Below are 72,089 nucleotides of genomic sequence, written 5' to 3'. Positions count from 1 at the left end.
ATGTTATTGGAAGACCAACACAAAGTAGTGTACACATGAGAAGTGAAATGAAAATCATACATGATTCCAAACATTTTTTACAAATCAATAACTGCAAAGTGGTGTGTGCATAATTATTCGGCCCCTTTGATCTGAGTGCAGTCAGTTGCCTATAGACATTGCCTGATGAGTGCTAATGACTAAATAGAGTGCACCTGTGTGTAATCTAATGTCAGTACAAATACAGCTGCTCTGTGAGGGCCTAAGAGGTTGTCTAAGAGAATATTGGGAGCAACAACACCGTGAAGTCCAAAGAACACACAAGACAGGTCCAAGAGAGGTCAGGGATCAAGTTATTGAGACATTTAAAGCAGGCTTAGGCTGCAAAAAGCTTTCCAAAGCCTTGAACATCCCAAGGAGCACTGTTCAAGCGATCATTCAGAAATGGAAGGAGTATGGCACAACTGTAAACCTACCAAGACAAGGCCATCCACCTAAACTCACAGGCCGAACAAGGAGAGGGCTGATCAGAAATGCAGTCAAAAGGCCCATGGTGACTCTGGACGAGCTGCAGAGATCTACAGTTAAGGTGGGAGACTCTGTCCATAGGACAACTATTAGTCATGCACTGTACAAAGTTGGCCTTTATGGAAGAGTGGCAAGAAGAAAGGCATTGTTAACAGAAAGCATAAGAAGTCCCGTTTGCAGTTTGCCACATGCCATGTGGGGGACACAGCAACCCTGTGGAAGAAGGTGCTCTGGTCAGATGAGACCAAAATGGAACTTTTTGGCCAAAATGCAAAACGGTATGTGTGGCAGAAAACTAACACTGCACATCACTCTGAACACACCATCCCTACTGTCAAATATGGTGGTGGCAGCATCATGCTCGGGGGGTGCATCTCTTCAGCAGGGACAGGGAAGCTGGTCAGAGTTGATAGGAAGATGGATGGAGCCAAATACAGGGCAAACTTGGAAGAAAACCTCTTGGAGACTGCAAAAGACTTGAGACTGGGACGGAGGTTCACCTTCCAGCAGGACAATGACCCTAAACATAAAGCCAGGGCAACAATGGAATGGTTTAAAACAAAACATATCTATGTGTTAGAATGGCCCAGTCAAAGTCCAGATCTAAATCCAATTGAAAATCTGTGGCAAGATCTGAAAACTGCTGTTCACAAACGCTGTCCATCTAATCTGACTGAGCTGGAGCTGTTTTGCAAAGACGAATGGGCAAGGATTTCAGTCTCTAGATGTGCAAAGCTGGTAGAGACATACCCTAAAAAACTGGCAGCTGTAATTGCAGCAAAAGGTGGTTCTACAAAGTATTGACTCAGGGGGCCAAATAATTATGCACACCCCACTTTGCAGTTATTTATTTGTAAAAAATGTTTGGAATGATGTATGATTTTCGATCCACTTCTCACATGTACACCACTTTGTATTGGTCTTTCACGTGGAATTCCAATAAAATTGATGCATGTTTGTGGCAGTAATGTGACAAAATGTGGAAAACTTCAAGGGGGTCGAATACTTTTGCAACCCACTGTAATATAACACTGCTTGCGGTCATGTAGGTAGGTGCACTGAACAGGTATGCAGTGATTGGTATTACAAATGTGCAGCTGTCACACACACAGGTGCCGTGAACAGGTAGTCACTGAATGTGCTGGGTCTGGCAGTGGCATAGTAGGAATTTCCAAGGGGCCAAGGGTCAGCTGCGACTGACTAACAGGGCTGTATATGCAAGTGTCTGCGGGACACACACACACACACACACACACACACACACACACACACACACACACACACACACACACACACACCATTAGCTCTCAAAAGAGTTGTTGAGGGGTGCTTTTTAGCAATAAGTATCAGCAAGGAGCAAGCTAACAAGCCTAACTAAGCTTTCCCTATGTCTCTGCAGCAAGCTCTCCCTTCTCTAATTACTGCAGCCACACGAGTGAAGGAAATGGCCGACGCTGCCTCCCTTTTATAAGGGGGGGGGGGCTCCAGGAGGGAGTGTAGCCTGATTGGCTACCATGTGTCTGCTGACTGTGATGTAGAGCCTAGGTTCTCAACGTGTGGTACGCGTACCCCAGGGGGTACTTCAGATAGTTCCAGGGGGTACTTGGGCTTGATATACTTAACCAAGAATAACAGATTTAGAGATTTGGAAAATGATAAATCTTATTTAAAAACACCAAATTACTATTTTAGCTAATTAAAAGCAATAGTAAATGATTGGAAATGGTTTGGAACCAATCATCATGTACTACAATTAAATATATATTTGTCAAGGGGTACTTGTGATAATGTTTACCATGCTAGGGGGTACTTGGTGAGTACAGGGTTTTAAAAGGGGTACATACCAATAAAATGTTGAGAAACACTGATGTAGAGGGTCAAAGTTGACTCTAATGATGTAGTATAGGGGGGCGGGTCAAACTCCTATATAGTTCGTGTTTGATCGTGAACGTGAACCACCGAATCGGCGCGAATCGGTTCGCGGTCAAACCATTCGTGCCATCTCTAATCAGAACCAGGAAACTATAGACCTGCAAGCTTAATATCAGCTCTGTGCAAATTGAGGGTATTCTAAGAGATGCTATATAGGATTGTATAGCACAAAATAATCTCATTCAGCATGGGTTTACTAAAGACAGGTCTCACTGGCATGCTCAGCTTTATGAAATGGTGAATGAAAAATTAGATCTTAGGAAAGCTATATATATAGTGTACTTGGACTTTTGACACTGTTCCCCACAATAGCCTGGTGCAGAAGCTGAGGATACAGGAACTTAGAGAAAATATTTGTTTGTGGATAGAGAACTGGTTAAAGTGGATCCGAGGTGAACTTTTACACATTGCATAATTGTGTTCCTTTCCTATTGTTTATAGGGCATTCCTCAAGCCAAATACTTTTCTGTTTTTGTTTTAATACTCTAATTCCCTATAAACTAAAAAAGCCACGCTCACAGGTTTTCAGAGAGCCTTGGCAGTAGCAAGGGCTCATGGGAGCTCAGTCTGGGCAGGAGGAGGGGGAGGTGTTGATTTCAGAGGCAGAGGGGAGGAGAGAGGAGGAGAGGGGATTAGGCTGATGGCTCAAGATACAGATAAGCCTGCCTCTGTGTAATGTTTACAAACAACATGGCTGCTGTCATTGTATCACAGGAATAAATAATCATATTCTATTAAAACTGTTTGCAGCTAGATTTGCTGTGTAAACCATCTAAACTTTAGATAAGATATATAGACAAGTTACTTGTTATAGTTAGCAAAAGGACAAGTTTTCGGGATATCACCTACTCAATGGACCTCGTCTCACCCTATATAAAAATGACCATTAATTCAAAGCATAAGGGAGCCTCAAGTACATTCAATAGTAACAACATTTATTATTAATATCTGCATACAAACAACCCCAAAAGACACAAATAAAATTCCCACCCATAAAACCACTGTAACCAACTGAATGCTAAACCTGAGACCTGTATAAGATAGATGCAGTCCTGGAGTGCACTCCTATTTGAACCAGCGCTGTAGTTTTAAATCAAATCTTCAGGCCCATTCAGAAAATCACAGCATATATGACAGCCAGTTAGGATGCAAAAGGTATCTTCATTAGAGATGTCGCGACTCGCGAACCTCCGATTTTTGGTTCGCGAACCCTGTTCGCGAACCTCCGCAAAAGGTTCGGTTTGCGAAAAAGTTCACGAACCGCAATAGACTTCAATAGGGAGGCGAACTTTCAAAATTTGAAAAAATTCTACCAGCTAGAAAAAATGTTTCAAGAGCTCTAATACCTGGAGGCACACCTGATTGAGTGAAATACACATCACTGCTGGAGGATCCACCCTCTCTCCCTCCTCCAAACAAGGTCCTTATACCATTTGACTCAGTTGTCTGCCTACACTAATTAGTTATGGGACAGCTGCTACACACTCTGCTAGGGAGATTTTAATTAGCCTCTTGTGTGTCCCCCTCCTTCCTCCTCCCACCTCCCTCCTCCCATCTCCCTCCTCCCTCCTCCCACCTCCCTCCTCCCACCTCTCTTCTACCCTTCTACCCTTCTACCTACCTGCAGATCAGGTGCTCTGACTGAAGTCAGACTGGATTAGCTGCATGCTTGTTTCAGGGTGTGATTCAGCCACTATTGCAGTCACAAAGATCAGCTGGACTGCCAGGCAACTGGTATTGTTTACAGGAAACATCCATATCACTCTCAGTTAAGGTTCCCTTTAAAGGAGAACTGTAGTGAAAGGTATATGGAGGCTACCATATTGATTTCCTTTTAAGCAATACCAGTTACCTGGCTATCCTGCAGATCCTCTGCCTCCAATACTTTTAGCCCTAGACCCTGAACAAGCATGCAGCAGATCTGGTGTTTGACATTTTTGTAAGATCTGACAAGATTAGCTGCATGCTTGTTTCTGGTGTGATTCACACTACTGCAGCCAAATAGATCAGCAGGGCTTCCAGGCAACTGGTATAGCTTAAAAGGAAATCAATATGGCAGCCTCCATATACCTCTCACTACAGTTCTCCTTTAAGCAACCTAATGTTTCTATTGCATTGAGCATAAATGGTAAATTTTAGGCCTGCTTCACTTACTACTGTAGTGGTACAGTGGTTAGGGTGACTTGCCCACCACACAGTAAGATCTGGGTTCGATTCCCAGCTATGGTATGATGTATACTGGTTTTTAAAATAGTATAATTCCCTGGCAGAAGAGACCCTGCTCCCTCCGGTAGGAGGGAGGAGAGAGGAGACAGGAGGGAATAGGTAGAAGGGTAGAAGGGGAGGTGGGAGGAGGGAGCCCACAAGAGGCTAATTAAAATCTCCCTAGCAGAGTGTGTAGCAGCTGTCCCATAACTAATTAGTGTAGGCAGACAACTGAGTCAAATGGTATAAGGACCTAGCTTGGAGGAGGGAGGGTGAGCGGGTCCTCCAGCAGTGTGTTTGGCAATAACATGTCTGCTGACAGTGATATGGAGGGTCAAAATTTTGCTCAATAGAGCATTATGGGGCGAATCGAACTTCCGCAAAAGTTCGCCTGATGTAGGCGAACGCGAACCCCCAAAGTTCGCCTGGAACCGTTCGCAACATCTCTAATCTTCATTAGAGGTGTAGCGAACGGTTCGCCGGCGAACGGTTCCAGGCGAACTTCGGGGGTTCGCGTTCGCCTGCACCAGGCGAACTTTTGCGGAAGTTCGATTCGCCCCATAATGCACTATGAGGGTCAACTTTGACCCTCTGCATCACAGTCAGCAGGCACATTGTAGCCATTCAGGCTACACTAAGCCCTGGAGCCCCACCCCCCTCTTATATAAGGCAGCCTCCGGCGGCCATTACAGTCACTCATCTGCCTGCTATTAGACAGACTAGGGAGAGCTGCTGCAGACTTGTTCTTCTAGGGACAGATTAGTTAGGTTCTTGGCTGCTTAGCTTGCTCCTGGCTGATTGTTATTGCTTTTATAGCACCCAGCAACAGCTCTTGTCAGAGCTCATCCTGTACTTTTTTTTTTTCTGTGTGTCAAACTGACACTTTTGTTGCATGCACAGCATTGCTAATTGATAGTGTGTGTGCCACTGCCAGCAGCCCAGTACATTCAGTGACTACCTGTGTGTCTGACAGGGAGCTGCACATTGTACTACCCAGTACTGCATATACCCCAGTACCTGTTGTGTATACTTAACCCACCTCATCACTGCATATACCTAGCTTTGTGTTGAGTGAACCCAGCTCACTGCATCTAAATACCTGTTGTGTTGAGTTAGAACCCACCTGGCCACCTCACTGCATCTAACTACCGGTTGTGTTGAGTGAGAACCCACCTCACTGCATCTTAAGTACCTTCACTGTTCAGTGAACCCAGCTCACTGCATCTAACTACCCAGTACCTGTTGTGTATACTTAACCCACCTCATCACTGCATATACCTAGCGTTGTGTTGAGTGAACCCAGCTCACTGCATCTAAATACCTGTTGTGTTGGGTGAGAACCCACCTGGCCACCTCACTGCATCTAACTACCGGATGTGTTGAGTGAGAACCCACCTCACTGCATCTTAAGTACCTTCACTGTTCAGTGAACCCAGCTCACTGCATCTAACTACCCAGTACCTGTTGTGTATACTTAACCCACCTCATCACTGCATATACCTAGCGTTGTGTTGAGTGAACCCAGCTCACTGCATCTAAATACCTGTTGTGTTGAGTGAGAACCCACCTGGCCACCTCACTGCATCTAACTACCGGTTGTGTTGAGTGAGAACCCACCTCACTGCATCTTAAGTACCTTCACTGTTCAGTGAACCCAGCTCACTGCATCTAACTACCCAGTACCTGTTGTGTATACTTAACCCACCTCATCACTGCATATACCTAGCGTTGTGTTGAGTGAACCCAGCTCACTGCATCTAAATACCTGTTGTGTTGGGTGAGAACCCACCTGGCCACCTCACTGCATCTAACTACCGGTTGTGTTGAGTGAGAACCCACCTCACTGCATCTTAAGTACCTTCACTGTTCAGTGAACCCAGCTCACTGCATCTAACTACCCAGTAGCTGTTGTGTATACTTAACCCACCTCATCACTGCATATACCTAGCGTTGTGTTGAGTGAACCCAGCTCACTGCATCTAAATACCTGTTGTGTTGGGTGAGAACCCACCTGGCCACCTCACTGCATCTAACTACCGGTTGTGTTGAGTGAGAACCCACCTCACTGCATCTTAAGTACCTTCACTGTTCAGTGAACCCAGCTTACTGCATCTAACTACCCAGTACCTGTTGTGTATACTTAACCCACCTCATCACTGCATATACCTAGCGTTGTGTTGAGTGAACCCAGCTCACTGCATCTAAATACCTGTTGTGTTGGGTGAGAACCCACCTGGCCACCTCACTGCATCTAACTACCGGTTGTGTTGAGTGAGAACCCACCTCACTGCATATAGCTAGCATCCCCCCGAGATGGACAAAATGGACAAACCAGGTAGAGGAAGAGGTAGAGGCAGGCCCAGAGGAAGGCCACCAGGCACCGGCAGGTCTGTGCGAGGTGGTGTTTCTCTGATTTCGTGCGGACCTGCCCCAAAATACAGTGCTCAGAAGAAGGCACGTGCCATCACTTCCCAAAATCGTGAGGAGGTGATTGAGTTTTTAACACAGAACACCTCATCTCCCGCAGCCACCAGCGCTACAACAAGCACCACATCCGCTGCATTTGACACTTCGCAGGAGTTATTTGGTGGTGGTGGTGAAATCACTGATTCCCAGCCACTACTGCCACAACAACAAGAAGGCGCAGGTACACCACCTCATACGTCTGAGTTAGGTGGCGATAATATGGACGTAACGTGTGTGGATGGGGATGATGGTGGACCACCTGAAGTTGGTGCACTTGAGGAGGTGTCTGAAGAAAGCACAGCTGGCCAGGAGGATTATGATGACGATTATACGGATACCACATATGTTCCCGGTAGAGGAGATGACCAGGGGGACAGTTCAGAGGAGGAGTCAGAGAGGAGTAGGAGGAGACGACTCCATGATAGAAGCAGAGGGAGCTCGTCCTCAGAAACAGCTGGGGGCAGTGTCCGGCGCCATGTATTGCCAGCTATGGCCAGCCAGCACACATGCCCTTCAACGTCAGCTGCTGATGCCACCGTAGCACCATCAGCCCAGGGGGGCTCAGCGGTTTGGAAATTTTTTCACGTGTGTGTCTCAAATCGGAGCAAAGCCATCTGTTGTCTCTGCCAGCAAAAATTGAGCCGTGGAAAGGCCAACTCTCACGTAGGGACAAGTGCCTTACGAAGGCACCTGGAGAGAAGGCACAAACAGCTATGGCAAGAACACCTGAGGAAAAGCAGCACCCCTCAAAAGACAAGCCACCCTCCTTCTCCTCTTCCTCCTTCAGGTGCATCATCTTCATCCACTTTCTCCCTTGCACCTTCACAGCCACCCTCCTCCTCACCGCCTCTTCCCTTGAGCGGTTCCTTCTCCTCTGCCCACAGCAGTACACAGCTGTCCGTGAAGGAAGTATTTGAGCGGAAGAAGCAAATGTCTGCCAGTCACCCTCTTGCCCGGCGTCTGACAGCTGGCGTGGCGGAACTATTAGCTCGCCAGCTATTACCATACAAGCTGGTGGAGTCGGAGGCTTTCCGTAAGTTTGTGGCCATTGGTACACCGCAGTGGAAGATACCAGGCCGCAATTATTTTTCACAAAAGGCCATACCCAAACTCTACCATGCAGTTGAGAGGCAAGTGGTGTCATCTCTGGCACACAGCGTTGGGTCAAGGGTCCACCTGACCACGGATGCCTGGTCTGCCAAGCACGGGCAGGGCCACTACATTACATACACAGCCCATTGGGTCAACCTGGTGACCGATGGCAGCAAGCAGGGAGTACGTGGCTGCGCAGCAGACCGACTTGTCACACCTCCACGGCTTGCAGGCAGGCCTCCAGCCACCTCCTCTCCACCTGCTACCACCGCTTCGCTGTCGTCATCCTCCTCCTCCTCCTTGGCTGGTGCCACGATCTCCTCTCCAGCTACACAGCCCCAGCACCCCAGGGCCTATGCTGCATGCCAGGTATGACAGTGTCACGCAGTGTTAGACATGTCTTGCCTGAAAGCGGAGAGTCACACTGGAGCAGCTCTCCTGGCTGCTCTTAACAAACAGGTGGAGCAATGGCTGACCCCGCACAAGCTTGAGATCGGCAACGTGGTGTGTGACAACGGCAGCAATCTGATTGCTGCGTTGAATTTGGGAAAGCTGACACACATACCCTGCATGGCACATGTGCTGAATCTGGTCGTGCAAAGTTTTGTGTCCAAGTACCCAGGCTTAGAGGACGTCCTGAAGCAGGCCAGGAAGTTGTGTGGGCATTTCAGGCGCTCTTACAAGGCCATGGCACGCTTTGCGGAGATTCAGCGTAGAAACAACTTGCTGGTGAGACACCTGATTTGCGATAGCCCAACTCGCTGGAATTCCACCCTGCTGATGTTCTCTCGCCTGCTAGACCAGGAGAAAGCCATCACCCACTACCTGTATCATTACAGTACAAGGACACAATCTGGGAGGATGGGGATGTTGTGGCCCAACAACTGGACACTGATGCGAAATGCATGCAGGGTCATGGAGCCCTTTGAGGACAGTGGCGCACGCAGGGGGGGGTTACCGATGCCCAGAACCCCCCCCCCCCTGCTGCAGGGCTGATCCTGGCTGCTATAGTCTTTTTTTTACTTTAAATTTTCCCCTTAGACCTCCTCTACCCCATCAGCCTTCACCCTAATCCCCCCTCAGTTCCACAAGGCAGAGGCAGGCAGGTGAATAGGAACTATTTTTCCACAGCGTAAGGACACACTCTCCTCTCCAGCCGACAATAAATCTTTAGTTCCGGCTGGAGAGAGAGCGGAAGCACTCAGCAGAGGGAGGATGTCAGCACTGCAGGGGGCTGCCTGTGACAGCACACAAAGGTGAGAGAATGGAGGATTCAGCTCCAGCCTTCAGGTCTCTGGAAAAAACAGCCCAAGCTTGTGTGCAGGACGCTATTCAATTTCCCCAGCACTCAGTCTGTGTATACGGCTTCCATTTAGGATGCAGGCACCGCCCCGCCCTCTATCCTTCCCCCGCTGCAGAGACCAGTTTGAAAGTGAGCTCTTAGCTCTGGCTGCAGTGACATGCTGTGTAACTCGACCTGCCCAGCAGCAGAGTGAGGAGCAGAGGAGAGACAGATGCCAGGGTTCAGATGTGTGGGCTCCAGTTCTCACCTGGCATCAGAGAGAAGGTGTGGGGTACAGATACTTCTGTGTTGTTCATTGCTGTACTTCTGAAAGTTTCACAAGGACCTTGCAAAGTGTCACTATCCCTTGATGGTGAGGTGTCACTATCCCTTGCAATACTGATCACAATGATTATAGTGTACAGGGCAGTCTGCTATTGCAGAGGTCAGTTGTACTGAGCATTGTTATGAAGGCTGATATTTGTACTGTGTGAGGTCCTGACTTGTTTATTGTAAGCTCACTTGTCTGTGGCTGCCAGGAGGATTCTAAGTAGTCATCTCTCCTGCCTGCCCCCTCCCCCCAATCCTGTTATATATCCCCCTGTCTCCCTCTCTTTCCCCTGTGTCACCTCTACAGGATCTGACTATATATGCTGGCTAGCTACAGGGGGATCTGATGATATACACTGGCTAGGTACAGGTGGGAATCTGGCTATATACACGTGGATCTGACTATATACACTGGCTATATAAAAAGGGGTTCTGGCTATATACAGGGGGAATATGACTATATACACTGGCTATATACCCTGGCTATATACAAGGGGGATCTGACTATATACACTGGCTATATACAGGGCAATCTGGCTATATACACTGGCTATATACAGGGAGGATCTGGCTATATACAGGGAGGATTTGGCTATATACAGGGAGGATCTGGCTATATACAGGGAGGATCTGGCTATATACAGGGAGGATCTGGCTATATACAGGGAGGATCTGGCTATATACAGGGAGGATCTGGCTATATACAAGGGGGATCTGGCTATATACAGGGAGGATCTGGCTATATACAAGGGGGATCTGGCTATATACAAGGGGGATCTGGCTATATACACTGGCTACATACAAAGGGGATCTGGCTATATACTGGGGGAATGTGACTATATACACTGGCTATATACAAAGGGGATCTGGCTATATACAGGGGGTATATGCAAAGGGGATCTGGCTATATACAGGGGGAATATGACTATATATACTGGCTATATACAAAGGGAATCTGGCTATATACAGGGGGAATATGACTATATATACTGGCTATATACAAAGGGGATCTGGCTATATACTGGGGGAATATGACTATATATACTGGCTATATACAAAGGGGATCTGGCTATATACTGGGGGAATATGACTATATACACTGGCTATATACAGGGGGATCTGGCTATATACCCTGGCTATATACAAGGAAGATCTGACTGTATACACTGGCAATATACAAGGGGGATCTGCGTATATACACTGGCTATATTTTTTTTTTTACTATATACACTGGCTATATACAAGGGGAATCTGGCGAAATACAAGGGGGAATGTACTGAACGGGGAACCATCTGGCTATATACTATGAATAGGAATCAGGTGGTTACCTATCCTACCTGGGGATCATCTGGCTACCTATACTGTAAATGGGGGGGGGGGAGGCTCTTCTCGCTACCTGTGAGATAAATGGGGGGTCATCTGGTCACTTATACTAAAGGGGGGGGGGTTATTTGGTTATCCATAATAAAGGGGGGTTATCTGGCTACCAATCACTTCCACATTATATACATTTTGCAGAAACACTATTGCATCCTGTGTATTTTGTAAGGAAACCCTGCGCATTGTGTGTATTTAGTGGGCAAACGCATGCGCGGTAGTGTGCGGCTTGCCGAAAGAGACCTTTCAGGAATCCCCCCCTTGAAAATCCTGGATTTGCCCCTGGAGGAGGTGACCAAACTGGTGAGTCGCGATGAGGGCACCATCAGCGACTTGATCCCCTACGCCTACTTCCTGGAGCGTGCTGTGCGTAGAGTGGTGGATACAGCTGTGGAGGAGCGTGAACGAGAAGAGTTACGGCAGCAGGACTCGTGGGAGCCATTTACACACGAACCCGATGTTCCCACAACACCTGCGGCAGCACAGAGGGGGGAGGAGGAGGAGGAGGAGGAAGAAGAGGAGTCGTGTGGGGAAGGAGAGGAGTCAGACTCTGATGATGGTGATGATGAGGAAGGTGTTTCTGTGGAGGAGGAAGAGGCGGCGGAAGAAGAACAACCACGGCAGCCATCACAGGGGGCTTCTGCTGCTCCACGTTCCTGTGGTATTGTTCGTGGCTGGGGGGAGGAAGAGGAGTTGTGTCCCGTCACTGAGGAAGAGCAAGAGGAGATGGAGAGTACGTCTGCATCCAGCTTTGTGCAGATGTCCTCTTTCATGTTGTCCAGCCTGTTGAGGGACCCCCGTATCAAAAAACTCAAGATGAATGACCTGTACTGGGTGGCCACGCTACTAGACCCTCTGTACAGGCACAAAGTGGCGGACCTCTTAGCAACTCAACAAAAGGCGGAAAGGATGCAGCACTTGCAGAACAAGCTGTCGATGATGCTTTACAATGCATTTAAGGGTGATGTGGCTGCAAAACGCAATCAAGGTACCACTGGCAGTAACCCTCCTCCTCCCAAGTCCACGCAGGGAAGGACAGGACGCTCCAGCGATCTCAGGGTGATGTCGGACATGCGGACGTTCTTTAGTCCAACTCCTCGCCATAATCCTTCCGGATCCACCCTCCAACAACGCCTGGAGCGGCAGGTAGCCGACTACCTGGCCTTGAGTGTGGATGTAGACTCTGCGAAAAGCGACGATGAACCCTTGGACTACTGGTTGCGCAGGCTTGACCTGTGGCCAGAGCTGTCCCAATTTGCCATACAACTTCTCTCTTGCCCTGCCGCAAGCGTCCTGTCAGAAAGGACCTTCAGTGCAGCTGGAGGCATAGTTACTGAGAAGAGAAGTCGCCTAAGTCACGACAGTGTTCAGTACCTGACCTTTATCAAGATGAATGAGGAATGAATCCCGGAGGGCTACTGCACGACCAAAGACTAAGTCAGTCCCCACACACAGCATCTCTGCCTGCAGGCAGCTTGACTGCCTTCTCCGCCACCACCAACAGGGTCCAGAACTCTAGGCGGATTCCTGAATTTTTAAGGCCGCTGCTAGCAGCGGCCGCTACACTAATTTTTCTGGTGCGTGTACATGCCTGCCTAATTTTTCTGGCTGCACTGCGGGCGGCTGCAACAACAAAACAAAAGGCATGTACATGTGCCCATCCCCCTTCATGATCATTACCTTGCCGCGGTGAAGGGGCTTGCGCATCACAATGAAGCAATGACCGCCGGCTATTTGAGTGTCTCGGGTGGGGGTGGCACACAAAAGATAATAAGGTCGTTGCTTCATTGTGGTCAGACCAAATTTGATCAGCTGGACAGTCACTGTTGTTCTATCATTGAGCTACCACAGCCCGGCGACCATATGGGCTTGAAAAACGCCACGGCCTACACTCTGGCCACGGTGCACACCAGTCCAGTACGGCCGTCACTATGCAAACAACCGTTTGCGCTGCATTACATAGTGAGTTTGGTGTGTCAGTGTGTAGCAGAACTCTAATTACACTCCCTGATTGATGTATACCCATGCAAGACGTTTTAAAACACTTTAGGCCTGCAATTTAGCATTCAATGTGATTTCTGCCCTTAAAATGCTGCTTTGCGTCAAATCCAGATTTTTCCCCGGGACTTTGGGCATGTATCCCACTCCGCCATGCCCCCCTCCAGGTGTTAGACCCCTTGAAACATCTTTTCCATCACTTTTGTGGCCAGCATAATTTTTTCTATTTTTGAAAGTTCGCATCCCCATTGAAGTCTATTGCGGTTCGCGAACTTTTCCGCGAACCGAACCTTCCGCGGAAGTTCGCGAACCGAAAATCGGAGGTTCGCGACATCTCTAATCTTCATCCTCAACCCGTGTGCACTTCAAAGCACACCTCTAAACATTATAGTTTATACATGCGCATTACAGCCACAAACTTGTGTCTAACCTCTCCAGCCCTGTATGACAGCAGCCGCTTCAGGTAATAGCTTATAGCCTCCAACTCACGTGACCTAGCACGGAACAGTGCTCTTTCACCCCTCCGAGATATCCTGGAGACCCGCAGTAGGTGACAGTGTTGCCGGCGGGCAGGTCCGGTTTAAGCAACAATAGGGCAAAATACACCTGGGGGGCCCCCCAACAGATACCCCGGAGCAAAAATTGGCATTAAGGGACCTTTTTTGCAGCTGGTATAGTCAGGGTTTGAAGCCCCAATCGGTCGGAGCTCCACATTCTGGCTACCCCAGGCTGCATGGGGGACAAGGGATTAAAAAGTTTCAGGAGGGGAGACCCCACTTAATTTAAAAAAAAAAAATTCCCACACTCTAAACATTAAAAAAAAATTGGGAAAATAGGAAAAAAATGCCAGGGATCTTCATACAGCCATATTGCGACTGTATAGCGATCCCTGGCCAAAGCGCTGTGGCTGCGATTGAACCTCCAGGAAACCCTGTCAGGAAATGTATTGCTCTTTCTTTTGATACATGTAAAATTACACTACCGTTCGGTACTAAAAGTGACATTTACTGCATTTAAAAGTGTACTTTTTTCCTTTGAAACTTTAAAATCGATTTTCTCAAAAACTATAAGGTCTTTTTGAAAAATTGTTTTTTCCTCTTATTCTCAATTATCTCCTTAACATATCCCGCAAATTTAGGGTTTATAGAATTTAAGGTGGATTTGCTATTAACCATTAAAGTCGGCTGGTTTTTAAATGTGTATTTTTTATTCCTTTGAAACTTTAAAATCGATTTTCTCAAAAACTATAAGGTCGATTTGAAAAAATTTTTTCCTCTTGTAGCCACTGGGGGCCCCTACAAGCTCTGGGGCCCTGGGGCAGCTGCCTCCGTTGCCTCTATGGTGGGGATGGGCTGCGAGATGGCGTGCTGTACGCTTAGCCGGCGTCACAGGCGCACGTGATGCGTTTCATGGTATCGGATTTCATCAGACGTGTAACCCAGGTTACTCAAGCCTCCAATTTATACTGGAAGCGAGCGGGTATATTATATAAACTTATGCAAAAACGCATATTAAAAACAGAGTGCCTGGGTAAGTTCGGGTGTTCATGTGGGTCAGAAGTGATGCATTTGCTGTAAGCTTATAGAAAAGCCTTATTTGGTGTCTTTTGGGGTTGTTTGTACGCAGATATTAATAATAAATTTTGCTACTATTGAATATACTTGAGGCTCCCTTATGCTTTGAATTAATACTTGTTATAGTTAGTTTTTCATCTCGGATCCGCTTTAAAGAGAATCTGTATTGTTAAAATCGCACAAAAGTAAACATACCAGTGCGTTAGGGGACATCTCCTATTACCCTCTGACACAATTTCGCCGCTCCTCGGCGCATTAAAAGTGGTTAAAAACAGTTTTAAAAAGTTTGTTTATAACCAAACAAAATGGCCACCAAAACAGGAAGTAGGTTGTTGTACAGTATGTCCACACATAGAAAATACATTCATACACAAGCAGGCTGTATACAGCCTTCCTTTTGAATCTCAAGAGATTATTTGTGTGTTTCTTTCCCCCTGTTCTCATGCACTGAAGTTTCAGGCTGCTTGTTCCTTCCTGCAAACAGCTTTGCCCTTGTCTGTAATTCTTCAGTATGTGAAAGCCCAGCCAGCTCAGAGGACGATTTATCCAGCTTGTAAAATATAAGAGAGAAGAGAGAAGCTGCTCTAATCCTAAATAACACACAGGCAGTGTGCATACAGGGGCCTGGAAGGGGGAGTTCATAGCAGAACCACAACACTGAAGAACTTGGCAGCCTTCCAGACACAGGCTGACAAGTCTGACAAGAGAGAGATAAGTTGATTTATTACAGAGACAGTGATAGTATAAAGTGCTGCAGTAAGCCAGAACACATTAGAATAGCTTTTTGAACTTGTAGGATGATAAAAAACAGGATGCAATTTTTGATACGGAGTCTCTTTAAGGGAGAGAAAGCAAAGAGTGGTGGTAAATGGGGTCATCTGCAAAATAGGCAACTGCCAGTGGGATCCCGCAAGGGTCAGTACTAGGCCCAATCCTTTTCAATCTATTTATTAATGATCTAGCAGATGGAATACAGAGTAATGTTGCTATCTTGACACACAATTATGCAGAATTCTAAACACTAAGTAGGATAGTGACATTTTACAACAGGATCTCAGGCCACATCTAGAGTATAGAATACAGTTTTGGGTACCACACTATAGGAAGGACATTAACATACTAGAACAGATGCAAAGATGGGCAACTAAATTAATCAGAGGGATGGAAGGTCTCAATTACCAAGAAAGGTTGATCAAACTGGGTTTATTTAGCTTAGAAGAAAGATGGCTAAGGAGTAACCTGACTAACATGAATAAATACATAAGAGAGCAATACAAAAGATTGGTAGATTAACTTTTTGTCCCTTGGCTTGTACAAAGGGCAAGAGGACATGATATGCATATGGTGGGAAAAAGGTTTTGCCATCTATTTAGGAAGGGGTTCTTTACAGTAAGAGTTGTTAAAGTGTGACTGTCAGGCATAAAATCAAAAATCAATTCTCTATTTTTATCTGGTAAACAAATAATAAGGATGCTAACCAGGTAATCCAAAAGTTAAAATGTTGATAAATGATCATTCCCCAGTTTACCTGACTCTTATTCGGTACACACAAAATTTGGTACAAAAAAGGAAGTTGCAAGGCATGCTGGGGTGTCCTTTTTTGCTTCTCTACTTCTCCTCAGACTTAATTCATGCAGCCTGATTGGCTAAAGCCTATTTTCCTCCTGTTTTCCCCTCCCACACCTCTGTTCCTCTCTAATCGGCCAATATTTCTCATGCTGAGAAAACGCAATGTAAGGTGCGCCGGTGACTGTCAGCGGCAGAATGCTGAAACCCGAACTGCAGCGCTGACTTCCTGGTCTTGGCAAGCCGCTGACATCACTGGAGCGCAGGAGGCTGCGCAGCTCTCATTGGACAGGCGAAGGACGCTTTCTCAGTACACGCTCTGCAGATGTAAACAGTAACCACGTGCATGCTTGCGTGTCAGCTGATCAGCTGACACGCTGAATTGTTATTGGTTTGTGTTCAATTCTGCTTGTGTTTGATTGGTTAGTTCTTGTATTTAAACCTGGTGAGCGCCCCCAGTCATCGGCCATGAGAGCATTAGCTGTGGCTTGTTGCTGGGTATGCGCTCACTATCTGATTGATTCCTGTTGCCGACTATTGCCTTGTATCCTGACCACGTTAACCTCTGATTCCTGTTGCCGACTACTGCCTGGTATCCTGACTACGCTTATTTTTACTGGATTTCCTGTTGCCAACCTTGCTCTTGTACCCAGATTACTCTTGCTAACTGCCTAGATTCACCTCTGCTTGGACACGGACTGGACTGGCCTCGGCTTGCCTAGACTACGCTATCTCTGGAAAGTACTATCTGGACTGCTTTGCCATCCTGAAACATCTGTCTCTGCATTCATCTGATTCATTCGTCTGGATTGCCTCATCCTCCTGGCCTCAGGTGAATATATATGTATACTTGTGAATACTGTGCCCATTGCATTGCTAGTGTTATCAGCAGGGATGATCATCCGGATTCCAGATATACATTTTTTTACGCATTCCGGATCGGATTCAGATTCCGGATTTTTTTAAAAATCCGGATAGCTATCTGTGGATAGTTTGACGCATGACCCGGATATCCGCGGATTTCTACCAGATATCCGAATCCGATTACTATTCGGTGACAGCCTACAAACCCTCTGTCTTCCAGGGATTTGTAGGCTGTCAAAAGCAAGCTCACATACATTGGCCAGGAATTGAACCCAGGTCAACCGCTGGGAAGGCAGCTATGCTCACCACTATACTACCAACAGCACTACAGGCTGAAGCCAGCCTTGCATGTACCATTGTGATATGCCCAAGAGAAAAATGAGCTTGCTTATTTGCCTAATTTGCTAGATGAAAGCAGTGGGACACATGGTGATACTGCTCACAGGCTTCAATTCAAGACTTCAGAATCAGAAAGATCATGTGCCCCCCTGGATGATGCTGGTGTAACACGCACAGCAAAGGACAGCAATTTGAAGTCTGGAAGATTCCAGGGCAAGGGTGGGGAAGGATGAAAAGCTAGGTGGCCATGCAACCATTCCTGCTAACCTAAAGCTTACTTGTGGCTTACAGCACATTGGCTTAAGACTTTACCAAATCCAATGCTCCAATATGGGGAAGCTTTGCTGTTTGCTGTTTTTTGTTGTTGTTGTTTTTGTTTTTTAAGTGTGGTGTCACAGTTGACTCATCTCTTCAACTACAAGAAAGGCCCAGTAGAAGTCTTAGCTACCGTAATATCTATGTTATGGCAGGGCCCTTATTACACTTTCTCTTACAGTGCTATGGAAATCGTTTTGCCCATGCGATAAAGTGAGGTGTAAACATGAAATCATGCCTAGCAGAGGATGGTTTCGATCCATCAACCTCTGGGTTATAGGCCCAGCACACTTCCGCTGCACCACTAAGCGCAGTCTGCTTACATTTGTATACAATCTTCAAGTTTAAGAAGGGTACATTAGTTGAAATAGTTGCACTACAATCTATGTTACAGCGAGGCCCTAATGACACTTGACTAATACAATATGCGGTTACATAGGTGCAGTGAAAAGGTTGCAGTGACTGCTGGTACAACAATGTGCAGTCACACAGGTGCAGTAAAAAGGTGACTGCTGGTACAACAATGTGCGGTTACATAGGTGCAGTGAAGAGGTATGCAGTGACTACTGGTACAACAATGTACGGTTACACAGGTGAAGTGAAAAGGTGACTGCTGGTACAACAATGTGTGGTCACACAGGTGCAGTGAAAAGGTGACTGCTGGTACAACAATGTGTGGTTACATAGGTGCAGTGAAAAAGTTGCAGTGACTGCTGGTACAACAATGTGTGGTTACACAGGTGTATTGAAAAGGTGACTGCTGGTACAACAATGTGCAGGTTACACAGGTGCAGTGAACAGGTATGCAGTGACTGCTGGTACAACAATGTGCAGTTACATAGGTGCAGTGAAGAGGTATGCAGTGACTGCTGGTACAACAATGTACGGTTACACAGGTGAAGTGAAAAGGTGACTGCTGGTACAACAATGTGTGGTCACACAGGTGCAGTGAAAAGATGACTGCTGGTACAACAATGTGCGGTTACACAGGTGCAGTGAAAAGGTTGCAGTGACTGCTGGTACAACAATGTGTGGTTACATAGGTGCAGTGAAAAGGTGACTGCTGGTACAACAATGTGCAGGTTACACAGGTGCAGTGAACAGGTATGCAGTAACTGCTGGTACAACAATGTGCGGTTACGCAGGTGCAGTGAAAAGGTGACTGCTGGTACAACAATGTGTGGTTACACAGGTGCAGTGAAAAGGTGACTGCTGGTACAACAATGTGCAGGTTACACAGGTGCAGTGAAAAGGTATGCAGTGACTGCTGGTACAACAATGTGCGGTTACATAGGTGCAGTGAAGAGGTATGCAGTGACTGCTGGTACAACAATGTACGGTTACACAGGTGAAGTGAAAAGGTGACTGCTGGTACAACAATGTGTGGTCACACAGGTGCAGTGAAAAGGTGACTGCTGGTACAACAATGTGCGGTTACATAGGTGCAGTGAAAAGGTTGCAGTGACTGCTGGTACAACAATGTGTGGTTACACAGGTGCATTGAAAAGGTGACTGCTGGTACAACAATGTGCAGGTTACACAGGTGCAGTGAACAGGTATGCAGTGACTGCTGGTACAACAATGTACGGTTACACAGGTGAAGTGAAAAGGTGACTACTGGTACAACAATGTGTGGTCACACAGGTGCAGTGAAAAGGTGACTGCTGGTACAACAATGTGCGGTTACATAGATGCAGTGAAAAGGTTGCAGTGACTGCTGGTACAACAATGTGTGGTTACACAGGTGCAGTGAAAAGGTGACTGCTGGTACAACAATGTGCAGGTTACACAGGTGCAGTGAACAGGTATGCAGTGACTGCTGGTACAACAATGTGCGGTTACATAGGTGCAGTGAAGAGGTATGCAGTGACTGCTGGTACAACAATGTGTGTTTACACAGGTGAAGTGAAAAGGTGACTGCTGGTACATCAATGTGTGGTCACACAGGTGCAGTGAAAAGGTGACTGCTGGTACAACAATGTGTGGTTACACAGGTGCAGTGAAAAGGTTGCAGTGACTGCTGGTTCAACAATGTGTGGTTACACAGGTGAAGTGAAAAGGTGGTTGCTGGTACAACAATGTGCAGGTTACACAGGTGCAATGAACAGGTATGCAGTGACTGCTGGTACAACAATGTGCGGTTACATAGGTGCAGTGAAGAGGTATGCCGTGACTGCTGGTACAACAATGTACGGTTACACAGGTGAAGTGAAAAGGTGACTGCTGGTACAACAATGTACGGTTACACAGGTGAAGTGAAAAGGTGACTGCTGGTACAACAATGTGTGGTTACACAGGTGCAGTGAAAAGGTGACTGCTGGTACAACAATGTGCAGGTTACACAGGTGCAGTGAACAGGTATGCAGTGACTGCTGGTACAACAATGTACGGTTACACAGGTGAACTGAAAAGGTGACTTCTGGTACAACAATGTGCGGTTACATAGATGCAGTGAAAAGGTTGCAGTGACTGCTGGTACAACAATGTGTGGTTACACAGGTGCAGTGAAAGGTGACTGCTGGTACAACAATGTGCAGGTTACACAGGTGCAGTGAACAGGTATGCAGTGACTGCTGGTACAACAATGTGCGGTTACATAGGTGCAGTGAAGAGGTATGCAGTGACTGCTGGTACAACAATGTACGGTGTCACGGACGATTGCGGGGACGCAGGCGCGTCCTGGACGACCGTGAAGAAAAAGCAATCGCACTCGATTCCCTGCATCGATTGCGCTTCAAAACGGTACAATCTGGGTTGAGTGTGTAGGGACAGCTGAAGTCCTTTTCTTAGCAAAGAGAGCACCATTCCAAGGGCTGGATGGCTCTTTTGATATGCTAATGAGCCTGAGCCTAATCTGCCCCAGAGAGTCCCTGGCTTCAAGCTGTGCTGATGGCCCATCCATCAGGTATAAGGTGACAAGCACCATGGCAGGAGCAATCTAGTTGGGCTAAAAGCCAGACCCACTGGCTCATTCCCAGCAGGGGAGGCGACACCTCGCTGGCTGCTCCAAACTTCAAAGAGCCTTTGCCTGGGAATAACCTGAGTCTCATAGCAAATCCATAACTTCCCAGATCTGTAATATTTCTGGGGTTCCTGAGATGGCCGCTTCACCAAACATGGGGGAAGTGTAGCATGAGCCCCGGTGCTGGTTCTGAGGAAGTTTCAGAACCTTCGGAGGTAAGGACTGCCAGCTAGGCAGTTTCAAAGTGCCCTGATGATACCACAGGGGTCCCACCCCTCATGTCTGGTATCAGGGCGCTGGGTAAATCGAGACAGACCTGAAAATGTTAATAAATCTGCCCTGACCTGTACGGTTCGGTGAGATAGAGCCCATATATGGGTAGATATGATTTCTAGCCCCAGTACAAGGGGAGGGCTCATCTCATCTTTGAGGGGGGTGTATGGCTCCCCGCCCTCACTCCCTCCTACTGAAGCAGGGGCATAAGAATGGCTGAGGACCCAAACTCAGTGTCCTCCACAATGAAACATCTTGCACTCATCAGATGCCAGCTTGAGGATATGCTGGCATCCACCTGGTCTGAACTCTGAACTCTGGACTTTGAAACCAAGAACTTTATGATTCTTCCCACAATAAGGACATCTTTCCAGGAACTAAGTATTTTTCTCCCTTCTTTTATTTTTCATACTGGCTATTACTGTTTTAATAATTGTTGATTTTCATAATTGTCTGTATATATTAATTATTTATATTGCGTGAATAAACGACTTTCCCCAAGTCATTCACTGTTTCGCTACCCTGCTTATCAGCACACACAGAAATGATCCCGGGTCTCTGAAGATACGCTACTGTTTGTTTGTTGTTGGCTAGACAGAATATCGTGTGTTTAACCATTTTATTCGCAGGATTAGTCAGTCAGTTAGTGGGCCCCACGGTCCCATAGTAACCGCGGTGGTGGCAGTTTACTCTGAACCAGTAGGTGACGTTGTAATTACCCGTGTCTCACAGGCTCCCTTCTGAGTTGTCTGCGGCTAATTCTTAACGGTTCCTGCGCGTTGACTGCGACCAGAGTTCGCACGATCTGTGCGCTGGCACCGTTTAGAAGGCTAAGTGCGGTCAGCAACTGAGGGCTCCTGTGACAGTGTTAGGCAGCGGTTGGGACCTGTGTTGTGCTGAAAGTATCTGCGATAGCGCTAGCGCTATCGAGAAACGAACTAATTCGTTGGTGTAGCTGGAAGGCAATATATTTTTTATATATACAGAGAGACTGTGTAGCCAGTACCCCTCCCCAAAAGTTTTATTTTATTTGGCGTGGAAATGTCCGGGAACTACAAGAAAATGTGCCTGGCGGACCTGCAAAATCTTTGCCAAGAGAGAGGCATTGATGTCGGCCGCAAGAAACAAGGGGACCTGGTAACGGAATTGTTTCAATGGGATACCCAGCAACTGCAGGAGCTGGATGTGTCTGCTGAGGTAGACGCTGACCCATCTGACTCAAGGCAAGGGGAACCAGAGACTGAGACTCCTGACCGTACAGAGGTTGTGCATCCTGAGGGCCCTGCATCAACAGTTACGCAGGAGAATGTCAGTGTGGACCCCAATCCCAGAGTTTCTGAAAGTACTCGCCTGGAACCGGCCAGTACTGGACTGTCCGTTTGTACTGATCCGCTAATGCAGCAGGCATTACAAAAGCTGATGGACACTGACCTGGACAAGTACCTGCAGTACATGCGTGAGGAGCGCCAAATGCGGGAGGAACGGGTGCGGCAAGCCGCTGCAGCCGCAGAACGCCACGCAGAGAGGGATGCCGCTGAGCGAGAACGGGAGCGCCAACGACAGCATGAGCTAAACATGGCAAAAGTGCAACAGGCCAGCCGGAGTTCACCGCCCAGCCTCCCTGCTGAAGGAGCTGCAGCACCCGTAAGTGCAAAATTTAAATTTGCTAATATCGAGAAAGACACAGACATTGACTTGTTTTTGCGATCTTTCGAAAAAGCATGCCGTCAGTATCGTCTGTCCCAAGACCAGTGGGCCAGACATCTGACACCTTTGCTGCGCTACAAAGCGCTTGATGCCTTCGCAGAATTGCCTGCGGAGAAGGATAATGATTATGCTGCTATAAAAGACGCTATCATTACTAAGTACCAGCTGACGCCAGAAGCCTATCGGAAAAAGTTTAGGGCCTGGCAGAAAAAGTCTTCTGATTCGTACCGAGATGTGGCCAGCAGCTTGCTCACCACACTCCGCCAGTGGACGCTAGGCCTCACCAAAGGGTCTTATGGCGTCCTGGAGGACTTGATAGACCTCGAACAATTTCTGAACATTTGTCCTGCTGATGTACGACAGTTTGTGTTAGAACGCAGGCCGGCTTCAGCCACTGTCGCTGCAGACCTTGCTGAGACTTTTGCAACTACCCGGGTGGCTGATACCCGCAGAACTGTCCCATCCAGCTGGAGAGGAGGTCAGCCCAATACCTCGGCAGACCCTCCTGCCCCTGTGAGCCGTCCGCCACAGAGGCCACCCAGCGCAGCTGCTGCACCCAGGCCTGCAGCGCCTGGAGAGGTCACCTGTCACTACTGCCGCCAGCCCGGACACATGAAATTCGACTGTCCGGAGTGGAGACAGACACCACCAGCACCTGGATCATCTGCATCACCTGCACCTTACCCACAGCAGAGGCAACCCGCCAGCGAACCACAGCCTGGATCATCAGATTTTGTCCTGTTTGCACGCGGACAGGAAATCCGCGACCGAACCGACCAGCAGCAACTTGTTAGAGTGAACGGCAAAGTTGTCACCGGATTTCGAGACACCGGAGCTGACATCACGTTAGTTCACTCACATCTTGTGCCAAAGGAGAGCATCAGCTCCAGCCGATCCCTTGCCCTTACTGGAGTAGAGGGCACCCTTTTCCACATAGCCCACGCAAGAGTGAAGCTGGATTGGGGAGTGGGAGGGGTCCACGAAAGGGTTGTTGGGGTTATGAAGGATCTCCCAGTCCCTGTGTTGCTGGGGACTGATTTGGGCAAGCTTGTGTCCTACTATGAACCTGCCACGACCGCCTTGTCGCTCACAGGAGGAGACGGACTCTCCACCCACCACCAGGTACTTTATACACTTGGGGGAGCACCAGGGGGAGGTGGGTTGAATGTGCCCAGTTCAAGGGTACCAGGTTCAATAGTGCCTGCTTCAAAGGCACCTGAGTTTGATGTACAGGCTGTCTGTTGTGATGATGCTGTAACTGTACCTGAGTTTCTTGTACAACCTGTCTGTAATGAAAAAATGTCTATACCTGTCAATGTCATTACTGCATGCAATGATGATTTGAGTAATGCCCGTCTGTGCCATTCTGACAGTGTACCTGTGCTAGCAGTACCGCACAGCTGCACTGCTCAGAACCCGAGCTCAGAACAGGTGGAGGGGGTTCCGGCCTCCTCCCCCTCCTCTGACCGCAGGGATGAGACCTTTCAGCCGCTGGCCTCGTGTGACATGAGCCAGTTGGCTGAAACTGACAGCTCCATATTCTCAGCCGCACTACAAAGTGACCCAAGCCTGGAGGTGCTCAGGCAGCAAGCCGCTGAGCCCCTCGCAGACGGGGCCGCTTTCAAGGTGTACTGGGAAGGTGGGAGACTGTACAGTGAGTCTGTACAGCCCCCTACAGGTAGATCCCACGCGGATACCAAGTGGCTTGTGGTCCCGAGTGCGTTCAGGGGACATGTGCTGAAATCCGCACATGGTAATCCTCTGACAGGGCACTCGGGTGTCCGCAAGACACTCGCCGGTATTCGGAAACAGTTTTATTGGCCCCGGATGAACAGGGATGTAGCCAACTACTGCAGGGCATGTGCCGTCTGTCAGGAGCTGGGAAGGTCCAGGGATTCCCGCGGGGTTCCCTTAGGTCCACAGCCACTCAGCAGGGGAACCCTGCGTGGGCTGGCTGTTGACCTAACCAACCCACTGCCCGTTGTCCGCAGTCCCGGCAGACACCACGTCCGACTGCAGTGGCGCAAACGCCCTGTCCAGAACGGTCCATGTTGGGTCAACCCTGAGGGTAGCAGACCGCGACCGGTCCAGGGGTACCGAGCCACAGGCTCCAATAGGTTTTCCCGCCGTACCGGCAACTCGAGGCCCGTCAGCCAGGTTAGCGGCGCCGCCACACATCTTGCGGATGAGTGGCTAAGCCACGGACAAGGGGGAGGGCTGTCACGGACGATTGCGGGGACGCAGGCGCGTCCTGGACGACCGTGAAGAAAAAGCAATCGCACTCAATTCCCTGCATCGATTGCGCTTCAAAACGGTACAATCTGGGTTGAGTGTGTAGGGACAGCTGAAGTCCTTTTCTTAGCAAAGAGAGCACCATTCCAAAGGCTGGATGGCTCTTTTGATATGCTAATGAGCCTGAGCCTAATCTGCCCCAGAGAGTCCCTGGCTTCAAGCTGTGCTGATGGCCCATCCATCAGGTATAAGGTGACAAGCACCATGGCAGGAGCAATCTAGTTGGGCTAAAAGCCAGACCCACTGGCTCATTCCCAGCAGGGGAGGCGACACCTCGCTGGCTGCTCCAAACTTCAAAGAGCCTTTGCCTGGGAATAACCTGAGTCTCATAGCAAATCCATAACTTCCCAGATCTGTAATATTTCTGGGGTTCCTGAGATGGCCGCTTCACCAAACATGGGGGAAGTGTAGCATGAGCCCCGGTGCTGGTTCTGAGGAAGTTTCAGAACCTTCGGAGGTAAGGACTGCCAGCTAGGCAGTTTCAAAGTGCCCTGATGATACCACAGGGGTCCCACCCCTCATGTCTGGTATCAGGGCGCTGGGTAAATCGAGACAGACCTGAAAATGTTAATAAATCTGCCCTGACCTGTACGGTTCGGTGAGATAGAGCCCATATATGGGTAGATATGATTTCTAGCCCCAGTACAAGGGGAGGGCTCATCTCATCTTTGAGGGGGGTGTATGGCTCCCCGCCCTCACTCCCTCCTACTGAAGCAGGGGCATAAGAATGGCTGAGGACCCAAACTCAGTGTCCTCCACACTGAAACATCTTGCACTCATCAGATGCCAGCTTGAGGATATGCTGGCATCCACCTGGTCTGAACTCTGAACTCTGGACTTTGAAACCAAGAACTTTATGATTCTTCCCACAATAAGGACATCTTTCCAGGAACTAAGTATTTTTCTCCCTTCTTTTATTTTTCATACTGGCTATTACTGTTTTAATAATTGTTGATTTTCATAATTGTCTGTATATATTAATTATTTATATTGCGTGAATAAACAACTTTCCCCAAGTCATTCACTGTTTCGCTACCCTGCTTATCAGCACACACAGAAATGATCCCGGATCTCTGAAGATACGCTACTGTTTGTTTGTTGTTGGCTAGACAGAATATCGTGTGTTTAACCGTTTTATTCGCAGGATTAGTCAGTCAGTTAGTGGGCCCCACGGTCCCATAGTAACCGCGGTGGTGGCAGTTTACTCTGAACCAGTAGGTGACGTTGTAATTACCCGTGTCTCACAGGCTCCCTTCTGAGTTGTCTGCGGCTAATTCTTAACGGTTCCTGCGCGTTGACTGCGACCAGAGTTCGCACGATCTGTGCGCTGGCACCGTTTAGAAGGCTAAGTGCGGTCAGCAACTGAGGGCTCCTGTGACATACGGTTACACAGGTGAAGTGAAAAGGTGACTGCTGGTACAACAATGTGTGGTCACACAGGTGCAGTGAAAAGGTGACTGCTGGTACTACAATGTGCGGTTACACAGGTGCAGTGAAGAGGTATGCCGTGACTGCTGGTACAACAATGTGCGGTTACACAGGTGAAGTGAAAAAGTGACTGCTGGTACATACTACGCTATCTCTGGGAAATACTATCTGGACTGCCTTGCCATCCTGAAACATCTGTCTCTGCAGTCATCTGACTCATTTGCCTGGATTGCCTCATCCTCCAGGCCTCATGTGACTATATATGTATATTGCATTTCTAGCGTTATCAGGTTCTGTTGGTGGATTACTATCTGTCTGTCTGTATGCTACATCTACCTGCAGCGTGTATTGTAGTATTGTGTTAGGTAGGAGTTTCCGCAGGTGTTATGGGCTGGGCTATTGGTCAGTCATATGGGCATACAGCCTGACCTATAGTAATTGACCAGACAAGCCTGACACGCACTTTCTTTAGTGAAGGGCGGGCAAATCAGGCAGAGGAGAGTAAGGGAGGAAATGACATCAGGGTTGGCTTCAAAATAGCCACAGTTAAAATGGGAAATGCTAAGAAGGATTTTCTCTTTCTTTTTGCTGTAGAAAAATCACTAAAATCAAAACGTGGGCAGTGCAATACATATGTTATGTAAGTAGAGCAAGTATTTATCTACTTACATATGTGTTTTTGTTCTGAGATAGTATGGCTGAAAGCTCCTCTTTAAAATGTGGAATATTTTACCACATTTTCTCTAACGATTGGTGTCAGCAAGAACAGATTTCTCTGATTATTGGTAATCTGCAGTATCACCAATAATACCGAAGTTATACCTGATTATGTGTGATCTGCAGAATCACCAATAATACTGGTATAGCCAAGACCAGGACAACCAATGTGAGGGTATGTGTTTGGTGCAACAGTAAAGATAGAGATACTCGCTATTCCCAGAGGAGCTGGGAGATATGAGCATATCTATGTAACACAGAAATACAAACTCCAGCAAGCTGGAGATACATACAATAGTGAGAAAGTTAACCCGAGGAGCGGGTGGAACTAAGTAAACAACAAGTGTACTTATCACCCAAGGGATGGGTGATTCAGACTGTACTGCAGTCACTATTACCTGAAGGGCAGGTAGAGATGATAATACTGTAGAGACTATTCACCTGAGATGCAGGTGATTCAGACTGTACTGCAGCTACTGACCACCTGAGGAGCAGGTGATTCAGATAGTACTGCAGCTAGTATTCACCAGACAAAGCAGGTGATACTGGCAGAGAATCCCTCAACCAGTGACTCACTGGTGAGGATAGAAGAGTCAGACAAGCAGGTTTGGCAACGAGCGGACAGATACGGTACAGAGACAGAAAGCTAGATCAGAGTAGTATTTCAGGCAGAGTCGGCAACTATATCAGATAGGCAAAGGTACAGGATCAGTAAACAGAAGAGTAGTCAAGCTAGCAGAAGGTCATAACAAATAATACAATTCAATTAGTACTTTAAGTTATCAACAGAATCTGGCTAAGTGTGGATCCCCAGCTCCAGCTGGTTCTAGTACACTTTGGGATCTGACTAGGTCTGAGTGCTAACACGTTGCATTTGCTACAGCAGACGCGGAGCAACTGAATGACCTGTCCTATATATACTGCAAGCTCTCCACAGCGCCGCCCCAGTCACTCAGCCAATCTGGAGCATAGCTGGAGTCAGCTGATCGCCTGATCAGCTGACTCCTCTTCTAGATGCATAAAGGTCCTGTCGCCTGGCGTGCGCGCGCGTAGCCCTTAGTCTATGAGCAATAGAAGGACCAGGCAGAGCACCAGCGTGTAGTCATGCGGCCGGCTGTGACGCGGAGATAGCCGCCATGCCACTTGCTGTTGCGGCCGTATCTCCACTATTCATTACAGTACAACCCCCCCCCCCCCCTGAGGAGTGGACCCCGGACACTTACCCAGTTTCTCCGGGTGTAACTCATGAAACTCTTTCTTTAACTCTTCCGCATGCATGCAACAATCCAGCACCCAAGTTCTCTCCTCAAGGCCATACCCCTTCCAATGAACCAGGTACTGTACAGAATTCTGCACCAATCGAGAATCCAAAATCTTCTCGATCTCATACTCAGGCTGGTCGTCAATCATCACAGGGGGGGGGGGTGAGGAATCCACATGCACAGCAGGCTTAAGCAAGGAAACATGGAATGATCTCACACCTCTCATGCTGGCTGGGCGATCAATCACATATGTTACATCATTAATCTTTTTGGACACCGTGTATGGGCCTATGAATCTGGGTCCTAACTTGGGTGATGGTTGTTTCAACGCTAGATGTCGAGTAGACACCCACACTTTATCTCCTGGGGAAAACTTCCATTCTTCAGATCGTCTCTTATCTGCCTGTTTTTTCTGAGTCTGAAAGGCGTTCCCCAGAGTTTTCTTTACTAAGACCCAAATCTTCCTCAAAGCCCTTTGCCAATCTTCTAAGGCCGGAAAGAGAGAAGATGCCACTGGCAAAGGAGAAAACTTAGGAGATCTCCCCAAGACCACTTGAAATGGTGAAAATCCTGACTAACTCTTCAGATTATTATGCGCAAACTCTGCAAATGGCAGGAACTTTACCCAATCTGATTGCGCATCGGCCACATAACATCTAAGAAATTCTTCCAATGACTGGTTAACCCTTTTGGTCTGTCCATTGGTCTGTGGGTGGTAGCCTGATGAAAATGAAAGGTTCATGTTGAGCTGAGGGCAAAAGGCTCTCCAGAATTTCGACACAAACTGGACTCCCCTATCTGACACTACATTCTCCAGAATGCCATGCAGCCGGAAAATGAAGAGATCAGCCAATTCCTGGGCCAAGGGGAGTCCTTTCAGAGGTACGAAATGAGCCATTTTACTGACCCTATCAACTACCACCCAGATGACCGTCTTGCCCTCGGAGCTGGGGAGTTCTCCCACAAAGTCCATAGACAAGTGAGTCCAGGGTTCATTTGGCACTGGTAGAGACTGAAGTGTTCCTACCGGTGCCTGGCGAGATGGCTTACTCCTGGCACACACAGAGTATTCCCTTACAAACTCCTTGCAATCAAGTGCCAAAGATGACCCCCATACACATCTAGCCAATAGGTCCTGAGTTCGAGCAGCTCCGGGATGCCCTGTGTTCTTATGGGTATGGAATAGTTACAAGAGTTGTAAGTGAAAGGGAAGTGGCACAAAGAGAACCCCCTTGGGCTTCCCTTCTGGGATATCCTGTTGGTAAGGCCCCAAAGTAACTGCCCAATCCTACCAGGTTTCCGTGGCAGCTACCACCAGTTTCTGAGGTAAGATGGTCTCAGGGGTTGCAGGCTGAACTGTCTCTGGCTCAAAGCACCTAGACAATGCATCTGCTTTGACATTCTTACTTCCTGGGGTGTACGTGATCACGAATCTGAACCTTGAAAAGAACAGGGACCAGCGGGCCTGTCGGGGACTGAGTCTTTTGGCCCCTTCAATGTACTCCAAGTTTTTATGATCAGTATAGACTGAAATTGTATGTTCTGCCCCTTCAAGCCAATGGCACCACTCTTCAAAGGCTAACTTAATGGCCAGAAGCAGGACCAGGCAGAGCACCAGCGTTAAGCCGCGCAGCGGAGACCGCCGGCTGTGACGCGGAGATAGCCGCCATGCCGCTTGCTGTTGCGGCCGTATCTCCGCTATTCATTAAATTTTCCCACAAATTCTATATCTGCATTTAAAAGTGTGAGAAAACGCGGAGAAGCTGCCGCGTGTACTGGCGGCAAGGCGGCTGATTTCACGCCCAGCACGGCGGTTTCCACGCAGCAACGCATGTCTGGGTCGGCTGGGATCTCTAGTGCACCTGGATGGAGAGCTACGCGCGCGCGAGCCAGAAGTCAGGACCTTTATGCCAGCAGGACATGTGTCAGCTGATCAGGACGATCAGCTGATTCCTGCTGGACTCCTGATTGGCTGAGTGGCTCGGGCGGGGCGGCAGAGTCCTGCAACTTTGTATACAGCTTGCTTGTCAGTTGCTGGTTGTCTGCCGTTGCGATCACTACGTGGAAGCACTCAGACCTTAGTCAGATCCAACAGTGTGTTTGAATCAGGAGGACCTGAGAATTCACACTGAGCCAGATTACTTGTGTTATTATTCTGTCATACTTCAGACTAGTTCCAGGGTGTAGAGACCACGGACCTCACACCCAAGACTAGGGAACTTGTGTTATTATTCTGTTATACTTCAGACTAGTTCCAGGGTGTAGAGACCACGGACCTCACACCCAAGACTAGGGAACTTGTGTTATTATTCTGTCATACTTCAGACTAGTTCCAGGGTGTAGAGACCACAGGCCTCACACCCAAGACTAGGGAACTTGTGTTATTATTCTGTTATACTTCAGACTTGTTCCAGGGTGTAGAGACCACGGACCTCACACCCAAGACTAGGGAACTTGTGTTATTATTCTGTTATACTTCAGACTAGTTCCAGGGTGTAGAGACCACAGACCTCACACCCAAGACTAGGGAACTTGTGTTATTATTCTGTTATACTTCAGACTAGTTCCAGGGTGTAGAGACCACGGACCTCACACCCAAGACTAGGGAACTTGTGTTATTATTCTGTTATACTTCAGACTAGTTCCAGGGTGTAGAGACCACGGACCTCACACCCAAGACTAGGGAACTTGTGTTATTATTCTGTCATACTTCAGACTAGTTCCAGGGTGTAGAGACCACGGACCTCACACCCAAGACTAGGCATTGTTTGATATTTGTTATGACCTGTTGTTTTCCTGACTATCCCTCTGCTTTCTGATTCGGTACCACGCATATCTGATATCACATTGCCAAACCCTGCCTTTCTTGGATACCGAATCAGCCTTCTGTCTTTATACTTTATCTGTCTGTGTGTTGCCAACCTGGCTTGCCCGACCTCGAGAGCTATCTCTCTCCACTTAAGAGATAGTCTCCAAGTTCAGTTAGTGACATACACCTTCAGGTGTCACTCACTCTCTGGTCCTTCCTACCTTCATCCTGACTCCACCCCTTGGAGAGTCTCAGGCTGCTGGAAGGTTTCTGTACTCTCCATAGCAGTGTCTTTTGTACTGCTCAGGGTCACTTGTTCATCAGGTGGGTTGCTCAAAGTCATACTGTTACACCAAACACTCACCATATATATCTAGAGGTGTCCAGAGGTTAGCACTATATCTGTATTATTGGTGATTCTGCAGATCATCCATAATCAGGTATAGATCTGTATTCTTGGTGATACTGCAGATCACCAATAATCAGATTCTCTCTACGTGCTGACACCGATCATTACAAAAAGAGGTTTGGATGCTTTCCTTGCACTGAAGGACATCTGCTGCTAGAATTGCTAGCTAATTTCCAGCAAAGTTGATCCCACATATTTTATCTGACTGCCACCTGGAGTTGGGAAGGGATTTTTTCCTCCTAAAGGTTAATTGGCCCAAGCCTTGTAAGGATTTTTTTTCTTTGCCTTCTCCTGGATAAACATGTGAGGGTGCAGGAGAGAGACCTTTCTCTAAATAACATGTTTTTTTTCTGGTTGGACTTGATGGACGAATGTCTTTTTTGACCAAACTAGCTATGTAACTGATATGTATATATCTTACATAGACATATGAGTCTAGCATATATCTTTATAGATTTTATCATTTTTAGGAAGATGTGGTATTTAAATTTAACTGGAAATCCATGTCTCATCATATAAACTGAACATTACTTTATAATATACCTTTATTATTACTTCCAATACTTTTTTTTGGCTTTCGAATCACATTGTTTTCTAAGTATCATTGTAGATTGTTCTACATTTATATTTACCTTATCTAATCATAACTTGTCTTATGCAATGGTTGAAAAAAAAAAACACAGCAGGTACAGAAACATATGGTATAATTATTTAATTTAAAATGCAAATTAAAATATAGTGCACTCATGCATTCTAGTAGCTGTGCTGGACACGTCTAAAAGACCCAATTCTGGAGTTAGAAGCTCCCCAGTCAGTGTATCTCCTGTATTCTCCAGGTCTGAGATAATACTGACGTCCTCTGTAGTTGGGCTCCTCATAGAAAATCCAGTATCCGTCTTGCACATGAGCAGAAGAAATGTTATTGTAGTTGAATCTCTCAAAGACATTAGGACAGTCTTCACTGAATTCCATCATATGACCTCTAAAGTCTTCTTTTTCATATATTCTGATTGTGAATGGTCCACGGTGCTTCATACAAACAAAAAGACAATTATGTTTTATTGAAGACTTCACATATAATTATTTTGAAATTATGAGCATATGATTTGAGATTTTGCAGGAAAGGTAACACATATTGCAGCATTATTTTACGTTGTGGCAGTAATATAGATCTGACTGTTTTGGCGACTACAGATTTTATAGTGTGGTTTCAACAATTTTAATTAAAAAAAACATGTTAGGAACTTGGTAGACATCAGTAGACAGTGGTACTGTTGCTTCCTCTGTACATTCTATCATTTAAAATTAAATTAACATTTTATGGTCATTTCTACTGTTGTTTTTTTGCATCCATTACTCTAATAGTACATAGAGGCACACAAACTAACATAAGAGGCAATACTGAAAATTAAACTTTAAAAACTGTTTCATGTAATGGTTTTATAATACTACAGTAAGTCACATATCTGATACATCTGATGATAAATTAGTGGCTGAATATGAGTTTTGGAAATGGCTGAATTTGACTCCTGAAGCATGGCAGGCTGTGGCAATACCCTACATTGACTCCTGGAGCCTGACATGCTTTGGCAATGCCCTGGCAGGTTGTGGCAGTGGCCTTTGAAGGCTGGCTAGCAGTGACAGTGAATTATATTTATTTTTGTGTCACAGAGACACTCTAAGCTTGGCTGACTGCAGTTTAGGAAACTAGCAATGTGTGGCTCAGACTAAGAAACATGGACTGGCTACAGTAGGAATACATAAAGCCTAGTCAGCTGCTAGAATTCTAGATGCCTGAAAACATTTAGGTCCATTTTACACTTGGTGCGATGTGATCATTAAGGATTGCCCCACACCACTACGCGTATTATAGCTTTGGTGCGACCAATTCAGCGAGGCTTACTTTCCATTAAAAGTATGCCAAACTTTCAGGGTTAAATGATGCAAATGTAACTCTTGCGGTACCATAACTTGACTGCAACATGCCACACTGCATTCAGTGTGATAGCCCCACAGGGCCATTAGTAATTCGGCGACTGGATGCGGCAGCTTTGTGTGATTCAATACAACAGAGCACCTCAAGTGTAAAATAGGCATTAGGACCAGTTCACACTGGACTTGTGCATTGTGCTTTCTTTCAATCTAACTCATTTCTTTTACCTTGTAATTGTATTATAAAGCGATGTAAACACTTGCCATTAATTTGATGTCTGGCAACATATCCACTGTCCAGAAAAAGGTGAATAGTAGTATTTTAATATAGCATATAGAAACAAAACAGATACTATATATGTGAAAGCAGGCATAGAGCAGTAATGACAATTTATGTATGTTTGTTGCATACCCTCTGCCCACTAAATAAAGCAAACATGAATTTAAGAGAAACTGATGAGACAATCAATTGCATCTACAGTTCTATTCCTAAACAGGCCATTCATAGAATTCCATGGTCTTATCTTGGCCCTTTTCCACCCAAAATCATGACCAGCACGGCAAAGGTACTGTTTTCGAACGCAGATAGTGGTACTAAGTGTTAAGTATGAAGTGTGGAGAAGTTACTGTTTGGAGTTAAAAGGGGAAGGTTAGTGTGAGAATAAGACATGGAAGTTTGTAAATATATTACCAATATACTAATTATAATGGTAATATCCTGTGCCAAACTTTCAAACGTCTGAAATAAATGTACACTATTAAAGAATGTTTTGTACAGCTGAACCATAACTGGTAAAACGTACCATATTTTTCGGACTATAAGACGCTCCTGACCATAAGGCGCACCTAGGTTTAGAGGACAAAACCAGGGGAAAAAATATATAAACTAAACCTGGTACATCCATGGTGAAGAGGCATCTTTGGATTATGCCCCCTTGTACCTCTTGTGTCAGCCTTGTGTCCTCCTCTATGCCCCTTTGTGTCTCCCTTGTGTCCTCCTCTGTCCCCTTGTGTCTTCCTCTATGTCCCTTTGTGTCCCCCTTGTGTCCTCCTCTGCCCCCCTTGTGTCACCTTTGTGTCCTCCTCGATGTCCCTTTGTGTCCTCCTCTGTCCCCCTTGTGTCCTCCTCTGTCCCACTTGTGTCACCCTTGTGTCCTCTTCTGTCCCCCTTGTGTCCTCCTCTGTCCCACTTGTGTCACCCTTGTGTCCTCCTCTATGCCCCTTTGTGTCTCCCTTGTGTCCTCCTCTATGCCCCTTTGTGTCCTCCTCTGTCCCCCTTGTGTCCTCCTCTATGCCCCTTTGTGTCTCCCTGTGTCATCCGTTTGTCCTCGTGTCCTGCTCTGCATGGGCACAGTACATGAAGTTTCCAACATTGCGGAGGGTTTGAGGTTCATATTGGCAGGCTTTCACTAGTCAGGAACTCCCTGAATTCAGACTATAAGATGCAGTGACTTTTCCTTCCCACTTTTGTCTTATAGTCCAAAAAATACAGTATATGCTTGCAGTGCTGCTCGGATACCCCCAATCACGGATTCGACTATTCGGCCGTGATTGCAAAAAAAAAAAAAAAATCCGTGATTAATTTCCGGATTTAAAACGGACTAACGAATTTGACTCTGATTTTTTTCAGAGAATGAGGCAATCATGGAAATTCACGCCCGTGATCACGGAAAAGTGTTTAAGCTATTATTAAAGCCCCCATACATGCTACAATCCCCCAAATTGCATTGATTATAAAGGTGATAAGGGGCTACAACTTAAACAAAATTCCAAAAAGTACTTTTACTTTTTGAGAAAATGGATTTTAAAGTTAAATCAACACTTTAAATGCAGCTATTAATTGGTAATAAGTGGTTTTACACAGGGAAATATACTTTAAGCAATCACAGAGGTGAAGGTGAGTACCAATGGCACCTGGCTGGTGGAAGTCCGTGGATGGAAGTCACAGCAAGCGTGGGGCTGACTTAACTACTGGCTAGCTAGCTGAATACAAGTATTAGATACAGTATAAGGGCCATGTAAGGACTGAAAATGCTCTTGCTGATGTACAATATGACCTGGAGATGATCCACTTAGTGCCACAGAGTCTAGCAAGAACGGAGTGTCATAGACCGCATGGGACGGTCCTTGATCGGGTCAATCACTCGAGTCAGAAGCTTGGTCTCGCTGTCGCTTTGCGCATAGATGCCCATATGTGGATTTGCAGTCTATGAACCGACTAGCCGAGAGGAGCGTCCTGACTCCAAAGGATTCACCACACACGTACAATTCAAAGGCTTGCCACCACCTGTGAGTCAGCACAGGACTGTAAATATTTTAGCACACTGCGAACACTGTAAGTTAACCCTTAGCTGTATGCAGGGATCGGTGCCAGACCTGTTTATCTGTGCCCGATTCAAGCATGTGAGTTATAAATACAAGATACTCTAGAACACAAGGTAACGTTTTTGGAGGAGTAAGTACGATTGTGTATGTTCAGCAACAGGTCATAACCGCTAAACGATTTTTAAACATTTAATAACAAAAATGCATTACGCACATTTACATACACTAATTAACATATACACACAAAGCTTAAAATAAAAGGGAATAATTGTGAAAAGGTTTACTTAGCCAAAATGCAGTTTGTGTGGGGATATTTCCTTCTGGGAAAAGAAATGCAAAGTCCTTGGTTTCAGAAGAATCATAGGCCTTTAGGTATAGTTTGTAATCCAAGCAAATGTTACAGTTCCAAGATGGCTGCTGGGGGTCCCCTGCCCAGCAGCAGGTCGAGCTGTAATCCAGATGATGTTAAAATGGAGGACTGAAGTCCACCTGCTTGCAATGTGCTTTTGATGAAGCTGGTTTGGGGGTATGGAAACACCTGCCCCCTCTGAATTACCCACCAATGACAGCCTACCTCCTCCTAGGAGGATGTTGAGCTTAAACTGTAAAACTCTGTAACTCATAACTTATACATGTAATATTTGGGTGGATAGCAGATTAATATTCCTCAGATTATGACAATTCCTATGACATCAGACTTGATTAGGGTAGAGGGTCCAGTTCCTGAGAAGTTTAATAACTTAGTTGTAGTGTACCCCTTGCCCCTCAAGACTGGTATCAAAAGACTCAGCAAGACACTACAAACCCAATGATACAACTCTCATAACTATCCTAGATACTGTATTCCGTAAATAGGCACAAACTCATATACCGCATTCATTTTCGCTCTGCTTCTCACGGAGTCAGGCAGTCTGGTTTCATGCTGAAATTATCCTGTCTCTTCAAAAGGCAGTAACACTTGCCATTTGGTTACTGCTGGAGAACTTTCACACCTCTGTGTCACTGACCAGCAAGGAATCCTTTTGAATAAGTTAATTAAATGTGGGTGATGGGCTTGCTTTCACTCAGCAGAGAGGGAAAGACATCTGTTGTATGTTTAAAAAGACGAAAATGTAATTCTGCACTGCTGTGCGGAACGATACAGAATCGCTAATCGTCTCGACTTCCGTATCATTCATCACACCTCCCCCAGCAGGTCGACGCAAAGAGCAGGTTAGCACGACCTGATTGGTGCGTCTACTTGGTTACTGAACGGGCTCGCCGCAGAGCGACAGACCGTCATCATTCTGGTGGTGACTCCCCGCCTTATGCTGGATGGTGAAGTCATACTGCTGCAGCAACAGACTTCAACGCATGAGTTTGCTATTGGTCCCAGCAGCACAATTCAGCCAGGTAAGAGGGTTGTGATCTGTGATGATGGTGAAAGAGTGACCGTACAGGTACGATCGTAGTTTTTGTAGGACCCATACAATCACCAAGCATTCTTTCTCGGTGGTTGCTACCTCTCAGGGAAGAAGCTTCCTGCTCAGGTAGAGGATAGGGTTTTCCCCTCACTTCTCATCTACCTGGCTGAGGACTGCACCGAGTCCATAGTCAGAGGCGTCAGGTTTGCACCAGGAACCGATGGCTGAAGTCCGTTGCTTGAAGCACGGGATCGCTGACCAGCGCCTGCTTCAAGGCCTGGAAAGCGGCCTCACACTCTGGGGTCCAACTAACTTTCATGGGGTGCTTTTTACTAGTGGCATCAGTCAGGGCCATGGCCAGGGTACTATAGGCTGGAACAGACTTCCTATAGTAGCCTGCTGTGCCTAGAAAGGCCTGGACCTGCTTCTTGGTGATAGGCCGAGGCCATGCCAGGATGGCGTCAAACTTCCCAATGTCAGGTCTCAGGGTGTCCTAAATACTGTACCTCTGTCATGCCAACTTGGCACTTACTTGGTTTAACTGTCAAATTGGCAGAGGACAGCCTCTCTAGAACCAGGCTGCAACAAGTGATTGAGATGTGTTCATCCCAGGTGGTACTGAACTGTCAGTAAGCCAAGTCAGTAAGTCAGTAAGCGCGGAAGAGCCGCCGCCAGGAGTCAGCGGCAGGCTGCTCTTTCCGCGCACGATGTGGCAAAGCACGGGGAGGCAGCCGCCTCCACTCAGTCTGAGACACCGCAGAGCAGGCTGCTGTGGCTGGGACTCGTAGTCCCTTCAGGTTTAGAAGGACGCGCATGCGCGCGGAAAGGCAGGTCCTATATAGCAGCCAGAAGTGAGTCAGCTGACCAGGCTGGTCAGCTGACTCTGGCTCCACTCCTCATTGGTCCAGCACTTAGGGAGGTGCTGGGAAGATGTGTGTGTATATATATACTGCTAGCTGGTCATTTCTCTGGTGTCTGGCGTTGCGATCACATACGTGGGAGCACCCAGATCCGTAGTCAGATCCGCAAGTGTGCCGGGACCAGCTGGAGCTGTAATCCTACACTTAGCTAGATTATGTTGATAGCTTAAAGTACTAGTTTGATTGTGATTATCTGTTTTGACCTTTTGCCTGCCTGACTATCCTCCTGAACTCTGATCTTGTACCTCGATATTTCTGATACTCTGTTGCCGAACCCCGGCTCATCCTAAGACCCTGCTTTTGCCTCCTGATCTTGTACCTCGATATATCTGATACCCTGTTGCCGACTCCTCCCTGTACTTAGACTCCGCCTTTGCCTCCTGATCTTGTACTTTATCTGTCCGTGTGTGTACGACCTGGCTTGTCCGACCTCCAGAACCGACCTTACTGTTAGGGGCGGTTCCCCGTTCTGTTAGTGACACTTCCTCCAGAGGGTTACTTTCAGGCAATCCTTCCTACTGTCAGCCTGACTCCTCCCGTCTTGGAGAGTTCAGGCCTGTGGAAGGAATACGTGCAGTACTCCTGACTGCGCTGAGGCTTTGTCCTCAAAGTGTTACTGTTACACCAAAACACTACACTCTACTCAGGTGAACAGAGGTTAGCTGGTATATCGGATTATCGGTGATACTGCAGATCGCTTATAATCTGGTATACATCTGTATTCCCAGTGATACTGCAGATCACCGGTAATCAGATCCTCTCTGTGCTTCACCGATCGTTACATGAACACTGCAATATCGTTCAGGTAGGCTACGGCAAAGTCTTGTATCCCTGCCAGCAGGTCATTTACAGCCCACTGAAACGTGGCAGGCACATTTTTCATGCCAAATGGTATCGCAGTGAACTCAGAGGCTGAAGGGCATGACAAATGCGGATTTCTCCCGCGCTTCGGGTGCAAGGGGAATTTGCCAATACCCCCGGCTCAGGTCCATGATCGTTAGATAGCTTGCGGCAGCCAGCTTATCCAACAATTCATCAATGCGAAGCATGGGGTAGGCGTCAGTGGTGGTGATGGCGTTCAGCCTCCGGTAATCCACTCAGAACCAAGTTGTCTTGACCTTTTTGGGGACAAGGACAACTGGGGCAGTCCATGCACTGCAGGATTTCTGAATCACCCCTAACTTTAACATCTCCTCTATCTCTCTCTTCACATCTGCCTGTACCTCAGGAAAGATTTGATAGGCAGATTGCCGGAGGGGCGGATGGGCTCCTGTGTCTACTCGGTAAACAGCGAGATTGGTTCATCCGGTGGTACTGGTGAACGTCTTGCTATGCCTTGCTAACACTTCTCGCAGCTGCGCTTCCTGTGATTGGGAAAGCTGGGGGTTGACGTTGATTCCACCTTCGAACTCCCGTGCGTCGGCCAGTAAATCTAAAAGGGGATCTGTCTCTCCTGGTTCCAGCTGGCTACACACTGGCAAAGCATACTGAGTTCTGTCTCTGTGGGCCTTCAACATGTTCACGTGGAAGCTTTTTTGCCTTCTACCCCCCCATATTCACTAAGTATGTAACAGGGTTTACTCGCTTCAAAACAGTGCACGGTCCCTCCCATGCGGCCTGCAACTTATTCTGCTTTACAGGAAGTAACGCATACACTCAGTCATTTACCTCATATGCTCGGTCTCTGGCATTGCAGTCATACCACAATTTTTGATTGGCCGCTGCACGGGCCATGTTTTCAGTTACCACCTCAGTGAGTGATTACATCTTGTCCCTGAATTTGAGGACATAATTAATCGGTGGGGTCACCTTTTCCTTCCCACGTCTCCCGGATCAGCTTCAAGGGACCTCTGACATCCCGTCCATACAGAAGTTCAAAGGGTGAGAACCCTGTGGACTCCTGTGGCACCTCTTGGTACTTGAATAACAGATGAGGCAGATATCGCTCCCAGTGCCCCCCCCCCCCCCCCTCCCCCAACCGTGCGACTCGACGAACGTTGAAAGCATTTGCTTCAGCATCCTGTTGAATCGCTCGCAGAGGCCGTTGGTCTGCGGATGGTAGGGGCTTGAGCTGATGGGCATCATTTGGATTTTCGCACAGAGAGCCCCCATGAGGTCAGACATGAATTGTGGTCCCTGGTCTGAGGGTATCTCAGTAGGGAAGCCTGCTCGTGAAAAAATGCCGAGTAGCGCATCTGCCACTCTGTCTGCCCTTAGGGAGGAAAATGCGGCAGCCTCTGGATAGCGAGTGGCATAATCCACCACCGTCAAGATGTATTTTTTCACAGAGCTGTTTGGAATGGGCAGGGGTCCTGTTATGTCAACTGCCAACCTTTTGAAAGGGTTCACTGATGACTGGTAGCGGCCAAAAAGGAGCCCTGCCGGTTCTTCCCTTCTTAAACTTCTGGCACACCGCACATGACCGGCAATAATTAGTCACATCTGACCAAACTCCAGGCCAGTAGAAATGCTGTTGAATGTGATCAAATGTTTTGTGGATCCCTAAGTGTCCTGCCAGGGGAATGTCATGTGCAGCTTTCAGCACATGCCCTCGGTAGGCACTGGGTACCACAAGCCACTTGGCATTCAGGCCTGTCTCCTCTATGGTGGGCTGTATCAGTTCACTATACAGCTTCCCACCTTCCCAGAACACTTTAAAAATGGCACCGTCTGCGAGTGGCTCAGAGGCCTGCCTTCTGAGCGACTCCAGACTGGGATCACATACCTCAGTGCCTGAACAAATGCAGCACCATTAGTCTCAGCCAGCTGGCTTGTGGTATAGGTGGCCAGCTGTTGAGGGGTGCTCTCCCTGGGGTTGGAGCAAGGAGGGGGGGCTACAGCGCCTCCTGCTTGCTCCGAGCTCAGGCGCTTAGCAGTGCTGCTGCGAGTCACTACTAACACAGGTATAATATCAACATTACCATCATTGACATCGTTCACATTAGTTACAACAGTTACACGTGTATTGAGAGCAACGTTGTCAAGTTCTGCAGTAGAAAAGCAAGCATTGGATGGCTGTAAATTAAAACCCAGTACCTCCGGAAAAGGCACTACCACATCCCCTCCCCCCTCCTGTTCAGTCCCAAGGGTGCACAGTACCTGAGGGTTAGCAGGGGGTTCCCGTTTGCTTGCAGCAGGCTCATAATATGACACTAACCTGCTCAGGTCAGTTCCCAGCAACACGGGAACAGGGATATTATCTCAGATGCCGACTACTTTCTCTTGGGGCCCCACACCCCAGTCGATCTAAACACGAGCCTGGGCAATGTGGGAAGGGTGCCCCCCACTCCTTTGAGGGTGAGGTGCTTGTCAGGGATAATGTCCTTTTCTGCAACAAGGTGGGAACGGATCAAGGTTATGTCCACGCCGGTATCTCGGAGGCCAGTGACAATCTGGTCATTCACCCGTACAAGTTGATGGTTGTCGGAGCTGCGATGGGTGCCCTCCTTACCGACAACCAGAGCCGATGTTAAGGGAGAGGGGTTGCTAGGCAGCCTCTGGCTAGGCCCTGGCGTTGTCATCTTTGCCCTTGGACAGGCGAACTTGAGGTGTCCTCGATCGCCACACTGGTAGCACTTGGGAACGTAGGCTGTATCCGATGAAAGAGCAGCAGGTGCAGCGGCTGGCCTCTGTGAGACCTGATTCCTCTGTTTTCAGGGGAAGGAGAGCTGGGTTGCATTGGTCTCCCCCCTCTCCAGCTCTGGGTTGGAGGTTTGCGGTTGTCCAGTACCTGGGTGGCCACAAAAGTGTCTGCGAGGTCTGTGGCAGCTTTGGTGGATCCAGGCTTCCACTCCAAGACAAACTGCCGGACCTCTGGTGGACAGCAGCGCAGTAACTGGTCCTGTACGATGAGGTCCTCCAGACCTTGGTGAGAGTCTTTGTTGAGGCCTCGTGACCACTGCCTGAACACAGTCAGCAGGCGACCAGCCAGGTCTGCATAAGTGTCTGTGGGGCCTTTCTGCAGGGCCCTAAACTTTTTGAGATATACCTCTGGGGTCAACTGGTACTTAGCGATAATTGTAGCTTTTATCGCCTTATAGTCATTGTTTTTTTCAGCGGGTAAGTCCACAAATGCCTCAAGCGCTTTATCCCGCAAGTTGGGGGTCAGAAATCTCGCCCAATGCTCCTGGGGCAGATGATGCAGATGACAAGTCTTCAAAGTATTGCAAGTAAGTGTCCGAGTCGGTTCCCTTCACCATTTCAGGGAACTTAAACTTGGGAGTCCCAAACGGGCCTGCTGTGGGCCGGGACTCCGGATTACTTGGCGAGGGATCTTGGCCTTGCGCTCACAGTTTGGCCATTTCAAGGTCATGCCTGTCTCTCCTCTCTTTCCGCTTCTTTCTCAGCCAGCCACTGGGGCTCTGAAGCTTCTATTTTCGCCTGCAGCTGGTGCTCTGAAGCTTCCCTTTTCGCCTGGCGTTCTGAAGCTTCCCTTTCCGCCTGACATTCTGAAGCTTCCCTTTCCACCTGCAGCTGGTGCTCTGAAGCTTCCCTTTCCGCCTGGCACTGGAGTTCTGCGTGGTCAGCGTTTTCTCTGACAATCTGTAGGTACAACTCAGGATTTGTATCCGACAGTCTTTGTAAAGCATGCTGCATTCCAGCATCAGGAACACAGGAAAGGTTTGCATGGACGGGCTCCTACCGGTTACTATGCTCCTCCGCAGTGCGATCTGTTCAGACTCGGTTCCGTTTTCCCCTGGGGCTGGAGGTGTGTCAATTTGATTCAATAGCTCACTCCCAGCTCTCCCAGGTCCAGTAACTTCTAAACCATCTGAGGGCTCTTCCAGCATCTGATCCGGCTGGGTATTCAGTCGCAATAAGTCCTCGATTAATTGCAATTTTGTTTTATTGTAAGTCTCAATGCCTCTTTCTTCAGACAAGTTTGCCAGATCCGACAATTGCATTCGCTTGTATCCCGTTGCATCAGCCATTGTTGCAAAATAAAAGATAAGATAGAAAAAGAGATGGGGGAACTCTGTGCTATACATTTAATCTATATAAATGGTAATGCACCGGTTATCGACCACAGATTTTGATCTGTTCTGGCAGGTTAATCAAATAACGTTGCCGTTGTGCCACAGAGTCTAGCAAGAACGGAGTGTCATAGACCGCACGGACCGGTCCTTGATTGGGTCAATCACTCAAAGTCAGAAACTCTGTCTCGCTGTCGCTTTGCGCATAGATGCCCATATGTGGATTCGCAGTCTATGAACCGACTAGCCGAGAGGAGCGTCCTGACTCCAAAAGATTCACCACACACGTACAATTCAAAAGCTTACCACCACCTGTGAGTCAGCACAGGACTGTAAATATTTTAGCACACTGCGAACACTGTAAGTTAACCCTTAGCTGTATGCAGGGATCGGTGCCAGACCTGTTTATCTGTGCCCGATTCAAGCATGTGAGTTATAAATACAAGATACCCTAGAACACAAGGTAACGTTTTTGGAGGAGTAAGTACGATTGTGTATGTTCAGCAACAGGTCATAACCGCTAAACGATTTTTAAACGTTTAATAACAAAAATGCATTACACACATTTACATACACTAATTAACATATACACACAAAGCTTAAAATAAAAGGGAATAATTGTGAAAAGGTTTACTTAGCCGAATTGTGTGAGGATATTTCCTTCTGGAACAAGAAATGCAAAGTCCTTGGTTTCAGAAGAATCATAAGCCTTTAGGTATAGTTTGTAATCCAAGCAAATGTTACAGTTCCAAGATGGCTGTTGGGGGTCCCCTGCCCAGCAGCAGGTCGAGCTGTAATCCAGATGATGTTAAAATGGAGGACTGACGTCCACCTGCTGGCAATGTGCTTTTGATAAAGCTGGTTTGGGGTTGTGGCAACACCTGCCCCCTCTGAAATACCCACCAATGACAGTCCACCTCCTCCTAGGAGGATGTTAAGCTTAAACTGTAAAACTCTGTAACTCATAAACTATACATGTAATATTTAGGTGTATAGCAGATTAATATTCCTCAGATTATGACAATTCCTATGACATCAGACTTGATTAGGATAGAGGGTCCAGTTCCTGAGAAGTTTAATAACTTGGTTGTAGCGTACCCCTTGCCCCTCAAGACTGGTATCAAAAGATTTAGCAAGACACTACAAACCCAATGATACAACTCTCATAACTATCCTAGATACTATATTCCGTAAATAGGCACAAAATCATATACAGCATTCATTTTCGCTCTGCTTCTGACGGAGTCAGGCAGTCTGGTCTCATGCTGAGTTTATCCTGTCTCTTCAAAAGGCAGTAACACTTGCCATTTGGTTACTGTTGGAGAGCTTTCACACCACTGTGTCACTGGCCAGCAAGGAATGCTTTTAAACAAGTTAATTAAATGTGGGTGATGGGCTTGCTTTCACTCAGCAGAGAGGGAAAGACATCTGTTGTACGTTTAAAAAGAAGAAAATGTCATTCTGTTCTGCTGTGCGGAACGCTAATCGCTAATCATCTCCACTTCCATATCATTCATTACACGGAGCTCTGGAAATGGCCCCCATTTTATATACAGGAGGGGAGAGCAGAGCCTCCCCTCCTTTAATTGGTTGCTAGGGCCTGGCTGGCGGCCTCTGATTGGCCCAGGGATGTCAATTCTGCCCATTCCAGCCCTGATCTCGAATTTCCACCGCGATCACGGCCGTAACCGAATTCCGAATACTTGCAATCACGGAATTTCCGTGACCGGCTTACATGATCCAGAATCGATCACAAATTCGGATTCGGCAGTCGAATATTGGAAAAATGCTAGTAAATCACAGCTATTTCGTGATCACGGAAATTATCCGAGCACCACTGCATGCTTGCACAAGTGGACCAATTTGAGAGAAAGGTAGCCTAAATTAAAATATTTTTTTCAATCCTTTCCATGTACTTTTCAGTCTACCTTGTAATAATGAAGTAGCGTGATATTTACTTTACGTTATATACGGTAATGCCTTTGCTTTAACCTAAATTATCAAGAACTAGAAAAAAAACAAAAAAAACCACAAGGACCCTAAGAGCCCGTTCTGGTGTAATATCGCCTGATGATTGGCAAGAGTATATACAAATAACTAAATATACTCACAAGTGTGGGTTACTCAGAGAGGCAACCCCTCTTCTTGGCATATGGGGAAGTGCTGTCCCCACTTGGCCTTTCAGTAGATGATGTCAGTAGAGATGGCTCAAACCTCAGATTTTAGGTTCGCAAACATCGAACACTAACTTCCACAAAATTTTGCGTTTGCTCGAACCATGCGAACCACAATAGACTTCAATGGGCAGGCAAACTTTCAAAACTACAAACACTAATTGTGGCCACAAAAATGATGGAAAAGATGTTTCAAGGGGTCTAACACCTGAAGGGGTCATGGTGTAGTGGGATACACTTCAAAAAATTACGGATTTGACGCACAGCAGGGTTTAAGGGCAGAAATCACATTGCATTGCTAAATTGAAGGCATAAACTGCTTTACAACATCTTGCGTGTGTGTAAATCAATCAGGTAGTGTAATTAGTGTACTGCTTCACACTGACAGACGAAACTCACTGTGTACCGCACCACAAACAGCTGTTTGTGTAGTAATGGCCATGCTGGACTGGTGCGCACCATGGCAAGAGTGCAGGCGATGGTGGTTTTCAAGCCCATATGGTCGGGCTGAGGTAGCTCAATGACAGAACAGCAGTGACTGAGTGTCCAACTGATCGAATTTGGTCTGTCCACAATGAAGCAACGACCTTATTATCTTGGGTCAGGTGTGCCCCCCAACACACTGATATAGCCGGTCATTGCTTCATTGTGATACGCAAGCCCCTTCACCGCGGCAAGGTAAGGATCAGGAAGGGGAATTGACACATGTACATGCCTTTTGTTTTGTTGTTGCAGCCGCAGTGCAGCCAGAAAAATAAGGCAGGCATATACACGCATCAGAAAAATTATTATAGTGCCCGCTGCTAGCAGCGGCCTTAAAAATTCAGGAATCCACCTGGAGTCCTGGACTCTGTTTGTGGTGGCGGAGAAGGCAGTCAAGTGGCCTGCAGGCAGAGATGCTGTGTGTGGGGACTGACTTAGTCTTCGGCAAGCCTGACCGTGCTTTGCAGTCCAGGCATCTGTGGTCAGATGGACCCTTGACCCAATGCTGTGTGCCACAGATGACACCACTTGCCTTTCAACATCACGGTACAGTTTGGGTATCACCTTTTTTGAGAAATATTTGTGGCCTGGTATCCTTCACTGTGGTGTGTGGCTTTGCTTTTGTGTGCTGCTTTTCCTCAGGTGGTCATCCCACTGCAGTTTGTGCTTTTTCATCATGTGCCTTCATACGGCAGTTGTCCCTACGTGGATCTTGGTCTTTCCATGGCTCAATTTTTGCCGGCAGAGAGTACAGATGGCATTGCTCTCATCTGAGGCAGACACACAAAAAAATTTGACATCCCAATGGAGATTGACAATGAAGGGATGGGAAGCAGTATTCCCCCATTAGCACCTCTCCGGTTGGTTATGTCATTGTGCCTGCGTGCAAGTGCATCCGACGTCACCTTGCAATTCAAGTGGCGGTCTCCTCCCCTGTAGTTCCCAGGAGGCGGCCATATTAAGGGAGACAAGAGGGTGGGTGGTATAGTTTATGTTACCGCTATTTGTTTGTGTTCTGTGTACAACCCTACTTGGTAGTGTTTTCACCGCACTTACACTGTGCAGTGAAGCATTTTTAAGCAGCAGCCACGGACATCTAGAGATGGCCCAAACGGTTTGAACATGAACTTGTTCCCGCAAACAAGGCAAGTTTGCACTTGCGTCGAAACACAAACTTTATGCGACTTCAACTCGCCCCCTATACTACATTATTGGGTTAAACTTTGACCCTCTAAATCACAGTCAGCAGACACATGGCAGCCAATCAGGCTGCACTCCCTCCTTTGGGAATTTTTGCTTATACTACCACAAGTCTACTTGTTTAAGGTGGGACGAGAATCTCTTTTTCTTTTCTTGAATTTGGATATATACCTCAACTTTGTTCTGGGGTGCCTTATATTTGTTTGTGTTTAATATAAATTGTTATGCATTGCTTACTTGTGGAGTCAAGCGGCAGGATCTGATGGAGTCATTGTAACCCATCCACTGCTGAAAATCAGGATATTCTCCTTTCCTCAGAAAGTATTGATGTCCACTGTAATTGGGAAATTCGTATAAAATCCAGTTTCCATTCTCCACTCGAATAGAGTTACAACGACTGAAGTATGTAGACAAGTCAGAACAATCAGAGTTGCATTCATAGGAGCGGCCCTGGAAGTTCCTGTCTTCATAGAAGGTAATCTACAAAAATCAAAGCATACATCAATCAATTTTGGAATAGTTCTTTCTGCAGTCCAGTGTATGTGTTAAATTGATTAGGAAAAACATGTTTAAATATGAATTCTATAAAAGAAGTATGCGCAAACAGCTATAATGATATCAGCGTAGACCGGTTTGCCTCCTCTCATATACAATTCAATTCAATTCTCAAGAGGTAGCGCTCACAGTTTGCATATACAGGATCTTCTCAAAAAATTAGCATATTGTGATAAAGTTCATTATTTTCTGTAATGTACTGATAAACATTAGACTTTCATATATTTTAGATTCAAATACACACAACTGAAGTAGTTCACGCTTTTTATTATTTTAATATTGATGATTTTGGCATACAGCTCATGAAATCCCCAAATTCCTATCTCAAAAAATTAGCATATTTCATCCGACCAATAAAAGAAAAGTGTTTTTAAAACAAAAAAAGTCAACCTTCAAATAATTATGTTCAGTTATGCACTCAATACTTGGTCGGGAATCCTTTTGCAGAAATGACTGCTTCTATGCGGCGTGGCAAGGAGGCAATCAGCCTGTGGCACTGCTCAGGTGTTATGGAGGCCCAGGATGCTTCGATAGCGGCCTTTAAGCTCATCCAGAGTGTTGGGTCTTGCGTCTCTCAACTCTCTCTTCACAATATCCCACAGATTCTCTATAGGGTTCAGGTCAGGAGAGTTGGCAGGCCAATTGAGCACAGTAATACCATGGTCAGTAAACCATTTACCAGTGGTTTTGGCACTGTGAGCAGGTGCCAGGTCCTGCTGAAAAATGAAATCTTCATCTCCATAAAGCTTTTCAGCAGATGGAAGCATGAAGTGCTCCAAAATCTCCTGATAGCTAGCTGCATTGACCCTGCCCTTGATAAAACACAGTGGACCAACACCAGCAGCTGACATGGCACCCCAGACCATTACTGACTGTGGGTACTTGACACTGGACTTCAGGCATTTAGGCATTTCCTTCTCCCCAGTCCTCCTCCAGACTCTGGCACCTTGATTTCCGAATGACATGTAAAAGTTGCTTTCATCGAAAAAAGTACTTTGGACCACTGAGCAACAGTCCAGTGCTGCTTCTCTGTAGCCCAGGTCAGGCGCTTCTGCCGCTGTTTCTGGTTCAAAAGTGGGTTCATGCTTCCATCTGCTGAAAAGCTTTATGGAGATGAAGATTTCTTTTTTTCAGCACGACCTGGCACCTGCTCACAGTGCCAAAAGCACTGGTAAATGGTTTACTGACCATGGTATTACTGTGCTCATGTGAGAGATCGCGGAAACCGCATGTACTGGCAGTAAGGTGGCTGTTTCCGCGTCCAGTGCGGCGGTTTGCACGCAGCAGCGTGCGTCTGCTCTGGCTGAGTCTCTTAGTTCACACAGATGGATGGAGAGCTACGCACGCGCGCGCCAGAAGTCAGGACCTTTATACCAGCAGGAGAGGTATCAGCTGATCAGGACGATCAGCTGATTCCTGCTGGACTCCTGATTGGCTGAGTGGCTCGGGTGGGGCAGCAGAGTCCAGCAACTACATATACTGCTTGCTTGCCAGTTGCTGGTTGTCTGCCATTGCGAACACTTACGTGAAAGCATTCAGACCATAGTCAGATCCTACAGTGTGTTCGAACCAGGAGGACCTGGGAATTCACACTGAGCCAGATTACTTGTATTATCTTATCATTTGTCTTATACTCCAGACTAGTTCCAGGGTGCTGAGACCACGGACCTCGCATCCAAGACTAGGGAACTGTATTATCATTTGTGTTATACTCCAGACTAGTTCCAGGGTGCTGAGGCCACGGACCTCGTATCCAAGACTAGGGAACTGTATTATCATTTGTGTTATATTCCAGACTAGTTCCAGGGTGCTGAGACCATGGACCTCGCACCCAAGACTAGGGAACTGTATTATCATTTGTGTTATACTCCAGACTAGTTTCAGGGTGCTGAGACCACGGACCTCGCATCCAAGACTAGGGAACTGTATTATCATTTGTGTTATACTCCAGACTAGTTCCAGGGTGCTGAGACCACGGACCTCGCATCCAAGACTAGGGAACTGTATTATCATTTGTGTTATATTCCAGACTAGTTCCAGGGTGCTGAGACCACGGACCTTGCACCCGAGACTAGGAAACTGTATTATCATTTGTGTAATTCTCCAGACCTGCTTGTGACACCCATCTTCCAGGGGTCACTAGCCACCAGGTCTTCTTGCTATTCAGCCTGGGACTCCGCCCCCTTGGATGTCTCAGGCTGCCGCAAGATCTCTGCACTCCCAAAGGGAGGTATTTCTCATACTGCCAAGGACCACTTGCTTCTCGGGTGGTCCTTACTCAATGTTATTACTGTTGCACCAAACACTCACACTATATAGGTGTCCAGATGTTAGTGGTATATCTGTATTATCGGTGATTCTGCAGATCATCAATAATCAGGTATATATCTGTATTCTTGGTGATACTGCAGATCACCAATAATCAGATTCTCTCTGCGTGCTGACACCGATCATTATAGCTCAATTGGCCTGCCAACTCTCCTGACCTGAACCCCATAGAGAATCTGTGGGATATTGTGAAGAGGAAGTTGAGAGACGCAAGACCCAACACTCTGGATGAGCTTAAGGCCGCTATCGAAGCATCCTGGGCCTCCATAACACCTGAGCAGTACCACAGGCTGATTGCCTCCATGCCACGCCGCATAGAAGCACTCATTTCTGCAAAAGGATTCCCGACCATGTATTGAGTGCATAACTGAACATAATTATTTGAAGGTTGACTTTTTCTGTTTTAAAAACACTTTTCTTTTATTGGTCAGATGAAATATGCTAATTTTTTGAGATAGGAATTTGGGGTTTTCATGAGCTGTATGCCAAAATCATCAATATTAAAACAATAAAAAGCTTGAACTACTTCAGTTGTGTGTATTTGAATCTAAAATATATGAAAGTCTAATGTTTATCAGTACATTACAGAAAATAATGAACTTTATCACAATATGCTAATTTTTGGAGAAGATCCTGTACTATCTACTTAAATCCAGTCCATAATACAACATCTTGTATATTATATCCTAAAAAATAAATGCCAATTGCACTCTCCGCATAGACAGTTCAGCAACAGCCAGTTCAGCAACAGCCAGTGTGAACCAGTCCTCTCAATTCCACTTGCACCACTATTTTAACAAACAGCAATTGTTCCTTTTCCTTAGGTCAGCCTTTCTCAACCTTTTTACCTTGGAGGAACCCTGTAAATAACTTTTGGATCTCAAGGAACCTGTAACGATTGTGGAACTTTCTCCGTGATCAGCGCACAACGCGTGCGCTGACACGGCGGAAATCCTCCACAAGCGTATATTTGCAGGCACCCAGCAAAAGGTGCTACGCACCTGTAGAGGGAAATTCATGTCGGCAGATGGCGCTGAGGAGTGCAGAGGAACCAATCCTCTGTACCTCCAAAAATGCCAGACAGGAATTGTACGAAGCGCAGAACGCAATCGCAAGAGAGGCGATTGCGAATGAGATTGAGCAAAGGGACAGGTTGTATGTGTGTGCGCCAATCCAGTAGCCACCCCGCGGCCGCGCACACACAACAGCAGATATGAAATAGGAACGCGATCGCGAAAGGTGCGATCGCCAGACGTGACACAAGGCAGATCAGAATAGAATACGAGGGTAGCAAAGGCACAGCAAATTATACAATAAGGAGATACGGAAAATAGCAAACGCTAGCTAACCGCGAACACCGCACTCATTCGCAACAGTGCACGCGGTTATGCACGATCTCCACGTGATAAGCACAATAGAGACAAGCACGCCTAACTAACCATTAACAGACAAACATGAAACAGAGGACGCGAGCACTTGCTTAACGGTTACCTAACCGAGCCTCCAGCAAGCGTAGCGGACAAGACAGACACACGAAAACAGGGACAAGCGAGAGATAGGATCCACAGCACTAGCGAAAAGTGGCTAGCGCGATCCAGGTACAGAGTAGCAGAACAGAAGGATCCCCAGCGCTAGCAAAAAGTGGCTAGCGCGATCCCAGAAGACAGAACAGAAGGATCCCCAGCGCTAGCGAAAAGTAGCTAGCGCGATCCCAGAAGACAGAACAGAAGGATCCCCAGCGCTAGCGAAAAGTGGCCAGCGCAATCCCAGGAGACAGAACAGAAGAGATAGCTGGTAGCAACCGCTGCACCAGCTATACTCCAAGAACAGAGATCAGAACCATTTCCTGTCGACCACCGTTGGGACAGGACAATGGCAACAGGCAAGACAAGACAGAACAGGCAATACAGATAATACAACCTGACTGGGCTAGAAGGGGAGCCTAAAGCAACCCCCAGGAATTAACTATACTAGATAGCAATGGCTGACACTCCAGCAGTGTCCATCAGGAACAGACCATGGAAGGGAAATGACCAGCAAAGCCTTCTGGGAAACATAAAGCTCTTATAGTGCCAGTCATCAAAGAAGGCAGGTAGGGGATTTGCATAACAAATGTATGCAAATTCCCCAGCAAGAGAACAGACCAGAACTTGCAATGGAAGGACAGGTCTCTGTTCCAGAGTCCTGCAGCATGCAAACCTAAACAATGGTCAAAAGGCTGCCTGCCTGCGCAGGCAGCTGAGCGGATTCTCACAGAACCCCTGCAAACAATTTTTTGGTCTCGAGGAACCCCTACATTTATTTTTCAGGAGGCATGGTCTTTAAATAGGTTAGTCTGCTAATTTCACTATCTCCTATTACACTGCCACTCATTATACTGTCTCCTGACCCCCCAATTTAGTTTGAACAATCACAGTTTATTCTTCAGTATTCAATTTTCTTCTAGATTGCGGACAGGTAACCACAAGAACCACATACAGGACTCCACATCAAAACAAAGGACTGCCTGACACGTGTTTCACGGCCAAAGACCGCTTCCTCAGAGGCACACAGTACATACACATATCAAATGATGGTTCACAGGTAATATCACATCGCAATCTGTAAAAACAGTAAATCCGCTCTCCTGAACGAAACCCTGGTTGCTAGGACGCATCCATGGAGGATAAGTGCTTGCAGCCAGTCCTCAGCGGTCTCCTCTGCTCCCTCATCCTCTTCCCATGCAACCAAAAAACGCCAACAGACCCTGCTGAGCGAGTCCTTTGTGGTCAGGGCTCAACCTCCCAGCAGCCATCGCATCCTCCAGCTAAACGCCCTGCTTGCACGGGCCATGTCTTCCCAGCTCCTCCTGTATTCCTTTGTGCAGGAGGGGAGCGACATGCATGCGCTCCTGCAGAGCGCAGCGCCGGATTGGCCAATACCCAGCTGGCACTATTTCTCACGCACAGCCATCGTAGCACTGCACCGCTTTGCGATGGCCAACGTGGAGCGTGGGCTGGATCATGCGGTGGGTCAGCGGGTCCATGTGACCATGGACTCCTGGAGCAACAGGTTCGGGACAGGCCGCTATTTGTCCTTCACGGCTCACTAGATCAATTTGGTGGAAGGAGGTGAGGAGAGGACAGCAGCATCTGCCATAACAGCAATCCAGTGGGTGGTGCCTCCCCGCAGCAAAGTCAGGGAAAGTGCAGCAGGTTCCTGTGCTCCGGTTCCACCCTCCGCCAAACACCCCCGCCTCAGCAGCAGTGTGAAGTCCCGCCACTGCCAAGCGCTGCTGGAGATGGTCAGCCTGGGGAAGCACAGGCTGACAGCAGACCACGTCCTGGAAAACTCCAAGAGCAGGAGAAGAGTTGGCTGACCCCCAGAGGCCTCAGAGTCGGAGAGGTGGTGTCCGACAATGGGGCCAACCTTGTTGCTGCCATGCACCGGAGAGACCTCACCCACATCCCCTGTCTGGCCCACGTCCTGAACCTGGTGGTGCAAAATTTCTGAGCACCCACCAGGGGGTGGACCCACTGCTGAAAGCAGCTCGAAAAAAGGTGGGTTATTTCCGCCACTTGGGCGGTGCCTCAGCGGCCCTGGAAGGCGTGCAGAAGGAGCTGAACCTGCCACAACACCGTCTGATCATAGACGTTCCAACACGGTGGAATTCCACCCTGGCCATGTTGGAACGTCTGGTTGAACAGAGGCAGGCTATCAACCGATACCTGGCCATAGCCACCACGGACGCCACCGAGTTTGGGACCAGCACCAGCCACCTCCCGGACATCATCTTCAATGCACAGTAGGAAAAATGCAGCTGGTGTGCTTGGTGCTGGCACCCTTCCTGGAGGCCACCAACATGGTAAGCCGGGACCGTGCATCGCTATGTGAGTGGGTGACCAACCACGGTGTGCATGCTGGAAAAGGCCCTGGATACTCTGCTGGAAGTGGGAGAGGCAGCCTTGATTCAGCAGGAACAGCAGCAGCAACCTTCACAGTCCACCTCTGTGCATCAAAAGGAGAAGGTTGAGGACTTTGAGTTGGAAGACTTGGAGGAATTGGAGGTCCCTGACCTTGAAGATGAGGGGGCACGGCCAAGTGCAGCTGCAGTGGTGCGGGGGTGGAAAGAGCAGGGGGAGGCTCAGGAATCAGAGGAGAAGGACAGCACCGGGGGTGATGAAGACGAGTATGTGTCAGCAGAGATGGCAGACCTCTTCCCCTTGGCAGTGCACATGCTGCAGTGCCTGCGCAGTGACCCAAGGGTCAAGCAGATGCGTGCTCGGGAGGACATGTGGATCACCCTGATGCTGGACCCATGGCTGAAGGGGAAGCTGCATCAGTTCCTGCCTGCAGGAGGAGACCCTGTGTGCCGAATGATGGATTTGCAGCGGTCCCTGGTTCGGCGCTTGGAGGAAGCCTTCCTCCAGACTTCCCACCCCCCTGCTGTCACAGTCCAGCAGCACAGCAGCAAGTGCCTGCGTCCATCAGCAGCAGGTGCCCATCAAACCTTCTGTCTCTCACAAAGGCGCTGTACGCCACGCCGGTACAGCTGCCGACTGAGGAGGTGCCTGCAGCAGCATGTGGCTATCAAAGCCAGAACCAGCACCTGACTCGAATGGTGGCAGACTACATGGGGTCCTACAGCGGGCTTGACAGCGAAACCCCTGTGGACCCCTTGGATTACTGGGTCAAGCACCTGGAGATTTGGAGCGAGCTGGCGCAGTGCACCCTGGAAGTCCTTGCTTGCCCCCCTTCCAGCGTGCTGTCCGAAAGGTGCTTCAGTGCGGCCGGTGGCGTGGTGACTGAGAAGCGCTCTCGTCTGTCCACCCAGTCTGTGGACAGACTGACTTTCCTTAAAGGGACTCTGTAACAAAAATGTCATTGTGTTTTCTACCATCCTACAGGTTCCTAAACCTATTATAATATGCTCTGGCTTACTGCAGCACTTTCTACTATCACCATCTCTGGAATAAATCAGCAATAAATCAGCTTATCTTTCCCCGTCGGACTTGTCGTCCTGTGTCTGGAAGGCTGCCAACTCTTCAGTGTGATCTGCTATGCATGCCCCCTCTATGCACACTCCCCTGTGTGTGTGTGTTATTTACATTAGCCAGCTTTTCTCTGCTCTCTTATCTTTTACAAGCTGGATAAATCCTCTGTTCACATACTGATGAGTCACATACTGCAGAATTACAGACAACCAGGCAGAGCTGTCTGCAAGCAGAAACAATCAGCTTGTAACTCTTCAGTGAGCTGCAGGGGGAAAGAAACACAAAATGATCTCTTGAGATTCAAAAGGAAGGCTGTATACAGCCTGATTGTGTATGGATGTATTTTCTATGTGTGGACATACTGTACATCAACCTACTTGCTGTTTTGGTGGCCATTTTGTTTGTTTACAATCAAACTTTTTAAAACTGTTTTTGACTACTTTTAATGCGGCGGGGAGCGGCGGAATTGTGACAGAGGGGAATAGGAGATGTCCCCTAACACACTGGTATGTTTACTTTTGTGTGATTTTAACAATACAGATTCTCTTTAAAATAAATCAGGCTTGGGTGGTTGGTGAATTCCTGGCCCCTGTTGTTGGCAAGAGGAGGAAATGAAGTGGCTGGAAATCACTATGCCTGCCTTACCACCCTTTACCACCACAACCTCCAGGCTCCATAAGCCTGGTTAATTTTTTTTTACTGAGCCGTGGTACCACCAAGTGCCATGGTGAACTATCTAAACACAATTGCTATGTAATTTTTTTGGAGGTGTGTGTGCTGTCCCAGCTGTGGGGAGGCCCCAACTGCGGCAGTACGACCGCTTCCTGGAACCTCTCCTAATTTTTTACTGAGCCGTGGTACCACCAAGTGCCATGGTGAACTATCTAATCACAATTGCTGTTTAATTTCTGTGGAGGTGTCTGTGCTGTCCCAGTTGTGGGGAGGCCCCAACTGCGGCAGCACGACTGCTTCCTGAATCTTGGAACCTAGACTCCTGATGTTAATTGGCAGCCATTTTTAATTTTTTTTTTGGGGGGGGGGGGATTTTAAGTCTCCACATAATCAATTAGTGTTCCCCTTTAAAAAATAATGATGCTACATGCCTCATTTACCTTAAAAAACATTTTTAAAGCAATTTAAAGGGCAGTTCCGGTTTTTCTATCCGGATATCCGAATCCGCCCGGATAGCCCGGATAATGCGCTCGGATATCTGCATGAATGCGAATATCGAACGTTATCTGGGTATCCGGATCCGGATCAATTCGGATTTTGAAAAGGGGTATCCGAGCACCCCTGTTCACATGTTCCAAATCGTATATAAAGCATAGAGTTTTACAGAGCGAGCTCTCCCCCGTATGTTTGTCGGCTGGCAGGTTTCCATATCAAGGCTCAATCACGGCACCTCCGCCACATGCTCGGTCGGTGCGTGTGCTCCCATGTAGTGTCATCGTCACCGCTGCCAGGGCCCTGTCCGCTGACACACTTTGCCTCCACTCAACAGTGGTCATGAAGGCCCTCTAACTAGGGGTTGGAAAGTCAAAAACATAACAGAGCATAGGAAAGAAAGATGCAGAAGCCTGTTTGTACCCCATAGGAATCTAGTAATTGATGAAAGCACAATTAGTTTCAAAGGAAGATCAAAGTATAAGATGTACAATCCTCAGAAACCAAGCAATAGGGGATAGGAGTGTTTACTATGGATGATTGTGAGACTAGATACCTTTTTCAGTTTGAACCACATTAAGGATCTGCAACTACAGAAAGCTTGCCAAGGCCAGACTTGCTGTTCTCAGCTCACACTGTCCATCTTTGTAGAAATCTGAAACAAGCCTTTCCTGGACATGGATACTATTTATTCACAGATCTATTTTATACCAGTCACATATTGGCGCAAGAGTTGCTAAAAGAAAAGATTCACATAACTGGAATGGTCATGCACAATTGTACAGGTTGTAGGGGACATCGGGTTGGGTGCTGGATGGGAGGTATATGTTCCCGTTATTTGGGCTGTGGTCTCGGTAAAAACTAGATGTGTGCCTGGGAAGGAGTCCAGGATTGCTTGGCAGCTTGCTGCCTTTGTTGTTGTTTTTTTTTTCAGGGCCAGACTCCTGGAATGGGAGGGAAGGAAGGGTGGGCCTTCCCATGCCTATGAGAGGTGATCTCTGATTGAATCTTGGGGGGAGGAAGGAAATAATAAAAAATAAGGACATTTAATTAAAAAAAATTTATAAATTAATTATTAATAATAATAATAATAATAATAAAAACACTGCCGCAGCAATCAGATGCCACCAACAGAAAGCTCTGTTGGTGGCAACAAAAGGGAAGATTGATTTGTGTGCTAAGTTGTATGGCCCTGCAGCAAGCTGGTAAAGCTGCAGTGTGCTGAATTGTAAAAAAATGTCCTGGTCACTAAGGGGGTGTAAGCTAGTGGTCCTCAGCTGGTTAAAAAGAAATATCATATGAATATACGGTATATTCCCATGCACCAGGCCAACAACCTGAAAATGAAAAGAAATGGCATCAAAATTAAAGTTGGATATTCTCATGAACCCAAGAGCCTATTTTGTTGCCATTTCTTTTCAAGTATTTAAAGGGAACCTGAGGCAAGGAAAATTATTTAAAATAAACACATGATGTAGCTGCAAATGAATATTACATACTAACCTCACTGTCACTTCCTCTTAGAGGCTCACCATTTTCTTATTACAGTGATCCCTTCCAGTTCTGACAATATTTTGTCAGAACTGAAATATACCAGTTGCTGTCAGTTATATATCAGCAGCTGTCAGTTACAACTGAATGTGCAAGGTAAGGTCCATGTTTCCCTATGGCTCAAGTGGTTGATATCACAGTTTAACCGTGTGCTGATCAGGAAGTTGTTAGGGCATAATGGCCATTTTTAAAATGGAGAATGGAGAAATCCATTGATTACAGTGGACAAATGGGATGCAGGAGAGGAGAAAGAGATTGAATAGTAGTGACCTGTGTATGGTTATTTTGACTTTTTATTTTCAGTTCAGGTTCTCTTTAAGTATCTGGGTGCCATCAGAAGACAGATGGCATAGGAGGCAGGCCAAAGGCTGGGCCTCTCCAGGTAAGGTTGAAAACAAGGCACTGTCAATCAAAGCTTGAAGGACCAGTCTAATAAGTTAGAGGAGAACCATAAGAGTAGGGGGCATAACTATTATTATTATTATTTATATAGCGCCAACATATTACGCAGCGCTGTACAGTGTATATATATATCTTGTCACTAACTGTCCCTCAAAGGAGCTCACAATCTAATCCCTACCATTGCCATATATCTATATTATGTAGTGTAAGTACCGTAGTCTAGGGCCAATTTTAGGGGGAGCCAATTAACTTATCCGTATGTTTTTGGAATGTGGGAGGAAACCGGAGTGCCCAGAGAAAACCCACACAGACACAACATACAAACTCTTTGCAGATAGTGCCTTGGCTGGGATTTGAACCAGGGACCCAGCGCTGCAAGGCAAGAGAGCTAACCACTACGCCACCGTTACTAATTAATGGGCTCTCCAAGCAAAACTTTAATTGTGACCCTCAATGTTTCAGTAACACCTTCCATTTCCTGTGGTAACCACCAGGTCGTAAACTTGCAGCCCCATTCCCACTTCATGACAAACATAGTCATCTTGATACTTCCTTACTTTCATACCCCATTTATACAACCAGCAAGTAATTTTTTGATCGGAAATGACATAGGTGTCTCTCAAAAGATAATAAGACAATGTACCAGAGGCATTCATGTGGGAAAAAAATGTTTCTCAGCTTTTATTTACATTTGAGCAAAAAGTGGCCAGTCCAAAATTATTCATACCCTTCACAAATTGTCACAGTCTGTGGGGAAATCCTAAGGTCTATACAATTCCAAATCATCCAGGCTATACTAAAGCATCCTAACTAGAGAAGGCCCGAACCTCCAATTTTCGGTTTGCGAACTTCCGCAAAAGTTCGGTTCGCGCGAACTTTCGCGAACCGCAATAGACTTCAATGGGGAGGCGAACTTGGAAAACTAGAAAAAATTAAGCTGGCCAGAAAAGTGATGGAAAAGAGGTTTCAAGGGGTCTAACACCTGGAGGGGGGCATGGCGGAGTGGGATACATGCCAAAAGTCCCGGGGGAAAATCTGGATTTGACGCAAAGCAGCATTTTATGGGTTTCCTCATCCTCCCTCCCTCCTCCTCCTGTCTTGTCTTGTCTTCCAGGGATTTGTAGGGTGTCAAAAGCCAGCTTGCATACATTGGCCGGGAATCAAACCCAGGTCAACTGCTTGGAAGGCAGCTATGCTCACCACTATACCACCAACACTACATGCTGAAGCCAGCCTAGCATGTACCACTGTGATATACCCAAGAGAAAAATGAGCTTGCTAAGGGATTTGTAGGATGTCAAAAGCAACCTCACATACATTGGCCAGGAATCGAACCCAGGTCAACTGCTTGGAAGGCAGCTATGCTCACCTCTGTACCACCAATGCTACATGCTGAACCAGCCTAGCATGTACCATTGTGATATACCCAAGAGAAAAATGAGCTTGCTTAGGGATTTGTAGGATGTCAAAAGCAACCTCACATACATTGGCCAGGAATCTAACTCAGGTCAACTGCTTGGAAGGCAGCTATGCTCACCTCTGTACCACCAATGCTACATGCTGAACCAGCCTAGCATGTACCATTGTGATATACCCAAGAGAAAAATGAGCTTGCTTAGGGATTTGTAGGATGTCAAAAGCAACCTCACATACATTGGCCAGGAATCAAACCCAGGTTAACTGCTTTGAAGGCAGCTATGCTCATCTCTGTACCACCAACGCTACATGCTGAAGCCAGCCTAGCATGTACCATTGTGATTCCCCCAAGAGAAAAATGAGCTTGCTAAGGGATTGGTAGGATGTCAAAAGCGACCTCACATACATTGGCCAGGAATCAAACCCAGGTCAACTGCTTGGAAGGCAGCTATGCTCACCACTGTAGCACCAATGCTACATGCTGAAGCCAGCCTAGCATGTACCTTTGTTATATTCCCAAGAGAAAAATGAGCTTGCTAGGATGTCAAAAGCAACCTCACATACATTGGCCAGGAATCAAACCCAGGTCAACTGCTTTGAAGGCAGCTATGCTCACCACTGTACCACCAATGCTACATGCTGAAGCCAGCCTAGCATGTACCATTGTGATATACCCAAGAGAAAAATTAGCTTGCTAAGGGATTTGTAGGATGTCAAAAACATCCTCACATACATTGGCCAGGAATCAAACCCTGATCAACTGCTTGGAAGGCAGCTATGCTCACCACTGTACCACCAATGCTACATGCTGAAGCCGGCCTAGCATGTACCATTGTGATATACCCAAGAAAAGAATTAGCTTGCTAAGGGATTTGTAGGATGTCAAAAGCAACCTCACATACATTGGCCAGGAATCGAACCCAGGTCAACTGCTTGGAAGGCAGCTATGCTAACCACTATACCACCAACACTACATGCTGAAGCCAGCCTAGCATGTGCCACTGTGATATACCCAAGAGAAAATGAGCTTGCTTAGGGATTTGTAGGATGTCAAAAGCAACCTCACATACATTGGCCAGGAATCGAACCCAGGTCAACTGCTTGAAAGGCAGCTATGCTCACCACTGTAAAATCCAACGCTACATGCTGAAGCCAGCCTAGCATGTACCATTGTGATATACCCAAGAGAAAAAATGAGCTTGCTAAGGGATTTGTAGGATGTCAAAAGCAACCTCACATACATTGGCCAGGAATCGAACCCAGGTCAACTGCTTTGAAGGGAGCTATGCTCACCACTGTACCACCAATGCTACATGCTGAACCAGCCTAGCATGAACTATTGTGATATACCCAAGAGAAAAATTAGCTTGCTTAGGGATTTGTAGGATGTCAAAAGCATCCTCACATACATTGGCCAGGAATCGAACCCAGATCAACTGCTTGGAAGGCAGCTATGCTAACCACTATACCACCAACACTACATGCTGAAGCCAGCCTAGCATGTACCACTGTGATATACCTAAGAGAAAAATGAGCTTGCTTAGGGATTTGTAGGATGTCAAAAGCAACCTCACATACATTGGCCAGGGATCGAACCCAGGTCAACTGCTTGGAAGTCAGCTATGCTCACCACTGTACCACCAACACTACATGCTGAAGCCAGCCTAGCACATACCATTATGATTTACCCAAGAGAAAATGAGCTTGCTAAGGGATTTGTAGGATGCTTCGTTGTAGGAAAAAGTGAGTGAGACCGCTTAGCCGTACAGAAAAATGGGCACTCCTTTGCCTACTTCTTTCTGGCCTTTGTCATCATGAAAGGATCATAGAAATATATGTAGAAATTTGATATATACAGGTTTTGTTTAAAGTGGCATTAAACTGGAGGCGCATGCGCGCGCAGAAAGCTGATGGCCGCTTGACTTAGCCCCTGCGTGGTGCACAGAGACAATTAGGCAAATATCTTTCACAAAAGCACAACTTCGGACTCCTGGAAAACAGGCATAGACAGGGGAACGTTTGGGGCACCTAAAGGACCAGATGGCTACCGGGAATAATTCACGCTCCTCTCATAAACAGAGAAGGAAGCAAAAGAGCGGGAGCGCAACACAGACCGCCCACAACTCAGCGTTTCACAACCTCATGGCAGATCCCAGTATGGACGGCTCAGCCTCAGACGGTAGCCGAGATCTCTTCGATCGGGAACATTCTTCTCCCCCGAGGGCTAAGCCAGACCTGGTGGCGAAACTAAGTGCAGTGGTCCGCAAGGAAGTAGTGGCAGCAAATAAACAACTGGGCTGCGAATTACTCAAAGAGATCCGCTTGTTAACACAGCGTACAGCCTCACTTGAGGGTTGGATGGATAACGCCACAGTGGTCCTGGAGGGCCATGAGGAAGAAGTGATTGCCTTACGAGAAGAAGTCAACACTCTAAAACGGCAAGCAGAAGACTCGGAGAATAGATCAAGGAGGGGTAACCTTCGCCTTCGTGGTATACCCGAATCGGTTCAAGATATCCCAGGCACAGTGACAACCCTCCTTCAAGAACTGGTGCCAGACATCCCTCTAGAACGACTTGAACTGGACAGGGTCCACAGAGCCTTAACCAAAAAGAAGCCCGATGGCCCACTAAGAGATATTATAATGAAGTTTTTGTACTTCCAAACAAAGGAGAAAGTAATGGCTGCAGCACGGGCAGCAACATCCCTTACATTCCAAGGATATACCTACCAGTTTTATGGAGACCTTTCGCAAGCCACGCTGCAATGCAGAAAGGAGATGCGCCCATGTCTACTGATACTCCAGGAGAAGAAGATAAACTACAAATGGGGTTTCCCCTTTGCGCTCTTCTTCACAATCGATGGGAAGCAGTTCACAGCCACCTCCCTCCAGGAGCTGAAGAATCACTTCCATGAGCTAGACTTCCCAACACCAGCCCCCTCTGCAACAAACCCGGCCGGAGCAGCTCTACCCTCATCGCAGAGAAGCGCCAACAGCCAGCCGTTATTCTCCTCAGGAACACCGACGGAGCAGAGACCAAGAAAGCGGCGCTCCACAGCAATGAGAGAATTATCCTCCCAAGCATTCCGCGATGTCTCCTGAGCAGATAAGTGTGATTGTCATTTACCCCTACTTGAGAGAGCCTCGTGGGTCTCATTCCCGCAGGGCGAGCATAGCCCAGTTTAAATGTTCTGATCTTCTGGCGCTACTAGCTCCGATATCTTCACCCCTGTTCAGCTGATTTTTATTAGTTAAATCTCTGCTATAAATAGTGGCTGTAGTGAGTAACATTAGACTTAGTTGGCAAAAAGCAGCACACAGACTTTAACAGTAAGCTGATTAGCATCGCCATAAGTTATATTGCATACATTGTGCCAAGATGGAGTTCTAATTCTTCTTCCCTACGGGTTGAAAGGACAGCCCCCCTTGCCCAGCCGAGTGACACCTCCCTATTAACTTTCCCGCCTCAGAACTGTATGACGTTTTGGAAGTAGGTAAAGGACACGTTATCTTCTGTAATGCCTCACCTCCTCCCTCCTATGGAACCTGTTGATAACCCCTATAACCCTGTTAAGTCTGTTTAGCGCTGTAGTACCATACCTCCCAACTTTTTTGAACTGAGAAAAAGGGACACTTAAGCCACACCCATGCCACACCCCTGGTCACGCCCCCATCACAACCCTAGTCACGCATACCATAAAGATTTAGTAAGAAAAATATGTTGTTATATAATTCAAACTACACTGGTCCTTTCTATCCTGGTTCATTTACTGTCATATTAACATTTTTAAATGAGTAACATATCAATTTAAAGGATGGGAATAAAGTTTAGAGTCAATCCAACACATTTTTAGTATAGAAATATATATATTTATATTGAAAGAGGGACAAAGTCCTGAAAGAGGGACAAATGAGGAGGGAAGAGGGGCAGAGGGACAGTTGGGAGCTATGTATATTACTTCACCATTTGTTTATGGTGTGTTTGGAATGTGAATGGAGAGTAGTGCTGAGCCTGTCTGTGTGTGCCCAGCGTCTCCCCATGCGTTGCTTACCTCAAAGCACGGGGTCCCTGCAGCCAGGCAGTGTCCCTCCCCTCCTCCGGTGAATGTGCAAAGAGTGTATATGAGGAGGGGGAGGGAAGGTCAGAGGGCACAGCTTGTGTCAGGTAGAGATGGGAAGTTCGGATCTTTTCAATGATCCGTATGATTCGAATCGGATCACTGAAAAGATCCGGATCTTTGATCCGAATCTCGGATCATTTTACTACCGGAAGCATTCGGGGGTGAAATGAACAGCAGGACAGGTCTGTGGACAGGAGAAGGGGAGGGGGGTGGACACACAGAGAAGGGGAGAAGATGGACAGAGGGCAGGGAGTGGACAGAGAAGGGAGGAGGAACGAGCAGAGATGTTTGCACCAGTGCTGGTTGTAATGGAAAAATCTACGCTTACGGATCATTACGCGTAATTTTACGCTATTACGCAATTACGGTTACGGCGTAGGAAATTATCTACGGTACATCACTGTAATTACGCATAAACTTACGCAATTACGCGTAAGGATCCCATAATGAAGGCGCTTACACTACAATGTTACGCGTAGTGCCGTAATACCCATTAATGCGTATTTTTTTACGCATGCGGACGATATGTACGCAATAGCCGTCAATGTGACAGTTATTGCGTACATATCATTCGTATGCGTCAAAACGTACGCTTATACTGAAGGGCGGGAGAAGATACTATTGGTTGCTTAGGATGTTGACTGATTGGCTACTCTTAGAAAATGGGAGATTTTACGTTAGTAATTACGCGTAAAATTACGCGTAAGTGTTCGTAAAATTACGCATGCCTAGCAATTACGGTAGACAGTGTAATTACGATACCACTTACGGTCTTACGCGTAAATAATTACGCGTAAGACCGTAAGTTACGCGTAACGCTTATGCGTAAATTTACATTGAATTACGATGCGTAATTACGCTAATGCGTAATTTCGGCCCAGCACTGGTTTGCACGTAATACCCACATGCTGAAGTCATATGCTTTACATATATTTCACCTATATGTTCATCTGTACACTTTGAAAGAAAAGGTCGCACAGTGAAAGAAAGCATTCCCAGAAGATAAGTGCAGCTGTTTAGTGCCGAGTGTAGGAGGATCATATTGCCTTTCAATCACAGTGCCTGCAAAGTTACTCAGCTGTGCTGAGCCAAAAGCTTCCAATGTGTTCACTGTGTACAACTATGGAACAGCCAGCCTATAATGAGCAGCACATTGCAGCCAGTATGTGTGCTCTACACATATCTGGCAGTGGCACCGATGTCCCCTCTACCTCATCTACCTGTCTCCCTGCAAGCCTGGCTCCCCACCAACAGAGCGATCCATCTCAGCTCTGCTTCCAGGACCCCGCTGCCCGCTGAGAGGGGGCGTGTCGCTCCTGGCCCCGCCCCTTTTCAAAGATCCGAATCGTTCATGATCCGGACAACACTAGTGTCAGGCAGAGGACAGCGAGTGAGATGCGAGTGTCCGACACAGACAGCAGAGGCAGCGAGGTGCGGAGAAACATGTGTAGATCAGAGCAGTCACCGTGGGGCTTTGTAAATGACGTCATTACTCTGCATAGGAAGCAAGTCCCGCGGTGACTGCTCTGTTTTCCTTAATAAATCACTCTGCCGCTCTACATCCTGACTTTCAGCCCGGGACTCAGGCAGGCTATCGCGGGAGGGGGATCAAGCCTTCCAAACCGTGACGATCCCGACGAAAACGGGACGGTTGCGGGGTATGAGTATGCTATCTGGAACTGGACACATTTACAGCAGCTGCTGCACTCACCATTTAGATGGAGCCTTGTATACCGCAGAAAAATGCTATCTGCTTACAACAGTTCACGGTTCTCTCTTATATACTGCAAAAATACTTTCTTTAGGATGTTTAGACACTCTTGTGATTGTAATACCTGGGCAAGCAGTACAACAGCAATCTGGATGATTACGCAGGACAAGACTGATTTGTAATTCAGAGTGTGTTGTAACATTACATTAGTATAGCTCTGCCCTCATGGCAAACTACCCAGCCGTTATTAATAAGTATGACTATTTGCTCAAATAATCAAAGACTGTGTCTGGGGAGAATGTCTTGTATTAACACTCACCAGCTGTACTTTGTAGTGCCGCTGGTCCAAAACTATGTTTAATAATTATAACCCCCCCTCTCCCTAACCCTCCCCTCCATATGTCACTGTGGAATCCCTGGCTCTCTTGTCAGCTGCCCCAGCGCGGGTCTCCCTCCATCCTTCACCAACCACACACTCCTAGGTATACTCTCAATTTAATCGCAACTTGGTTGACTTTACTGGAGCAGCCTAAGAGATGAGCACTGGATGCCTTGAGACATTCACCCCAGACAGATATGCGTTGTACCAATGTGCTTTTTTCTCTTTTTTTATGTCAAGCAAATTTAACGTTGATATTGAGTTAGATGTAACTTATATGTTCTGTGGCATCCATTCCTAACGGTCTCTTTCTATATCACTGCCCCCTCTGTTATAATCCCAGCACTCCCCAACCCTCTACCTTCCTCCTATTAGTCTATAAGCTTAAACCTAAGCTTTAACCTAAGTTGTGGTAGCCCATAGGCTAAGTCAGAATATTCTCATATACCCCCTTTACAGAAACTGTTTTCAGCACTGTACTTATAGTACTATGATCTGATTAATCGGTTATAACAGAGACAGGTTTGGAATGGATGCTTCTGGACAATACTCTGTCATAACATAAAGCGTTTTAGTTTTAACAAATAAGGATTGCTAATGTGAAATCAATTTATGATGGCTTATAGGAACCTTCCCTCTCTCGCCCCTTTTTCCTTATCCAAGGGCCTATACCCCAGGTTACATGTGAACAAAGCTGTTACTGGGCCCTTTAATTTCCCTCCTGTTAGTCGCTAAGCTGTAAATTTTCCCTCAAACCTTCTGCACTGGTAGCAAAGCGCAATACGCACTAGAAGGCCACTAGAGGGCGCTAGAGCCTAAGTTTTTGCACTATTTTCTCTCACGCTGCCCAAACGAAGTTATTATACTTACTGGATGTTGTTATACATGTGCTTAAAGATGTATGTTTATATGCACGAACCAGCTCAGATCCTAAAAACTTATTAGTGTGTAGTACTACAGAGATAAGATAATAAGCTGGTTCACGAGTATCAAAATCTCTTACTGCTCCCCTCTGGCTACATTTCTCCCTCCTCCTCCCTTTCCTAAACCTAACAACCTTGGCTCTATAATGACACAATATAATACTGGCCCTCAACCCTTTAAAGCTGCCCTTTAAGGTCCATAAAGCCTCCTGTAAATAACGTGCTTTAACAGTTCCAGGAGACACGAATAGCTCTAACCTACGTTACAGTTCCTACAAGATCAATTCATTTATATAACATACCTCCTACATTAGGTTCACTCCGTGCACACACCATGCCCCTCCAGTCCCTGCTTGGTTTTCCACCCTGGGACCCTCTTACCTAGCCACCCACGGGTGCCCGGGTAAAAAATTAATTTGTACAAATTTTTGTAAGTTCTACAATCTCACGACTTCTTTGTGGGGATGTCTGTCCCTCCCCACATTCTCCTTTCTACTGCCTATCTTCTTTTTCTTTCACCTCTCTAGCTTCTACCCAGAGACGAGGGCTGACCCTAAATTGCTCCTCTATCAGGATCCACCATGACCCATCCTATTAAAATTGTTTCAATTAATGCACAAGGACTTAACTCCCCGGTAAAACGAACTAAAGCTTTCCAACAATTTAAACGATTGCATGCAGATATAATCTGCATCCAGGAAACCCACTTTATCTCTGAACATGAACCCAAATTTCTGTATAAAGATTATAGACAAGTGTTTTATGCCAGTGCCACGGTTAAAAAGAGGGGGGTCCTGATCGCCTTTAAAAATAATCTCAACTTCACCCCTACCAAAACGTTGGCTGATCCGGAAGGTAGATACTTATTAGTGGTGGGCACACTACAAGACTCTCAGATAACAGTGGTTACGTATTATGCTCCTAACACCAAGCAATCCCCTTTCCTTTCGCACCTCCTGAAGGTCGTCATGACACATAGCACTGGTCTATTATTCCTCTGTGGAGACACTAATTTTAGCCTTAACCCAGTATAGGACAAGCAACTATCTAGCCAACATACCTTACCAGCAAACTCTGATACGAAACAAAGTGAGACTCTACGTAACCTTTTTTCATCCTACCACCTAGTTGATGTTTGGCGAGAACTCAACCCTTTCAAAAGGCAATTCACTTTTTACTCAAATCCACACGCCTCATTTTCCAGAATAGATCACTGCTGGGCCCTCCTATCAACATTGCCTTTAATCAAATCAGCTACCATACATCCTACCCCATGGGCGGATCACGATATGAACATCCTAGTGGTTTCTTCCCTCACGCAACGCCCCTCTGAATTCCGTTGGGTGCTAAATAGCTACCTACTTTCTGATGAGAACGTAGTGCAGCAGATTAAGCAGGAACTTCTCAACTACTTCAGTGTTAACGAAAATAGCGAAGATCTGTCAGATCTCACGATCTGGGAAGCACACAAAGTAGTCATAAGAGGAGTATTGATCCAGATAGCTTCAAAGCGGAAAAAAATTAGACACCAAACTCTCACTAATCTCGAAAAACAATACACAGAGCAGCACGCCCTCTTTCTAAATAATCCTAATCCAGAGTCTAAGAATAATCTGAGAAAAACAGAAATTGCACTCAATTTATGTATGACGGAATCAGCTGAGAAACAAATCTCCCGATCTAAATTCAAATTCTACCTTAAAAATAATAAACCTGATACACTCCTAGCGAAACGCCTCAGACAGCCAGACCCAACATTTAAACCTGTCGCCCTACAAACAGAAAAAGGTCAGCTCACTTCAAACCCTCTAAAAATTGGGGAAATTTTCCAGCAAAATCTAGCTAAACTATATAACTCCCCAGATGAATCTTCAATAAATGAAATTGCTGCCTACCTGTCAGATAAACCTCTTCCAGCACTCCCTGAGGGGTTAAAAGATTTCATGGACAAAGAAATTACGCTAAATGAAGTGAAACAGGCTATTGGGCTACTCAAACCAAATAAGCAGCCTGGCCCGGATGGCTTTAAGGCTTCTTATTATAAGAAATTTACTGACATACTGGCCCCTAGACTGTTAAAAGCTTTCAATAGTATACTCAAAGGAGCTCAATTCCACTCTGAATCAATCACAGCCACCATCTCTATGATCCCCAAGCCCAACTCTGACCACTCAAAATGGTCCAACTTCCGCCCTATCTCATTATTAAACATCGACATCAAACTCCTGGCAAAAATTCTTGCTACCCGCCTTAACTCTGCAATCACCACACTTATTAACAATGGTCAAGTGGGCTTTATGCCATATAGACAGGCAAGTGATGGAGTGCGGCGTCTCCTGCATCTCATTCATCAAGCTCAGTCTTCCCATCTACCAGCCATGCTCTTATCGCTAGACATAACCAAAGCGTTAAAAGATTTCATGGACAAAGAAATTATCATGGTCTTACCTGGTGTCTACACTCCAAGCCTGGGGCTTTGGAACTAATTTTATTAAGTAGATCCAAGCCTTGTACTCATTTCCCCTAGCTACAGTAGCCTACAACGGCTTCAAATCATTTCCTTTCTCTATAAGAGGAACGCGCCAAGGCTGCCCACTTTCGCCTCTACTATTTGCATTATCAATTGAGCCCCTTGCTATTCAGATCAGAAGGTGCGCAGAAATCCATGGCATACCCTCAGGGGAGAGAATACACAAAGTAGGCTTATTCGCTGACGACCTAATAGTCTGCATTTCACAACCCACTAGGTCAATCTTAGCTCTAAATAAGATCTTAAAACAATTTGGTACAATCTCGGGGCTTTGTGTTAACCCAGCAAAATCAAAAGCATTAAACATCTCCCTCTCATCTCAATTGATGCTAGCATTACAAGATGCGTTTGAGTTTGACTGGCACCCTCACAGGCTACCTTACTTGGGCATTTATCTCACCAACTCCTATGACACACTCTTCCAACACAATTTCCCCCAGCTCGCGAAGGAACTGACAGATTTATTGGAGTGCTGGAAGAGGTACTCAATTTCATGGTTAGGTAGAATAGCGGCAATAAAAATGACGTTGCTTCCCAAACTGTTATATGCATTTAGACTTCTGCCTATCTCCCTGCCCTCCGCTTTTATTGAATCCCTCCAGCGGAAAATTAATGGATTTATCTGGGGAGCCCAAAAACCTAGGTTTAAGAAACTCTACCTATTTCGTCTAAGGGGTGATGGAGGGATGGGGGTACCTAACATTTCTCATTACTACAAAGCAGCCCAAATAGCCATTTTGACTAACTGGCATACAGACAACGATAGACCAGCCTGGGTAGACATGGAAAGCCAACTTGTTGCACCTACAAGCATTACAAATCTCCTCTGGCTCACCCCAGAACACCGCTCCAAAATCAACAACCCTATCATAAAACATTCCCTTCAGGTATGGGATAGTTGCAAATACTCTGGTCGCTTGCTCTCAGCCCATAGGCCACTCCTCTCGTTCCTAGGTAACCCTTCCTTTCAGGCGGCCTTGCATTCTCCCGGCTCGTATCGATGGTGGGTCACCACTAAACTTCACAGAATTCAAGACCTGGTCATCAGCACAGGCATCAAATCCTTCGACTACCTACGTGAGAAGTCCGCAATCACTCCCGCTGAATTGTTCCGATATATGCAAATATTTCACTTTGTAAAACAGCACCTCGCAAATGTTGGCTCCCCACTGAGTAGAACTTTCTTTGAAAACATCTGCGACACTAACCCCCGCTCCCCAGGGGTCATTTCGTCTATCTATCGGGAACTCACCCTCACTCACTCACAAAGTAAACCCCTATATATTCTCAAATGGGAGGAAGAATTGGGCCTCCAGATCGAATACACAGACCTGGTGGAGGTAAACTATAAACTGTTATTTAGATGGTACTTAGTCCCGCAGAGAGTGGCCAAATATAATAAAAGAAATTCAAGCGACTGCTTCAGGGGATGCAAAATGATAGGGTCTTTTGCCCATATATGGTGGAAGTGCAAGAAAGTACGTAGGCTGTGGATCAGGGTTTGCACCTGGGCATCGTCTCTGATTAGTGCTCCGGTTCCGCGAAACCCGCTACATGTTTTGCTGGGCTGCCCTTACCCGCATTTAACTTCTGCGCAAAATGCCCTTCTTAATTATATTTTTACTGTAACTAAGATTAAAATAGCAGCAGCATGGAACACCCAATCCATCTGTTTTGAAGCTATCAAAAATAGGCTAGGTAATATTTTATTCTTCGAGAAACTGAGAGCCCGTATGAACGACAGTATGGGAAAATTCCATAAAATCTGGGACCCGTTAATCAATTACATGTTAAGTCCTGAACAAATTGCAATGACACGTAATCAATAACCTTCCTAACCTGCCTATCATGAGTACAGATAGATTCTGTACAGCGACCTTGCTGACACACCCCTCGTCTCTGGATTCTTTCGACCTTCCTTTCAACTTTTTCCCCCCTATGTCTTTCTCTCATTATTTCCTGTCCTTTACTTCTGACCTCCTCTCTTCTCTTGGATCTACATACATTTAAGGTAGTGATAACGACAACCTATGAACACAGTAAAAGCACTAACCGAAATCTGTTGAAATCTCGAACGGTAACTAACCAGACACTCCCCCTTCTCTAAGGGTCTCTTCATTATACTTAGCACTCTACCAAAAAAGAACTCAGTTCTCTATAATTAGTAAGCAGACCTGACCTCACTGGAGGCCAGGCCCTTGGTCTAAGAGTACTTAGCACATAAATAAAGGTGAATCCCATCCGGCCTCTCATGGTTAATGAAGGATGGCAGATTCCCTTTCTGTTATTCTTCAGAGACCACCCGGTTTATATCTTAAGATTGAGATGTTTATAATATAGATTAATACTACTCCAAAAGAATTCACATCTTATTAAGATAATCAATAGCACCTGCCACTGTTGGGAAATTTAGTGATAGTATGAAGTTACATTTTATAATATGTTCACTTTATTGACTTGTTTGTCCTGCAATAAGTATGTTACTTTGTATTGCTACTGTGTTTATACTGATTGTATACAATGTTATGTATATAATCGTCTCCACTTTTACTACAAAACCCTTAATACAAATATTTGAAATAAAGTGGCGTTAAACTTCTTGGAGCAGACTTTTTTCCTCCCTCCACAAGACACACATGCATCCACATAAAATCGTTGAGCAACAACTGTGTGCACAGTCTCTGTGGTGCAATCAGTTAGCGTGTTCGGCTGTTAGCCGAAAGGTTGGTGGTTCAAGCCCAGAGAGAGAAAGAGATGATTCTACATGGCTATCTGGGATTCTCTTTGGACAACTGTTGAATGCAAGAGGCAAGGCTGTCCCTGGGTGGGCTTGAACCACCAACCTTTCGGTTAACAGCTGAATGTTTTAACCGATTGTGCCACAGAAACTGTGCATGCTGTTAAATTATTTTATGGGGAT

General features: G+C 46.7%; 1 protein-coding gene across 1 annotated transcript; it reads right to left on the bottom strand.

The window, feature by feature from the left end:
* Positions 1–32,403: 32,403 nt before the first annotated feature.
* LOC137526136 (gamma-crystallin-3-like) lies at positions 32,404–67,755 on the bottom strand. Its single transcript, XM_068247355.1, has 4 exons — positions 67,700–67,755; positions 63,558–63,627; positions 47,354–47,596; positions 32,404–32,735 (listed from the first exon to the last, which is right to left on the bottom strand). Exons 1-4 carry the CDS (start codon positions 67,753–67,755, stop codon positions 32,460–32,462), a joined length of 645 nt encoding a protein of 214 aa, XP_068103456.1. The 3' UTR covers positions 32,404–32,459.
* Between the last annotated feature and the right edge of the window lie 4,334 nt (positions 67,756–72,089).

This window comes from Hyperolius riggenbachi, chromosome 7 (assembly GCF_040937935.1).
Source record: "Hyperolius riggenbachi isolate aHypRig1 chromosome 7, aHypRig1.pri, whole genome shotgun sequence".
NCBI classification, from domain to species: domain Eukaryota; kingdom Metazoa; phylum Chordata; class Amphibia; order Anura; family Hyperoliidae; genus Hyperolius; species Hyperolius riggenbachi.
Note: the sequence above shows the minus strand (reverse complement) of the source record. Positions and strands in the feature narration are given on the sequence as shown.

What these genes read in the sequence shown, in the direction of transcription:
- LOC137526136 (XM_068247355.1), bottom strand. Translation starts at nt 67,755, where the DNA reads ATGAAAAAAGGTTACGTAGAGTCTCACTTTGTTTCGTATCAGAGTTTG. An exon ending in CAGGGACCCCGTGCTTTGAG is followed by an intron (nt 47,597 to 63,557) that starts GTAAGCAACGCA and finishes TGATTTTTGTAG; the next exon opens with ATTACCTTCTATGAAGACAG. An exon ending in CCTGCCGCTTGACTCCACAA is followed by an intron (nt 32,736 to 47,353) that starts GTAAGCAATGCA and finishes GTTTGTATGAAG; the next exon opens with CACCGTGGACCATTCACAAT.